Genomic DNA, 72,089 nt, shown 5'->3' with positions numbered 1-72,089 from the left:
ACTAGGACATCTGGACTGAAATGGTGATACTACAGCTATGTCAGATTAGATGAGTTATTATTTTTATGTTTTTGAGATCACAAACATGTGAAATGTAGGAGTTGGGACTATTATAAAAAATACGAAAGTTATTTGTATAATTTATAAGCTTCCAACACAACAGTGGATGTTATTCCAAATTATTAGCACTGATCTCGATTTTTGCCAATGGCACTGCATTAACCAACTTTGATGCTTCAGTTTGACAGGAATCATTTACACAACAGAATTTACCCAGTCTTATCACTTTCCCTTTCTTTGTTTTCCTATGTGAAACTATTTTATTCTGATTATGAATTCACTTCTTGCTCTACTCCCAAGTTTCATATTTTGGGCTTCTCCATTTTTTATCTTTTTTATTAATCCTTTAAATTGTTGGCATGCTTTCTGCAGAATATCACCTGTAAAGTAGGTATGTTTTTTAGCTGGTAATGATGAACCTATTTCTAGAAATCTTCTTTTTCCTCAAAAGTAGCTCCATTTTTATAAGCACTGACATAGAATTTCCCAATTTCAGATTTTTTCTTTCTTTCTCAGAATGCTTCCATTGGGAGTAAAGTAGTTTGATTAGAAACAGTGTTCAAGTAAGTTTATAGTTAGCTTCAAAGCAAGCACTGGAAATTCTGGCAGAAAAAAGGGCTACTGTAAAATTTAATAATAATCCCAAATTATATTTTCCCCAGTGGATTCTTTTATATAAATCAGGCCAGTGCTTAGATTTTCTTCAAGTGCCTTTCCTCTAAGTGCAAGATTACATAATCTACTCAAGCAGCCCAAAATTTTATTTCAGTAGAGCCAAATTGCTCATCACTTTATTATGGAATGAATAATCTATGCCATTTTTTCCTGTCTTTGAGACTTATTTCCTAACTCCTTCCTTTTGATCCTCAGTCCTATTAAGAGACCTGTGTTGCAAAAGTTTTCATACTGTTATTATTACATAGCACAAATCGCTGTGTAAATATAGTTCCAGAATACAAGCAACATTCGAAGATTTCATTTCAAATAACTGGAGATTAACACATCTTAATGTTGCTGAAGTTGAAAAACGCTGACATAGATGTACAATCTCTCATCCGTGGATCTCATCTGGCTCCTTAACTACTGAAATATGAATTCCAGTAGTATGTTAATGTACCACCAAATGGTAGCACCTAGAAACTTCCCAAAGTGAATAATATAGTTATTATATTATATTATAGTTATTATAGTTATAATATATATTCAATTCCCACAGTGAATAATATAGTAAATCATCTCCTCCTCATTTTGAAACGTAGCATAAAAGAATGCCCTATTTTTCATTTTCTTTTTTCTTCACAGCTGTGCTGAGCAGTAATATTAGTAACTCTACTTCTAAAAGCAGCTTCTAGCCTCTTCTCAGATTGTTCAGGAAAAAGTACTGATATGTCTGAATGTCTTTATGAATTAAGAGATTTTTTTTATTTTAAATGTGGGGAAGATTGGAATAGAGAAAATGGGTAAAAGTACAAAAAGGTGGATTAAATATATGGAAAGCAATAATTTGCAGGATTTTTAAATTCATTTTATTTTGGCACATAAGATTTAAATGAAATGGGTTTATTTATTTTTACTGGTGCTACCTACTTTTAAAATGATTAGTGGTTGTCTTTCCTCTGAGGCAAGGAGCTACGCAGATTCGCTTCTTTAGGCTGAATTAAGTTTTACTTCATTTTAGGCTCTTTTAAAATGCACAAGGAATATATTGGCCAAAATCAATGAAAAAAGCACTAGACAAAGATTGAGCTTCCCAACTTCACCATCATCATATGGTATACGACAGCAGGCAATGAGCTGATACAGAAGCAATAGTGACAAGATAGAAAATGGAATGGTGACCATAAATTAAAATTGTTCTCTTCTCACTATGGATGGACTGGTGTAGCACTTTAACTCAGTAGTGGAGAAAGGCCCAGAACAGGGGTGGGATTCAAATTTTTAACAACCGGTTCTCTGGGCATGGCTTGGTGGTTATGTAACTGGGTGGACATGGCTTGGTGGTCATGTTATTGGCTGGGTGTAGCCAACTCAACATCACTCACATTGAGGCATGCATCTCCTCGCCTGGCCTCTCATGACAACAGTCGTAAGTGTGAAAAATGGTCATAAGTCACTTTTTTCAGTGCATTGTAATTTTGAATGGTCACTCCACACAAGCAAAGTACCAGCAAAGGAGGGGAAAAACACTCCACAGAAATTCCTGAGACAGGAAATCTAGTCCTGCCAAGAATGTAATAAGGGTTAACGGAGAGGCAGTTTCTGTAAGCAACACCAGAATGTTTCCTTCCTGCCTTCCTTACAGGATTAGGCCAGTCATTTCTTCTAACAACCAGTTCTCCGAACTGCTTAACAACCAGTTCTAGCGAATAGGTACAAACTGGTAGAATCCGACCCCTGGAACAGAATCAATATATCTAATAATTTCCTCCTCTCGCATTAAAAAGAATGGAAAGGTTGTGATGGGTCACACCCCAAGTTTAATGTGCATTTCTACAATGCTCTGGGAGAGCAGTTGCTACAAGACAAATCTGCTGTCCAAAACCATTACACCCAGGGGTGGGATTCTACCACTTTGGACCGGTTCTATAGAACTGGTTGTTATGATTCTGCACAGTTCGGAGAACCAGCAAATCGTGCTCCTGGCTGGCTCCCCACTCTCCTCCCTCCCCAAGTCAGACCTTATCGCCATGTACAACATTGCGTGCATGCCCGATATCGCTGACTGCATTCTTCCCTGCCCAGTTACTCCTTAAGGTATTTCTTTTTTCCCCCTCCCAACGATCAGCTGTTCCTATGATCAGCTGTGCCGGGATTCCCTTTGCTTACTTACTGCTTCACTCAGGAGGCTTCCCTGAGGCCCAGGGGGCAAAAAATGGAGGCAGAGGGACAGTTCCCCCGCTGCCCTCCTCCATTTTGTTTCTTCCTGAGCCCCAGGGAAGCCTTCTGGGAGCAAAAACACCCTCCAGGAGGCTTTCATGAGGCCCAGAAAGCCCCCCAAATGGGAGGGGAGTTGGCAAAAAAAGAAGGCACACCCACCCAGGCACGTGGCCACGCCCACCTAGCCATGCCCACAGAACCGGTTGTTACAAAATTTGAATCCCACCCCCTGATTACACCACTGTAATTCTGTGGAAGGATTCAAGAAAGGTCCGATCTTTTTTCAGGAACCAGGCTGCTATGAGCTCTTTTCCTTGAAATCATGACAAGGGAAAATTATCTGGCAGCCATCTGAAGTGTTGTCTGCAGCTAGTGTTGGCTGACAAACTCCCAGAGAAACATGCTGAATAAACCTTGTTTATGGCTCACAGTGACTTTTATTTTATCTGGCACTAGTTGTAAAAAAAAAAAACGTTCTCAAAAATCAGTGTGTCCTGATCTGTTTCTTGTTTATCTAATGGTAGATGGAATGGTCCAGTTGGGTGGTTTAAGAAATCAGCTCTGTTTGTTGCATGTTTACCCTTACAGTTGTTTGATTCTTACAATGCTCACTGCTTCTTGATAGGCCCCACCAAAGTCTTTAGCCATAGTCACTGTCATTGTTATTTATTAATTCATCCATTTATGAAGAACTGACTGCTGCACATTGACCTGAAGTGTGCCCCAAAGATAATCTCTACATCAAAAGAATGTGAGAGCTAAGGCATTTCCCACAGGCCAAACATGGCCCAAGCATATTTTAGGGTATGTGTGAATTCTTTTTCATGAGTAGCACAATATTTCATTAGTTCTTAAAATAGGGTGATTGGCACGCAGGGAATGTTTCTTCGTTTACTGATAAGTAAATAAAAAGTGGCAAAGTTTGTGTTTTCTCTCAAGGAGAAAGGAATCAGATCCTCTGGTCCCAGAGTTTTTTAGTTTAATATCAAAATGTTAAACTAAAAGTATACAGTACACAATATACAGTGTAGGATCTGATTACTTTTTTCTAAACTCGGTTTATATTAAAATGCATTCTTATTCCTTACTTTTTTTTTCAGAGACCTGTTTGGTGCCTTCTGCCAAATAACAGGAAGGAAATAACTTCAGTGCAGAGGACTTGGTCACAAAGTCTGACAGCCCTGTGGGCTCTTTGGGACTTTTATTCATTCCAGCCTTTTAAATATCTTTTTATTAACCCAGTCTACAGTGGCAGGATTAAAAAATTTTTTACTACTGGTTCTGTGGGCGTGGCTTAGTGGGTGTGGCATGGCTTGGTGGGCGTGGCAGGGGAAGGATACTGTAAAATCTCCATTCCTATTCCACTCCAGGGAAAGGTTACTGCAAAATCCCATTCCCTCCCCACCCCACGAACCTGCTTTCCAGCTCCGTTCTCCTATGTGGGGCAAGAAAAGAAGACCCAGCAATCCAACTGGGACTTGGGAGACAGAGATTAGATGGGGGCAGAGCCAGTCAGAGGTGGTATTCCGAACTACTCAAAATGTCCACTATCGATTCTCCGGAACTGGTCAGAACCTGCTGAATACCACCTCTGCCAGTCTAACATTCTTAGTTTTAACTCTAATCTTAGTTTTTATTTCTTTATTGTTTTATACCTTTATTATGACTGTACAACTGTAATCGCAGTGAAAGCCAGTTTGATCTAGTCCCCCAAGGTGCTGGACTAGGAGCAGAGAAACACACATTTCTAGCCTTGTCTAGCTGCACCCTTTCACAAATCTAAAATCAGTTTTAAGCAACTCCCAAACTACTTTTTGTATAGTTCCAAAATTCCTCAGTATTGGACCACTATAATTCAAAAATGAATTGTCCAAATCTGATGACATAACAGTCCCTCATACTATGAAAAAATGAAATAAATAAGGAATGCCAATGTTTGTCTCTCCAAACTTTTTTTAAAAGCAGAAATCCTCCACAATTTTTGCTACACCTATTCACTTGCAAGATGTCATGACATTACTACCCCGTCCCAGGTAATACACAACCATTGGTAACAATTCATTACAAAGCATAAAACCCATTACAAAAAGGCTACCCACCTCTGGTTAAGGTGCTTCTATGATATTTTGAAACAAATACCAAGCAAAGTAGTGTTTCCATGGAGTTTTTCCCTGCAATCTGTACTTCAAAACCTTCTGATATTAAAATTTGCACTGCTGCTATTCAAATTTGCCCTGTTGCTTGAGCTTAGGAGTTGAATCAAATAACAGAACTAAAATTGGAAGACACGTTCTTGCCTAAGTTAATTTTAATAGTTCCACATGCTGAGATCTGGATCTACAAATTCAGTTATTTCCAGTAATTCTCCCAGCTTCATTGCCTGAAGTTTTAGCTACGCTTGCTAATAATTATACTAAATTTTACCTCTCAGAAGTTCCCATCAGTATTGAAATGTTAATATTTTGACAAGTTGATATAAATGACTAAATCCTTTCAGTTTCCAATGTGCAATTTTGCCCAACTGTGAGCTCACAACCAAAGGGGTCACAGAAATAATTAATGTAGTTAAAGAATAATAAAACACCAGGCAGTAATAGATTCCTTGCAAAATGTTATAAGAAACCCAACATTTATTGGCTCAATCACTAAAATAAGAGTTTAGCGGAAGGTACTATTTCCAGTATTTTGGCACAAGGAAAAGTGATTCAACCCAAAACCAGGGAAAGATTTTACTTTTCTTGGAATCGTACCCACAATTCAGGTTTCCTCCTAAACTTAAAAATTAAGAGCTTGCCTCTCTATTTGTGAGATGCCTTGGGGAGATTAGTGGCCCTTTTATAAATCATAAATGAAATGGCTCCACCTTGACTGGGGTTAGCTGTACAATTTGAACAAATGAATCACTGCCATTAGCAGAAGCAGGAGCAGGAGAGCTTCATAATTGTCTGGTTGAACCCATTTATCCATCCCTTTGTTGTAGCTACATGAGTCACAGAACCTGCCTGGGTTGTCTAACCTTGCTGCCCTATACACACTACAGGAAGTAATCCCACTGCTTGTTCTTTCCATCAGAAGCTCAAGAATACACAATCTTTAAAAGGATAAAGGTGAGTATGGGAGCCCAGGCAGGCAGGGGGCTCAACAGCAGAGTGGTGGGGAAAACTGGTTCCATCTCCACTGCTCATGGCCTCTACCAGCTCAGTAGAACTGGGCCGAACCAGTAGAATACCATCACTGCTCTGCTCTATACTATTGCTAGATATATATTTAGCTTGTAATTTTGTTAAAGAAGAAGAGAATCCCATGCATGAAAGAGAACAACTTAGGCCAGCAGATGACAATATCACCATAGTTTGCAATATTCTGATCTTTGCAGATGTAGACACATCATGGCATCTAGATATCTTTTCCAAGGTTTTCATGGTTGCTCTACCAAGTACTGGTCTGCAGTGTATTTCTTGACTGCTTGTTCCTTTACTGTTGATGATTGATCCGGAAAAACAGAAGCTAACTTCCATTTCAATCTCTTCATTGTCAATTCTAAGGCAGGTTCTTCTACTAATTGGCATTATTTTGAACTTCTTTATTTATATAATTACCCATCCCATTTTTTTCACTACACTCCTTGACTTTTATAACTAGAGCTTGCAGATCCAATGCATTTTTGGCTATTAAAGAAATGTCATCAGCATAGTGCAGGTAATTGATGTCTCTTCCTCCAATTTTAAACCACATTCGTTTTCTTCCAATCCAGCTTTCTTTAAAACATATTCATGAATAAATGAAGGAAGTGTATGCAGCCTTTGCCAACCTGAAGACAGTCTGTTAAGCCATAAAAGGATATTTATATTTACAGAAGAGGAACTAGAATACCTGGCCACCCACGCCTTATTTTTAGTCAAATGCAAATGGAAACTGCTTTTGCCCTTTTCTGGTTGACAAAGCAAATGCAGGGACAAAAGTAGTGGAGGTAGGTGCATATAAGAGACAGACCAGCAGAGATCTGTACTTGTATCTAAGTGTAAATATCCAAGTCAGGGTTAAAGACCTGAACAGAATTGACTTCTCCTTTATATCCGATTAAGGTATGAGGCCTTGAATCAGTAACAGAATGCATGTGCCTGCTAGAAACTAGTAAGATATTCCAGACAACAAAGATATTGTTGTAAGTTGTGATTAATGGAATTGTCCAGTCTCTTGTTGGCTGATGTTTATCCTGGCTTGCAAGTGGTGATCAAAAATGGCCTGGTCAGCTGAGAAACAGTCATCTTCACAGGAATTTTAGCCGACTGGAATACTGACAGTTCTGCCATTTTGGTTTGTTGTTTTATTCCCCAGCCAACTCCAGGGATCTGATTGGAGTTGAAGCCATTGAAAAACCCCACTCAACTTTGTGCCCTGCTTTTTCCTTCCTTCTTTCATCTGGTCATAGGGGGATATCAAAAAAGTCAAGATAGTGACCAGGATTGCATCTTCAAAGCCTCCCCCCTTTATTTTATACGAGTCACGTGTGTAATATATGTAAAAAGTGACAGGACTTTCTTTTTACTCACATAAACATGCAGATGTCTAGGGAGATTCTCAGTCAATCAGGTTATGGTTGCATTCATTTAGCAAGTCAGAAGCAAAAAGTTTTCAAAGAAAAACCAGAAGGTCCAGTTGCCTTTTGAAAAAGCACCTTTGGGATAACCATGCAGATTTGATGAAAACTTGGGGAGCCGTTCAAGGTTCAAGCTGCTGAAGAGATGTCAATATAATGAAAGGACAGAATATTAGAATAGCTCTATTGTCACTTTGAATGTACACTAATCAGCATACATTAAAATGAAAATTCATTGATAGTAGAATCAAAAGAAAGATCTGAAAAAAATGGTCCTAGCTTTTAATATGTAAATAGTTTTTTCCTAATTACTTTTAAAGTTAAAATGCCTTTATTTTGATATAACTTACTTGTTAACTAAATGAAAATGATTTGTTTCCTTCCCTTCAGTTGTGTGAGAAAGTGGAATAGAAGAGATCAGAACTGCACATCCCAAACTACTGTATATTTATTCTATTGGAAAATCAATAATACAGCAAAGAAAACTATTTTCAATCTTCTGAGAAGCCTTCTCAGTACGGTGAAGAACAGTAACCGAAAAGAGGCAGAGCTCTTGGCAATGTCCTTTTAAATTAGCAAGAATTTGAAAGCAGGTGACACAGCGGCACTGCCCCCTAATGGCTGTTAATGAGCTGTGCATTGCACTGCATTATTTTTTAAATGCTTTTTATTTTAAAAGGAGGGAAATTTTTAAAAGATGTACCATAAGTAACAGAAAAGAAAATCCCAGCCAGCCTCAGAGTTACAGTTTCAACATAAAGGGGGAAAAAAGGAAGAGAAGAAAAAAAAGCAAAACACAATTAAGCGCCAATATTTCTTCATAACAATGAATCAATAGAAGGTGATGGAAAAAGAACCTACCTAAGGGATTCCAGAGTACACAACTTTAGCAGCTCTAAAATGTGTGGACTTCAACTCCCAGAATTCTCCAGCTAGCCAGTAACTGGTACCTGATACTCAAGCCGCTGCTTCTTTCACCCCAAAAAGGGTGAAAACTTACCTGCTTATGTCTTATAACTAAAATAAATACACGGAAGGGGGGAGTAGAAGATTCCAGCAGAATATTTATTATCCAACAAGGAAATTTTCAGACTGAAAATCAATTTTTCCTCATGAAATAAGATAAACCTTTACAACATTACCTAGACCAGGCTATACTGTTATACTACACTCTATGTATTAGATATGTATTGGGAATGACTTCAAATCTATAACTGGCAGCCAGATTGTTGCCACAGATTATTATTCAATAAAGAATTCTGATTTTTATAGCTACACAGGTTGCCAGTAGCCTTCTGGGATCTATACATAGAGCTGATAATTATTAAACCCTTTACAGCAATGCCTTGCTTAAAGCAGAATGTGGCCCTGGTCCCTTTATCACAAATTCCATACTGTTGTGAAATATGGTATATTTGTATTTAAATGATGACAATTCTTCCTAAATATATTTTTATACAGTAGTATGCGTGCACAAGTACAAATTTTTATTCTTATTTTTCTTTATTTTATACAAGTGAACTTCTACTCATGACTAAAACAGAGCCCAGATGCCACGTGGCCACTCAATAACCATAATCCTGGCTCCCCACAGTTGCAGTCATGAAACAGTTGCACAGTGAGAGGCTTTGGGCCTTCTGGGCTTAGTCAGCAACAAGAGAGTCCAGGCTTCTCTCCATTCTCAGGAGGTCTGAGTCCTCTCACCCCCATTAGGGAGAATGATCATAAGAATGATGCCATTTGCTAACCTTTTGTCAGGTTTGACAAAAATCCCTCTCGTGCACAAAGGAATTTTCCTTCCAGAGGGGCAGAAATGCTGACATTCACTAGCATTTTCAACAAGTTCCTCCAGTATGCACTGAGGGGAGGGGAAATCCCTCAGCATGCTGGGGGAACAGACTTTGTTGGGGCTGGGGGTGCTTGCTGCCTTAAGTCGCTCTCCACACTTTATCCAGTGACAGAGATGGCATCTTAGGAAGCCATGGTTTAATTACGGCATTCAGCACATGATGGAATCCTCTTTCTTTGACCATCTTTGTGAGGCTGTCCGAGTAATGGTGGGTGGGGCAAGGTCCATGCTGCGGCATGGCGCTGCGCTGCAATGGAGAAATGGGCAATGCAGCAACCTATTTAAGGGAAGGAGGCAGCCACTTTCTGTCATTCTTCTCCCTGTTCCTCTTCCTTCCCGCATGTCAGCCGCTCCATTTCCTGTTTCTCCATTGCAGTGCAGCGCCCAGGATCCACTTTCATAGTGGGGGGAGCTGGAGGATGGGGATGAGCCATGCCTCACACAATGGCCCACCTGACCCTGGGTGAACTGGTTGTTAAATTATTTGAATCCCACTAATGGGAACAGACCTCAAATCCAGCATTCTCTCCGCTTGCAACTTTCCCAGTCTTCTTCCCCATTGACTTTCTGGGGAAATCCACAAAGAAGATTGAAAATGGCAATCACATGACTGCAGGACAGTTGGCAGCCAGGACAGATGCAAACAGATTTTTTCATTTCAAAAATGAAGTGTGGTCATGTGACCAGGGGGCACAATGTTTAACAACTGTTCTAAGGCCTCTATGATTGAGAACAGTTGTTAAAAGAAAGTTGTAAATCCTGCAGGGGACTTCTCAAATAGTAGACTGGATCCAGTCATGCTTCACATTTTTATCTGCTTAGGCAGGGCAGTAGAATAAGAATCTCATTTGCCTCTAGCAACAAATGTCCTGTCACAGATTTCTTCTCTATCTTGTCAGATTTAAGGTTTGTTTGTTCACTCTCATCCACTTGACTACACTTTCCAAACATTACTTCAAGGCAGAAGTATCTGCTTTCAGACACTTCCTTAAAGGAAATAAAGAGCTTAGCAATACCGACTGTGTTAACCAATGCATACTGATATGGATGGAAGTCCATACCTTCCACAGGGATTAATGATTATTTGAATTGCAGTTCAATATAACTGGAAAGATCAGATCAAAAGAGGCTGTTACAGCGTTCAATAAAACTCCTTTTAAATTTGTCTTTTAACTTAAAAGATATACATCCTATCTTTTCTTCCAAGAAGTAAGAGCAGGAGATATGAATGTTGCCAATTAAATGCTCATGCTAACTCTTTTAAATATATTTTCCAAAAGGTAAAAACTTATCAAATGCTACTTAGTGAATCCATTCATTAATGGATTAAACCTAGAAGATTATTAAATTGAGAAGTTTATAGAAAGCTTGCTTCCTGTTATTCAGGATACTACTTATAAGCGCTATGTGCTTAGAGCTCAAAGCATTGTTAGAGACCCCGCACACTCACTTCATGATTTGTTTCTGTTGCTCCCCTTTGGGAAGAGGTTTCAAAGTATTTCTAGGAGGACTACCAGATTCTGTAACAGCTTTGTTTAATGATCTTAAATCAACTGAACTAAATTTCATTACATTTATGCACAATAACATTATAGGCAATTATGTATATTGATTTTAATCATGCTTGATTTTAAATGTGATTTTATTAATACTATGTGTATGTTAGATACTACGTCAGAAATATTGTATTCATATAATAAATACTTGGAAAGAGTACTACTTATTTCATATCCTATGGTTTTTCATTAGCATCCGGTTGTTTACCATGCAGGCCTAAAGAGGCCTTGACTTGACTCAGTAGGCCTTAGATTCTTATATTCTCAAAGACCTTTGGCTATGCAGTACATACACAAAAAATGTCCACTTTGTGTTTGACAAACTTTCACATTTTTATAAGCTGGTAATATCTTGAACTCCAGTTCTACCTCCAGTTCTACCTCCCATTATTTCATTGGCTGAAGATCAGAGCAAGTTTGATGAAAGCCAGAAACTTGTGTTGGCTTTTGTTAAGGAATTCGTGAAAGTCTCTTTAAATCGAGCATCTCCAGGTGTATGAGAGTATGTTTACAATATTCATCTGGGGAACATACAATTCCAGTTTGAAGTTTAAGGCTAAAGGGAAAGAAGACATTGCCATCCTTTCTTATAACTTTTAATAAAACTGTATGCCTTTTAATAACATTTGTTAGTTTGAAAAGGTGCTACCAGAATCCTCCTGATTTTTGGCTACCATCCTAACATACCTCTCCTCCTACAATGCTTCCAAGTGCTAAATATTTACCCTTTTTATTCTGTTTCCAGACATGCACATTACAAATTGGGGCAAAACTATTACTTTAGACAGGTTTGTCTAGGAAAATATTCACTAACCAGCTTAGTAGAGAGACACGAGTTAAAATAAGAGCCTCTGCAGCTGGAAAGGTTTATCTTGTATATTCAATTTAACCCTTAAGTTAGAATGTTGTCACTATTTCACTGCTTTTTAAGATACTGTGTTGCATGGTGAATAGGTTTCTTCTAATTAAATACACAGTAGTTTGAATGTCTTGTTTAAATATATAATTTAAAAAAATATGCATGTTGAAATTAAATTGTATCGGTGGTGGGATTCTACTAGTTTCCCTACTGGTTCAGTGATTGCGCACTTCATGCACAGCTTTCCAAACACCAGCTGAAGCTCTGCCGCACCAATCAGCTGAGAGGATAAAGAACAGAAAAGTTGCAGGGGCGGTTGGGAGGGCCAATCCTGCGCTTTCCTCTTCTTTCTCCTCTCAGCTGATCATTTGGGCTTTCTTTACTACCAGCCGAACCAGTAGCATTTCACCACTGAATTGTAGCCATTAGCTCTTCCCACTTATCAATGAAATAAATTCAGTGGAAGACTACCAAGACGATGAGAGAAACAGGAAACTATGTCCTATAACTGTGATGGCGAACCTATGGCACGTGTGTCACAGGTGGCATGCAGAGCCATATGTGCCAGCACGCGAGCTGTAGGCAAACTTACCTTACTGCGCATGCCCACCCCTCACAGCTGATTTTCGACTGTTTTGAGGCCTTTTTTTGGCCTCCCAGAGGCTTCAGGAAGGCTTCTGCAGGCTTTTCAACTAGGCCCATTTCGTTACTTCCTGACGAAGTGACAAAAGGGGCCTAGTTTTTGGCTGAAAATCAACTGTGAGGCGCAGTGCAGGTAAGGGGGCAGCAGAGTGGGGATTTGCACGTGCATGCATAGGGGGCATGGGGGCGTGCATTGCCTTCTGGATGCTGGCACGTTAGTGCAAGTGTGCAACTGTGCGCACAATTTTTGGCACAGGAGCCCAAAAAGGTTAGCTACCACTATCCTATAAGAAACAATTTAAGGAATCAGTATGTTTCAGCAGAAGGATGGAATAGACTTGATTGCTAAATGCTTAAGGGCAAGACCAGAACCACTGAATTGAAACCACAGGGAAGTTCTTTGAGTGAGGCATTGTCCCTTTACCATTTAAAGAGGACTTGATTCACCCCTCCTCAAGAAGCCATTGCTGGATCCCACCATACCCAACAATTTTCATCCAGTATCTCACATCCCTTTCTTGGGGAAGGTGGTTGTCCAACAGCTTCAGGGGGACTTGGACAAAGAAGATTATCAGGATCTTTTCAATCAGGATTCAGACCAAGCCATAATGGCCATAATGACACTGTTTTTGCTTTTTTTTTTGTTTTTGCTGTTTTTGCACTGTCCTTGCTTTGCCTGGACAGTTTGTCAGGAAGGTTTATATGTCTCGTTTATATGCTTGAATTTGCATTAAGGAGCTGGAAAGCAATTGATTCCTGCAGTTATAAATATCTACAAAAGAAATCTGTTGGGAGATTTACTAGGGGTGATATGGAGCCAACTAAAATTCAGATGTCGCTGAGTTACAACTTCTAATAGCTCCAATCAGCACAATCAAAGCTGAAGGATGGCATAGATCGGCACATAGAATCCTCCCCATTGGCTTAATAAAGACATAGAAAGCAAGATTTTACCGTCACATAAATCATCCACTTTATCCTGAATTTTGTATTGTAAGTATGTTGTCCCTAACACATACAAAATCAGAAATGAAAAACAAGGCAGAAAACTCCTATTTTAGGATTTTTCTATCTCAGACTGCAATCTTGACTTCTAAAGATTTTAGATCCATAGGGCTCCTTTTTGGAAAAAGCTAAATTGTTGTTTGTTGCTGGTTACTGTAGTATACCCCCTAATTCCTTTGTTCCAAAACATATTGCATTGCCTTGTTCTCATGGCTAGCAGTTGCTAGTGTAAGCAACACTTTTTAGCTGAAACTATCAGGGGTCTGGTTTATGTCTGACCAAGAAAGTAGTGAGAATGGCATAAAACCAGAAACAATAGCTTTTAAAGATGATTCCACGTGATTTAGGCTTTTATGGCAAAGACCTGGAGCTATTGGCAAATGCATCCCAACAAGAGAGAGCGTCTTTGATGAATTCTTCCTTGTCTCTTTGGTGAACTCTTAGTCCAACTTTCATACATTAACACATTTCTATTATCTGTGGTACCATGGTACTAAAGTTGAATTGTTTTTCCAAAGAATAATAATCATTGTTCTTCTGTAGGGCCAAGAGAATCCTGCTGAGAGAAGGGTCAGGACATGTTCAGCCAATAAGACAAACCTCAAGCTGAAAACATTGTCATGTTCTCTAGACTGGAATATGAAAGACATAGACAATATAGTGTGAAGCCTTTACACTGTTTCATATCTTGGCTGAGATCAGCTCCACAAGCAGACAACCTGATAATGGAAACATCTGAAATCTAAAGCAGACTATCTTTCTAATACAGAGCTTATGGTTGGAAAGGATAGGACAAAACTGTGTAGCATCATGCTCATCTCAAGGGAAGTAATGGGCTGGTTTCATAAGACACGTTAATCTTGAAAGATTTGCTATGCAAACATTCTTGGACATCTAAAGCATATCTAAAGAAATTATCAAGAGGGCGAGGGTTGAAAATGGGAAAGTGGGAAGAGAGAAGGCTGAAAACAAAGAAGTTTGTTATGGAAATGCTATGGAGGTGGTCATAATAAATAACCTGAAGGGAAAGGGGCATCTTCCACTCCTCTGAATCATAAGGGTGGGAAAAAAGGAACCCAGGATTTAAGTCTTCATTGTGCCTAATCCATAGAGCATAATAAAGCATCCACTGAGCACAGATCAAAATGGACAAGATGTCAAAGGTGATGTCACAAACCAAGCAGAACCTCTTTTTAATGTCCATCCACACACATGTACCTAATGCATTGGACTTGGATCATCATGCTGTGTCTGCCATTTCATATAAATACACTGTGTGGATGTTCCTGTTACCATACACGGGTATGAATGGATTGCCAGATCTGGACCTACTGACCCAGTAGTTGCTTCTTTTTCTCATGTAGGTTGTTGTGATTGCAATAATGACATTTATTTTCACTTTCTTGTGAGAGCACAGAGTTCTAGAAACTATTATTGAAGGCATCTGAGGATACCTTTGGCATACGGAAGGGCGATCTTCTACATATAGATATTTTACATCAAGCTAATACTGTCGTCCTTGATGTTAAAGCTGCCTACAGGTGCTTCAGCGTCATGCAGGCATTGCTGGAAAAGGATCTCCTTGCACAGAAAAGTTGTTCTCCCAAAATGGTTCCCTGGAATCAGACTACATTTGTAACCCCTGAGATTTGTTCATTTATAGTAGCTACAATTTAGCCACAATATTATACTATATATAATATTATACCATGGGTTGGTATAATGTGTGGATAAATAGAAGCAAAGTTTGAGAATCAGCTTGGCTTTAGGTGATTGGCCTGAAAGATTAAAAAATTAAGTGGATGAATACTGTATTTAAAAATCAAAATGCTCTTGATTCTTTTTTTTTTTTAAAAAAAGGTCTTTCTCCTTCTTCTGAGTTTCAGGGTGTAATCTTTGTGTAGATCAGAATAGGGGCGTGATCCTTTGGCTAATTTCATGTAGCTGAATTTTAGTGCTCTTAGGTAGAAATCCATTTTAAAGAAAGAGTTATGTGCTTCTCTGCTGCTTGAAAAAGAGAAGGCATAGCTGGGGACTGAAGATAAAACAAAGGCAACTTCATGAGGAAATGTCATATAAAAGCAGTTACTGCGACACACTAGTTACATGATAAAGAGGATACGAGGATAAGACCAGTTAAGAAGGCCTCAGAAAGAAGAAAAAGAAGTAATCGGGGGGTGGGGGGGAAATGGGGCTTCAAATCCCCTTTTGATTCTACAATAAATACAAACCAGTGGTGGGATTCAAATTTTTTTACTACCAGTTCTGCAGGCGTGGTTTGGTGGGTGTGGCAGGAGAAGGATACTGTAAAATCTCCAGTCAGAGGTGGTATTTGCCGGTTCTCCAAACTATTCAAAATTTCCACTCAAAATTTGCGCTACCAGAACTGGTCAGAACCTGCTGAATACCACCTCCGATACAAACACATGTGGGTGTAGGTGTGGGTGTGAGTGTGTATTAATTGCTTACTATACAAGACAGACAGAAAAATCTGTCTAAAGGTTTATCATTTTAAGCACAAAAGTATAAGAGCCAGTGGAAGAATAAAAAGAATGGGCTGTCACCTATCTATTTCCATTCTGAAGTGTTGTTTTTTGTGAATACTTAGGTCAGGCAAAAACCAATGTAATACAATGCAGGTAAACGTGAGGTTTCAACCCAGCCCATTCTTTTCATTCTCCCTCTGGTGTTATATTTCCGTGCTTAAGATGATAAACCTTTAGACAGATTTTTCTGTCCATCCTTGTAATTAAGTAAGCAATTTTCAGCTGCTGTAATTGTTTATTAATAATAATAATAAACCTTATAACCTAAAATGCTCCCTAGATTATGCTTATCTACTGGATCTTGCCCTTCCTGGCTTCTTTGGGTGGCTGGAAGGGATTAGTTTTCTGGATCTGTGAGGTTTTTTATGGGAAAGGAGGTGATGACATTAGGCTAGAAAAAGAGCTGTGGTGTGCCCCTTCTTCTAGAGAGGTCCTTGCTGGATCCAAGTTTGAGCAATTATCAACTTGTCTCCAAGCTTTCCTTTTTTGGCAAAGGTTGTTAAGATGGTTGTTCAGGTCCAATTACAAAGTACTCTAGAAGAAGCAATTATTTGGTCCTAAAGCAGTCAGAATTCAGGCCTAGGACAGATACAGCAATAAATGTTCTTGTAGACTATTTTTTTTCTGGCAAGGATACTGAATGTCTCCTGATTCAGTTGGATTTTTCAGTGACCTTCAATACTATGGAATCTTTCTGAATTATTTGCAGGTGTGGGAATTAGGAGGATTACTTTACTGTGGCTCTTTAAAGTTCTTGTACCCTTTGACTATTATTTTGTACCTTATGACTAGTATTATTAAGTGTTGTACTTTATGATTCTTGATGAATATATCTTTTCTTTTATGTACACTGAGAGCATTTGCACCAAGACAAATTCCTTGTGTGTCCAAGCATACTTGGCCAATAAAGAATTCTATTCTATTCTATTCTATTCTATTCTGGTGTTAACTATAAAGTCCTCTAAGCATGGCTCCAAGTTACTTATAGCATCTACACACTGGAATTAACCTAATTGCCACAACCATGGTTTAACAACTGATTGGAATGCATGTTACATGTATTCTGTATTGTAACAACTACAGAATTATCCAGCCAGTAGATGGCAGTGTTTTATTTGCATCTATGGTTATATGGTGTGTGTGTGTGTGTGTGTGTGTGTGTGTGTGTGTGTGTGTGTGTGTATCTGTATCTGTATCTATAGCTATATCTATATCATCTATACATACATACATATATAATAAATATATATATATATTTATATAATATAAATATATATATACATACATACATACATACATACATACATACACACACATTACTATAGTTCTAGAGGAGAGTTTCCTGTGATTCATACTGAACATTTTATTTGATCTGTATGGCTATGTAACCATCTTCTGCTACAATCTGTATGGCTATATAATAATCCTCTGCTACCATTTCTATAGAATAAAACAGAATTTTTGAGCAGTTTCCCATTTCCAGAAAGTCAGAGGAGCAATGCTCAGAGGCAGTCATTTTCAATGGCAGTACATGTCTCTGCAGCTGTTGCTGCTGCTACCTTGGCTACCTTCCAGAAAAAGCTGAAGACAGAGGTATATTGCAGTGTACTCCTGGGCTCCTGGGAGTTGAGTTCAGCCTATGTGGATGATACCATACTACGTGGAAAGTACTTGGGGAAGAATGGTGCTATATAATCATTGTTCAAATTTTTATTTTATTTTTGATTTATTTTGTCAATCGCATACAAGATGATAGGCATAAGAATGAACATGAGTATGAATACAAGAAATAGGTACGGATAACTGGGGACAATAGGACAGGGATGGTTGGCACGATGGTGTACTTATGCACGCCCCTTACAGACTTCTTAGGAATGGGGTGAGGTCAATAGTGGATAGTTTGAGGTTAAAGGAGAGTGGGGGTTAGAGGATGTAACAACAGAGTCAGGTAGTGCATTCCAGGCGATCACTCTGTTGCTGAAGTCGTACTTTCTGCAATCAAGTTTGGAGGGGTTTACATTGAGTTTATATCTGTTTTGTGCTCTTATATTGTTGCGGTTGAAGCTGAAGTAGTCATTGACTGGTAGGACATTGTAGCAGATAAATTTGTGTACTACACTTAAGTCCAACCATAGGCAGCATAGTTCTAGGTTGTCTAAGCCCAAAATTTCAAGCCTGGTGGTGTAGGGTATTCTGTTGCGAGTAGAGGAGTGTCGTACTTTTCTCGTGAAATACTTCTGGACTCGCTCAATTGTATTAATGTCCAATATACAGTGCCGAATCCAGACAGATGAGCTGTATTCAAGCATTGGTCTAGCAAAGGTTTTGTATGCCCTAGTTAGCAATTCAATATTTCCAGAGAAGAAGTTTCGTAAGTTAGGTTTACAACTCTTAATGCCTTTTTGGCAATGCTGTCACAGTGAGCTCTAGCACTTAGGTCTTTTGATATGAGTACTCCAAGGTCCCTGACAGAGTGAGGGTCATCAATGAGGTCATACCCACCTAGCTTGTATTTGGTGTACTGATTTTTTTTTACCAATGTGTAGGACAGAGCATTTTTTGGTTCTCTGATGGCGTCATTTTCATAAGATGAAGCTATTCCTGTGCTGCTGTGCTCATTGATCAATGTTAGAAAAACCAATGCACTGTCAGCTGACTGTTTAACATCAGCAGGCTATTTCTCAGTATCAGTGGGGCTGTCCAAAACTTTTAAGATGCTGAACAGATATGTTGGAAAAGCCTAGAGATTTTGAATATGAAAACTAACAGTGGAACATTAAAAGATTTTAGCTAAATTAGAATCTGATGGCTACTGAGCTCCTATATCCTTATATTCAAAGAGCTCAGATACAATAAACAGTTTAATTTGAGAGAAAAGCACAAATATAATAATTTGTAACAGATTCTTCCTTGGCTGGTGCTAAGTCCCTTTCACATTGCAACAAATCCTCAAAAACAGTTCAAGCTATTTATGGTTGTCTTCACTGCTGTAAAATATAAAATACTGGAAACAACGAAAAAAAATACCTAGTAATTGTTGCCTTGCCCCATTTGTCACAAGTCTGAGTTTTTTTAAAGAAAGACTTTACATTTTCCACAGAAGAACAAAATAAAATATATTGGGAACAAAACACACAAGCTTCATCTTTATTGCAGGTTGTATGTCGATCTTGGTATTTTGGGGAAAGTTTTTGGACTTTTTGTGTGTGGCAACTTGTCATATCTGTCTTTATGAGTTTATGTGCCCAGTTCTGATTGATCCTGTCTTGATTTGCTGTGTAGATTGTTTCGACCTACTTGGTTATAAACTGGTTGCTGGGTGTGTGGTAAGGATATCCCTCCAAATTGTTTGCATCTTTCTTAGCCCTTTGTTCTTTAACTAGTTTGTAGACTATGTTTATCTCTGTGTGTTAGTTAATGGCTCATCTAGCAGAATGCCAGTCTTGTGTTCTTAGACTTGGCTTTATTTAAAATTGGTTTCCAGTTGGATTTGTGGTTAAAGCTGACCATGTGTTTCTTCTTCTATCCAAGTAGTCTCTTCTCAAATTTTACAATTGTTTTGTATATAGAGATCTGCTACCAATCTGCACTGAGAATCCCCTTCTTGATACTTGTATCATGAAAGAATTGTCCAAGTAAAATATGATTTTGAGGATATACTTTGAAGAACAATAAATTGTGCCTCACTGCAGATGAGCTCTCTGCCCAGGTAAGCATACAATGCAAAATATGCCATGCTGTGTTTGGCTGAAGAGCAGAAGAAATGGCCAAACACAATCGCAATAAACCTGTTTTGGAAAAAGTTCAAAAATGCTGCCCAGACTCATAGTAACACATTTCTTCCTGAAATAACAGCTGAATACAATTTATGTTGTGCAAACTCTCTGATAGTTTGCTCCAACAGTTAATGCATGCATGTAGAGATTTAAAATCAGTCTTTCATTTTAGGATTTTGGCTCCATTGCCTTTAAAATATTACGCATTCTTAGTTGAGGAGGGATATAGGGACATCTTTAAAAAAACACTGATGACCAGTGTGTTCTGAAAGACCTGATTGCAAAATGTGCAGAATTTCCATCTTATAAGTATGCTCAGATGCTTGGGCGGGGGGGGGGGGGATTATATTGTGGTGGAAAATATAATGTGAAAATAAGTCAGCAAGACTGAAATTCTTTTCATTAATAGTTTATTAATGTTTTCAATCATACACAGCTAGCAATGTGCAAAACGATAGAATATTACTTGTCTAATTGAGTATCTCTCCCATTTTCCCTCTCTTTGCCTCAAAACATGTAATTAGGTCCTATCTCTACAGAAATGAATAGATATTAGAAATGCAAATATTCAAAAATCAGTAAGAAAGCAAATCAATCTCTTTAATAAGGATATGTCATAGAAGCACCTGTAATGTCACCTATGAGGACTATTCTCAACATCTGATGAATGAAGTTGCTTGAATTTGTTTTGAGTTGGACTCCAGCCATGCAAGTCCCATGACAGAGACTGAGATATGGTCTGTCCAGTTACCTGGAATGATCAGCACAACACATTTGTTGGAAGTTAATCTGCATAGGGTTAAAGCAATAGCAATAGCATTTAGACTTATATACTGCTTCACAGTGCTTTATAGCTCTCTCTAAGTGGTTTACCGAGTCAGCATATTGTCCCCAACAATCTGGATCCTCATCTTACCCACCTCCCAAGGATGGAAGGCTGAGTCAACCAGCTCATTCTTTGAGGGGATTAGATTTTCATTTTTTGAAGATTCAGATTCATGAGCAGCTGGTCCTTCCTATTTCTAGCAGAAACGTGCAAAAGTTCATTTATTTCAGTAATGCAACTTAAAAGGTGAACCTAATATATGAGATAGACTAATTTCATGCAAAGCAAGATAGTTCAAGCCATGATGTGTGATAATTGAGATGATTATGGCTTACAGCTCATGAAAACTCCAAATCCACAATCTCAGAAAATTAGAATATTGTGAAAAGGTTCAATATTCTAGGCTCAAAGTGTCCTCCTCTAATCAGCTAAATAAGCCATAACACCTGCAAAGGGTTCCTGAGCCTTTAAATGGTCTCTCAGTCAGGTTCAGTAGGAATCACAATTATTGGAAAGACTGCTGACCGGACAGTTGTGCAGAAAACCATCATTGATACCCTCCATAAGGAGGGAAAGCCTCAAAAGGTAATTGCAAAAGAAGTTGGATGTTCCCAAAGTGCTGTATCAAAACACATTAATAGAAAGTTATGTGGAAGGGAAAAGTGTGGAAGAAAAAGGTGCACAAGCAGCAGGGATGACTGCAGCCTGGAGAGGATTGTCAGGAAAAGGCCATTCAAAAGTGTTGGGGACTTTCACAAGGAGTTGACTGAGGCTGGAGTCAGTGCATCAAGAGCCACCACACAGACGGATCCTGGACATGGGCTTCAAATGTCGTATTCCTCTTGTCAAGCCGCTCCTGAACAACAAACAACATCAGAAGCGTCTTACATGGGCTAAAGAAAAACAGAACTGGTCTGTTGTTCCATGGTCCAAAGTCCTCTTTTCTGAGGAGAGCAACTTTTGCATCTCATTTGGAAACCAAGGACCCAGAGTCTGGAGGAAGAATGGAGAGGCACACACTGCAAGATGCTTGAAGTCCAGTGTGAAGTTTCCACTGTCTGTGTTGATTTGGGGAGCCATGTCATCTGCTGGTGTTGGTCCACTGTGCTTCATTAAGTCCAGGGTCAACGCAGCCATCTACCAGGAAATTTTGGAGCACTTCATGCTTCCTTCCACAGACGAGCTTTATGGGGATGCTGACTTCATTTTCCAACAGGACTTGGCACCTGCCTGCACTGCCAAAAGCACCAAAACCTGATTCAATGACCATGGGATTACTGTGCTTGATTGGCCAGCAAACTCGCCTGACCTGAATCCCGTAGAGAGTCTATGGGGCTTTGCCAAGAGAAAGATGAGAGACATGAGACCGAACAATGCAGAAGAGCTGAAGGCTGCTATTGAAGGATCCTGGTCTTCCATAACACCTCAGCAGTGCCACAGGCTGATAGCTTCCATGCCATGCTGCATTGAGGCAGTAATTGCTGCAAAAGGGGCCCAAACCAAGTACTGAGTACATATGCATGCTTATACTTTTCAGAGGTCCGGTATTTTTCTATGTACAGTCCTTGTTTTATTATTTGCATGTAATATTCTAATTTTCTGAGATTGTGGATTTGGGATTTTCATGAGCTGTAAGCCATAATCATCACAATTATGACAATTCACGGCTTGAACTATCTTACTTTGCATGTAGTGAGTCTATCTCATATATTAGGTTCACCTTTTCAGTTGCATTATTGAAATAAATGAACTTTTGCACAATATTCTAATTTTTCGAGTTTTACCTGTTGTGTAAAAGCTGAATCTTGCAACAATTACAACATCAGTTCCAATTGTCCATTAAAATGTTTATTTTTTTCAACATTAGCTCCCCCCCCTTTTAAAAATAAGGCTATTACTGTTACAGTCTAAAATAACTATACTGTCAATCCAAGACATGTCTTTTCAGAATGAAGTCCTATAGAGTTTTAGTGGGGCTTTTTCCAATGTGCGAGATTGCAGTCCCAAAATAAGCATTTATGTCACGCCAACAAAAGAATACTTTGGCGCAGAGGGCAATGGACTATCTACTTTGGAACAGATTAATCCTCTCTAAAATCCCACCAGATGCAACCGTGTTTGTTTTCTCTTTGATCATTCCAACACATTTTTCAAAGTAATTTATATTTCCAATTCATTTTCCCTTTTCTTTAAATTCTTTCATCAAACACACAGAGAAAAACACTGCCCAAATGCCTCTGACTTAGTGCAGAGGGTAAAAACAGGAGACTTTGGAAAGTAAGCTTGGCTACCTTCTGAGTAGTTCCTTTCATCTCAGAATATTATCAAAGCATGCTGAGTACATTTTACCACATGAAACACCCAATATTGGGATGGGGAGGAGGGTTGGGTTTGGGTCCCCCTTGGTGTGACATTTTCATGGAATAGGAGTATAGGCTCCCAACCTTTCTCACTTTCATCTCTGCCATATTTCATTACTCAGTGATAAAGATGTGCAGCAGATGTGCCCAGGTTATCAGGAAGCAGGTGATGATGTGCAATAAATTGGGTGATGATTAATAGAAGAAAATATATTGGGGAGAGGGGAATGGATGGAGAAAGATTGCAGGTGTATAATGAAACATGAACCTTTGCTATTCCACATAATTTCTTCTTTAAGACTGTACAAACTGGCAGAGTTCACAACATATTTAGCCAAATTGTTGACAGTAGCACTGTGCTGTTAAAAGTAGGGAAAGGAACAGGGCAATTAACCCTACAGGACAATTGTAAGTCAAACCACTTCTATAGTAAGCCATGTTGTTTAACTCTGACAACCAGGGCTGGGATTCTACAGGCTCACACCTATTCGCTAGAACCGGTTGTTAACATTCTAAGCAGTTCAGAGAAGAAACTGCAGTTTGTTAGAAGAAATTACTGGCCTAATCCTGTAAGGAAGGCAGGAAGGAAACATTCTGGTGTTGCTTACAGAAACTGCCTCTCTGTTAACCTTTATTACATTCTTGGCAGGACTAGGCTTCCTGTCTCAGGAACATCTCTGGAGTTTTTTCCCTCCTTTGTTGGTACTTTGCTTGTGTGGAGTGACCATTAAAAGTTACAATGGCACTGAAAAAAGTGACTTATGACCATTTTTCACACTTACGACCGTTGCAGCATCCCCACAGTCATGAGAGGCCAGGTGAGGAGATGCGTGCCTCGATGTGAGTGATATTGAGTTGGCCACATCCACCCAGTCACATGACCACCAAGCCACGCCCACCACCTAAGCCACGCCCACAGAACCGGTTGTTAAAAAATTTGAATCCCACCCCTGCTGACAACCCTAGCAATGTCAAAGCCCTGTTCATTTAGTCCTCCAAGAAAAAGGCAGACTTTATAGAGCTGCTAAAATGGAAAGTGTTCCATTACAAAACCCTCTATGAAGGCTTAACAGCACCACAGATTATGGTGTTGGCTGACAAAACCACATCCACTGCTATCATTCCAGATGCCTACCACTGGAAAACAAGTCATTGACATAATAAACTTCTGCCAATATTCTTCTAGAACAGCAGTTCCCAACCAGAGATGTGAGATGATATTCCAGGGGGGTGCGTGCGCACCATGCACCTCTGCAAATACACACATGACCCCCCATCACACACCTCTGCGCATGCACGTGCAACCTCTCCTGCATGCGCCCCACCCCCTGTGCATGTGTGCACATCTCCCGTGTGCATCTCCCCCCCATGCATGCGCTGCAGATATCTGACAATCAGCTGGCTGGCGGGAGGCACATGCACATGCGCAGTGGGTCTGTTCTGGGCGACCTCTCGCATGCCAGCAGAAATAGCTCTGTGTGCCAATTCCGGCACATGTGCTACAGGTTTGCCATCATGATCTTAGCATATTGTGCAAACTAGGCCATCATATTAAAGCAGAATATGGGGTAATTTATTGTATTAGGCCCACCATGTTATATGAAGTCAAAAATTGCACATTAATACTCCAGGTGTAAGGGTTGGTGGCATGGTGTGTAGTATCTCAGTCACAAAGTTAAGGAATGGGATCCTTTCAATCCTATGCATAACCCAGAAATTTGTTTTGTACAAAAAGTCTTTCTGCTAAAAAAATTACTTCTTCTCCTTACTGGAACTTAGTTAGGTATGGTAGGTATGTGGGTGTATTATTATTATATGATTGTAAATCCCAGTGTCTGACTTAATTTAAGGACCAGAGGAGACACGATACCAGTGTTCGAGGAAGAGATTATACTGCCTTTTGTCAGAAATGGTGTAGAGTTTCCTGTTTGGGTGTGGGGTTGTACTAGATGGCCTACAAGATCCCTTCCAACTCTGTTAATCTGTAATCTGTAATTTAATGCATCTGCTCAGTGGCTGAGTCAAACAGTTCACCCATCACTACAGGGACCGGTGACATTGTTGAGAGCTTTTAACTGGAGATTCTGAGTTTTTGCCCTTTTCCTAAATATAGATTTTCCTTATAAAAGCTTCATTTTCATCTCCATGGAGTACAAAAGGCATTTACTTTTCTCTGGTTACCATTGGGGCAAGTTGTTCCTCAATATGTTACCTGACAGACCTATTCTGTTCCCTGTAATTGATCTAAGACAGCTTCTGTCCATTTTACTTTGTCCTCTCTACGTTTTTGGTATTCACATAGGAGCTTCTTGCAACATATTAAAAATATTTTGAAATGTATTTGTGATATTGTAATTTCTAAAAACCACAATCCCAGAAATTTACTTTAGGTTAAAAGTGCATTAAATTAAAGAATCTGTTACAGAACAGTACTGAGAACACAGGTGATATTTCTATAGAACACGGGTGTCAAACCCGCCACGTCACATTACTGCCACATGACATTTTGCGACGTTTTCCCCCTTCACGGAGCTGGGATGGGCATGATGATACATCTGGCCCATGGGCCGCCAGTTTGATACCCCTACTATAGAAGATGTACCTTATGTCAGTGGTTCTCAGCCTATGGTCCACAGACCTCTAGGGGGCTGTGATGCTGTCATAGGGGGGCGTGAATGCTTGAAGAAATGTTCTGATTTAAATCTTTGGTTAAGTCTTGAAGATCCATGGCCACAAAAGGTATTTTAAGAGGGTCCACCATGAAGAAAAGGTTGAGACTCACTGCCCTGTATTTAAAAATGTACCATAATTTGGTAAATCCAGCTGAATACTGAAATAAGGGCAATCATTGTTACTTGGGTGAAGGCAAGGACAATCTGTGGTCAATTTAATTAAAATATGAAATGTGTTATTCCTTCCCCTACAAAGGGTACAAAACATACCAGCATTTATTCCAAAGTAGGAATCCAGATATAATGTAGGCATCCAATAGAATTACAAACATGTCAGCTCTAAACTTGATTAAATTTGTTTGGAAAGTTTTGATAAGGAAAGAACTGACATGCTATCTTACATGCCCATCTTTGTTTTAAATACCTGAAACTATATAGGAAAAACAAAGAAAAGGATATTTCCTAAGCAAACTTTTCAGCCGACACTCTGCTGCCAGAGAGGGAAATACTGGCTTTTCTGTGTGTGTATATTTGTATGAACACATTTCTACCAAACATTTAACACAAAAGAACTATCCCAAATGGGATTCATCAATGCAAGCTTGTTAATACAATAAGGAATGTTAGGTAAGATGAGCAGCATCAAAATGGATTCAGCTGGCACCAGAAAAAGGCCACCATCCTACTCGGCAAGTATTGTAGGCTAGGTCAACAACAGAGTTCTTTTTCAACCATCTTAGAACAAAAAGGTGCCTTTCATACTCACTTACATTAGTTTACTTAACAAGCAAATCCATTTTCTACATGTTTTCCTCCTCTTGCCCTACCCTGGCAGTTGCTTTGAAGGCTGAAAAGGCACCAAGAAAAGTCAGCACAGAGCACATTCCTCAAGAAACAGCATCCTGGAAAATAAGATGTGTTTGTGTCTTGAGTGTGTTTGGAAGGGAAGAAAAAAATAATCTTGAAAATCCATTTGCAAACTGTTGAGAATGAACTATGGCTATTTAGGAGAGTAGCTAGTGGAAACCCATTAGCAGCCATATCAGGAGATGCTTGCAATGTTTGTTCTGTGTTTTTCATAACCCCTTTCAGCCTTGGAAGGCTCTCAAGTGAGGAGGGGGAAATGAACTAACATTCCACATAGTACATGCAATATTGATCCTAAAAAGGGCATTGCTAGGCATCTTTTAACCAAAGAAGGAAGTCTATAGGACCTACCACAGAGACAGAGAGAGAAATTCCAGAAGGGGGAATCTTAATGCTTCTGCAGATTAAAATGTCCCTCTCATGAAACCTGCAACTGTATATCGAAGACTGGATTGTGGTTTAGGATGAGATGGAACCCAGAATGGGATAGAGTCCATCAAGTGGCTCGTTTGATTGTGTGTTGTTGCTGGAAGGGTTTTTTTTTTAATTATTCTTTTATGTTGGGTTTTTTATTATTTGTAAGTAGCCCTGAGTCACTGAAAGTGAGTGGGTGACCATATACTTCTAAATAAATAAATAGTAAGAAGCTATGGGGAAATTACGCTTGGCTGGGTGAAGAAAAATGTGGAAGGGAATGGAATAGCCAGATAGATAATTCTACAATCATACAGTCCAAGTCATTAATTTCATAGTTATCCCTCAAATTCAAATTTATATGTGAAAAAGAAATCCCAACAGTAATCTTAAATAGACTTATCTGCAGTGTGCCATTGCAGCTTACTTCTGCCAAATATCCTGAAAATTGCACTTAGAGAATCAATGCAAATGATTTTTAAAATTAATTTTTATTGAAAAGATTTTTGTACAAAATAAAATAATTCAAATTCAAACAAAATAGAAGAAAACAAAGAAAAGTATGTTAATAAGTAGCAAATAAAAAAGAGGCAAGAAAAAGAAGAGAGATATAAAAGGGAGTTTTCAATCTTTACAGTAGCTGTAAATTTATTTATATTTTATCCTCTTTGGATCTGTGCAAATGACATTCATACAATTTAGTTTCAGGATTTTAAATCTTGGCTAGAAGTACGAGTCCCCTTCCCATGCTTACTTTAAACAACAGCAAGAAGTAAACTGCCTTTTATTTCCCACACATTTGCAAATACTACATTATTTTCTTTTTGTTCACACATGAGCATAAAAAGAGCTTAATGTTTTTAAGTACAAGATAATTCTCAACCCTTGTATTGATGCTAGCAACAGGAATATGACATCATCTACAGTCACTGAGAAAGCTCCAAAGTTCTCATGCAAAAGTTTTAACAGTTTAGTAATAGGATACAGATCAAGCTCATGGAATTATTAAAATGTAATAAATACAATTTTAACAGTCATCTGGAAGTTATTTTATATGCTGTTCTCTTGCCTTTAAAAAGAAGTTAATATTCTTGGGTCAAAATGTTTAATGACATCAGCTATCTCTTTTTGGATTTTGCTCTCTTGTGTAATAATAAAAAATAATAACTTCAATAATTAAAAGACAGTAGCTTGCTGAATGATGGTTCAACAGTGTTACGGCAATTGAGTCAGCTTTTGGTCTATAGGCTTTATCAGACTATAATAAAATCTGCAAGCAGATAAAAAAAGTTCCTTATTGCTAACTTCCAGGCAAACCTCTTATGCATCTAGCTCTCTTCAGTTCATATAACTGAAAATCTAAGAGCTGAGAGTTAACTATAACAAAGTTAATCACTAATCTATTCTTCAAGTCTAAATTTGACAACAAGATGCTTCTCATTTACAATATAATACTGTACAGTACTGTATTAGCATAAACTTTTCAAAAGATATTTATGTGCTTATTTATATTCTCTTCTGGAGCTTTGAATACTTCCAGAGGAAACAAAAAATGATTTCACCACCCTCTGTGGGTTAAATTAAGAATTACATCATCTCCCCATCTAGTCTTTTGTTTTTACAGGCTTTTGCTTATCCATTTGTTTAATTTCGATGTAATACGGATTACTACAGACAAAGACTTAAAACCATTAAACCAACAATTAAATCAGTGAGGACTTGGTCAGATGAGGCAAAGCTGAAGCTCCAGGCTTGCCTTGATTGTACTGATTGGAATGCTTTTGAAGATACCTCTGCAGACCTAGATCAGTTCACAGATACTGTTAACATCATATGTCAGCTTCTGCTAAGACTTATGTGTACCAACAAGGAACCTGAAAATATATAGTAACAATAAACCTTGGTTCAAAGCTAAACTTAAGCAGCTATGTCGTTCCAAAGAGGAAGCCTACAGAAAAGGTAACAGAATGCTATACAATCAGGCCAGAAACATATTAACAAGAGAGATCAGAGCAGCAAAAAGCTACTCTGAAAAGTTAAGGAATCAGTTCCCAACAAATGAACCAGGAAACATGTGGAAAACTCTTAAAAACATCACTGGCTACAGCAAACCTCCTTCCCAGGCACAACGAAATCAACAACTAGCAGATGACCTGAATGTGTTTTACTGCAGATTTGAAAGGAAACTACAGCCACCTATCTCCAGAACCCCCATCTCAAACACACCAACAACAGCCAAGCCTTCTATAACTGGCCCCAACCCATTGGGTTCACAACCTCTGGTGATCACAGAAAAAGAAGTACAAGATCTATTTCACAGACAAAAGCCAGGAAAAGCAACAGGACCAGACAAGATAACTCCTTCTTGCTTAAAAGTCTGTGCTAATCAATTGGCCCCTATCTTCACCAGAATCTTCAATAGATGTGCTATGTTCCTTCCTGTTCAAACGCTCTACTATCTTCCCAGTGCCAAAAAAAGCCCTCCATCAAGGAACTGAATGACTACAGACCAGTTGCTCTATCTGTAGTTATGAAAATCTTTGAAAGGCTAGTGCTGTCCCACCTGAAAACCATTGCGGATCCGCTGTTAGATCCCATGCAGTTTGCATACCAAGCAAATAGATCGACAATATGGCTCTGCATTACATCCTACAACACCTTGAATCTCCAAATGCCTATGCAAGACTCCTCTTTGTAGACTTGAGTTCAGCATTCAGTATCATCATTCCAGACATTCTTCTAACTAAATTAAACCAACTAGCAGTAGCTGAACATACTTGTAAGTGGATCATAAGCTTCCTAATGGACAGGAAGCAGCAGGTGAAGCTAGGCAGAATCACATCTGATACCTGTACAATCAGCACAGGGCCCCCCCAAGGCTGTGTGCTATCTCCACTTCTCTTCTCCCTATATACCAACGACTGCATCTCAAACTATCCATCTGTTAAAATACTGAAGATTGCTGATGACACAACAGTGATTGGTCTCATATGAGACAACAATGAATCTGCATGCAGACAGGAGGTTATACAACTTGCCTTGTGGTGTAACTGGAACAATCTGGAACTGAACACACTCAAAACCATAGAAATGGTGGTAGACTTTAGAAGAAACCCTCCCATACTACCACCTCTTACAATACTAGACAACATAGTATCAACAGTAGAAACCTTCAAATTTCTAGGTTCTATTATATCACATGACCTAAAATGGACACCTAACATCAAAAACATCATCAAAAAAGCACAACAAAGAATCTTCTTTCTGCACCAACTCAGAAAGCTCAAACTGTCCAAGGAGCTGCTGATACAGTTCTACAGAGGAATTATTGAGTCTATCATCTGCACCTCTATAATTGTCTGGTTTGGTTCTGCAACCCAACAGGACAGACACAGTCTTCAGAGGGTAATTAGGACTGCAGAAAGAACAGTTACTACCCACCTGCCTTCAGTCGAGGACCTGTATACTGCACAAGTCAAAAAGAGGGCTGTGAAAATATTTACAGACCCCTCACATCCCGGACATAAACTGTTTCAACTCCTTCCCTCAAAATGACACTATGCACACCAGAATAACTGGACACAAGAACAGTTTTTTCCCCAAAGCCATCACTCTGCTAAACAAATAATTCCCTCAACACTGTTCAACTATTTACAAAGTCTGCACTATCACTGTTAATCTCATCACTCCTTATCACCCATCCCCTCCCACTTGTGACTGTATAACTGTAACTTTGTTGCTTGTATCCTTACAATTTATATTGACTAGTATGATTTGATTGCTTATTGTACCCTATGACTATCATTAAGTCATATGATATGCTTTTGATTCTTGACTCCTGACGAATGTATCTTTTATATATACTGAGAGCATTTGTACCAAGACAAATTCCTTGTGTTCAATCACTTGGCTAATAAAAAATTCTATGAGTGGTAAGATTTAATTTTTACAAGCAAAATACTTAGTTTGTTTTTTGTCATTGCTTGGAAATATTTATTTATTTAGAATCTGAGATTCTGAAAGAATTTCAGTCCATCAAATCCAACCATAAATAGCTTGAGAGCCATGTTTAGTTCTATCTGGACAGGGTACTTTAAAATGTAGGGTTTTTTCCCCCAGTTTGTCAATGTAAGATTTGAATATTTAAAAGCTGGACAAAACTGCATTTTTTTCTAATAGTGCCAATTGTGTCCAGAGATGGAAGTCAAAATGTTAATATGGCAGGCATAGATAAGCACAGAAATTGTTCTGTATATTTCAACAGTTCTCTCTCACACACAGCCCCACACATTATTACTGAATAAATTTTTCCATACATTAAAAAAATACAAATTTTGAGTTTAAGATAAATGAAGTAATAGAAAAGTAAAAAAAGAAATACAGAACAAGCAGAAAAGGAAAAAGAAAAAAATAATAATGAAGTATTGGCTTCCAGTCTTCTTTACAGCAGTCATACATTTATATTTTGATACATGTGTAGGTACATTTACACTTTGTCCTCTAAAGTTCAGATCTAAGTTTCCCCCTTTCAATAATCTCCCCTTTTTAGTCATCAAACCCATAAATCATCAGTCCATTTTTTCAGCAAAAAGTCCTTAACAGTTTGCATTCATCTTGATGAAAGAGAATTTGCTTTAAAAAAATCTTTCCGTGGGAGAAGAGAATTTCAGTTATAACCTCACAGATGGGATACAAAAATTGTTCCATTTGTTTAGCTATGAGATCTCTAAGTGATATGTGAATTTTCTGCATTGCCCTGTAATACAAAATGTTCTCCCCTACAGCCTGCAACTTCCCAACCCCGCCGAAAATTTCCTTGGTACAGATTTAGAATTGGAGCCGCCTCCCCCCGCGCCCCCCCCCCAAAAAAAATCCGTTTCACAGCAGACTTGTTTGAATGTACCTCCTTCGATATAAAGGATTCGATTGCCAGCCATTCAGCGGATGCCACATCCTCTCTGAGGCTCCGCCCAGTACCAAAGCCACCGTGTTGGAGCGTACCATTAGTGCTAACCAAGGGGAAATGAGCACCAGAGCCGACGTTTCCATTCTTTAAATTGCGTTCCACACCCACAGGTTGAAAGGAGCAAATTGATCTGCCTTGTCCAAATATTAATCCTGCTGTTTAAGAGCAAGTGTTACGTCGTGCTAAATGGTATATTCCACAGCTCCGGGCGGAAGTGGGGTCTTCCCTTGGTGTGCAGGCGAGGGGGAAAATGGCGGCCCCGGGTAAGGAGTGGGGTGAGGTGGTGACGGCGTGGAAAGGGATTGCTGCTTTTGCAGTCCTGCTTAGGGTGGGAGGGTAGAGGAGCCCTTTCTGAAGTCTGGGGTGTGAGACCCCCCTCAGGGAATCTGGGAAAGGTCCTTGGCACGACCAGAATGAATCTTACCTATGATCTCAAGGCTGATAGAAAAAGCTTCACCTGTCTGTCAAGCAAACGCTGAGCCTTGTTTGGAGCGAACTGCCTTAGTTGTTATTTAAAGCAAGTGACAATTGTATGTGTTCCTTAAACTTACTCTAAATAGCCTGTCCGCTACTATAGCATTCACTGCTTAGGGTTTGATATTGTGAGGGCTATATTTGCCTATGCCTTCATTTTGTACATTTTTGTATTATGTTCATTGATGTTTTCTGTCAGGTAATTGTGCTTAGGTAATTATGTTCTTGATGCTTTGATGCTTTCTGTCAGGTAATTGTGCTTAGGTAATTATGTTCTTGAATCTCCATGCGGATGTAAATTTAATCTGGTTCAGAAAACACATTCTTGAATATAAAATTGCATTAAAAGATTGTAATAATTTCAGCCATTTGACAAGTAAGCCTGGTTTGATACTACCTGGCTTCTGCCACTTTCTCTTGAATCTCTGTACAGTTAAAAAAGGACAAGAAAATTGGGATTAAGTAACTTGAAAGGTTTGTGGGATTCATTTCTGTTTTGTAATGGTGTGAATGAGAAATTGGAAGGCGATTGATTCAGATGGTCATTCTAAATTAATGGGAAGCTACTTGTATTTGAGGCAGACTAGTATTGCCTATCTTCAAATCCTGTGACAAACTTTTTTGAATGTCAGTGTTACTTTTGAATGGCTATTTCCACCTCTTGTGTTTTACAAGCTTCTTTGCACTATAGGTGGCAGGAAATTAATTGCAAGTGAGCTAAAACAATTCTCCATCTGTCCCCTTTCAGCCAATTATTCGCATTTTGATTTGGGCTAATAAAAATGGCTTTTTTCATTCCAAGATAAGTAGAATACAGATATTTTTTAAAACAAATCAACTTTAATATTTGCAAATATATTCCTTGTTATGTTGGAAAGATAGCCTATTTAATAAAACATGTTAACAGTATGTTGCACATGAACATCAAATTGATTTATCTAATTATATGTTTTTGACTCTATAATACTGCTTCTCCTTGGGCTAAAGATATCTGAATAGTGTAATGATCCAACTAGATAAAGAAAATTATTCAAAAATTAATATACGTGTTCCACAATGATATTCACAGGCATTTAACTTTTCTTCTTTTTTTTCAGGGTATCTTTCATTTTTCATTTTGGTCTTAATATCTGTGGACAAGATAGCAGCCTTGACTCCCAGTCATTATCTCACACTACATGATGTTCAGAGGTTACAAAACTCTTTGGATCGTCCATTTTCTGATTTGGAAGGAAGTTATTATACCATCGTAGGATTGAATCAATTAGGTGGGAAAGTGGCTGATGAAAAGGTGAGGATATATCTTTGAGACATTCAGAGTATTGATGAATTCATGATGAATGGATTATCTGCACAAAAATTACTGTAAGCATACATTTTGCCATTTGCTGTAGGAAAGTAATATTTCTTTCAGGTACACAAATATGTACTTCAGGTTGTCCCCAACCTCCGGGCCATGGGCACACATAGCCCCACTCACACGAGCGTTGCTGCGAGCATGGGCGCTCAAAGCCCCACTTGCAGCCCCATTCATGCGAGCAATAGGTGTTTGCACACAGGTGCACACACATATGCCTGCCCCTCCCACAAAAACTCTCCTCTTTCCCCTGAAGCTAAAAATTACTCTCTGACAGTACTGTACAAGAAAAAGACAAACTGAAACAATCACTTCTCATAATACATTCAGGAGAGTTCTTATACAGTTTTTTTCCCCTTAAGACCTAAGAATTCTTACTTGGAATTAGTTATGCTTTAGCCTTATTCTGTTTGTTATTTTTATATAAATCCCAATAAGTTACTGAGTTTTATTGCAAGTATCTTTAACAAGCATACATGGAGTTGCATCAATAAGCTTTACATTAATGTCTCTACTTCTGAGGGAGGATCATGGGAGAGACATCAAAAGAAGCAATGAAACCTAAATAAAAGTGTATTCTTTTGTATAAGGCAATTGCTAATTTTGAATTATTTAAATCATTGGCTAATGTATACCTGAACCCTTTCTGTTAACATTTTAGGAAATAGAGAAGAAATTATGTATATTATATAATAGATAAAGAAGATATATAGATAAAGAAATAAAGAACTATCACATTTTAACATGATAATGTAATTTATTATTCATAAAATATTTGCTTCACTATTATTATTTAACTTCTTTTAGTTGAATTGTCCGTATTTGAATTCATCAGTCTCATTCTCAGTCACCTTACATCACAGCCTGGAGCAGCGGTTGCCAACTGGTGGGCCGCAGCCCAGTGGTAGGCTGCGAGAAAATTTTGGTGGGCCACAGAGAAATGTCGCCCTCAGAGCATCCCCACAAAGCAATTAATCCAGACTGCATAGAAACACAAGGCTGCGCTGCCCACATGGCCCGCGGGAACCCTCCCCACCCACTCACTCCTTACCTGGCAAATTTGCCTGCTAAATTGCTATTTTTCCGACCATCAGTTGTTCTGCTGTGCCGGGAGATTTAGATTAGCTAGGAAGCAGGAAATGGTTGGATTTCTTGCTTTCTAGCTAGTCTTTAACCTCCCTTAGGACTGAAGGTTTATTATTCAGTGCAGACTCATGACAAGCAAATTTCATGTGACAGACTGAGCTAGCCGATGGCAGATAGACACATATCTAAATGAATCTGTGATTCTGTGGGCATCTCAATCTGCCTGCCTGCTTTTCCTGATTTTGGGTAAAAGTTGCTCTTTTTTAATAAAAAATTCAATATTTATATAAATATTTATAATATTTACATACAAGCCAAGCCAGTCTCATGATCACCAAGCCATACCCACAAATTAGGCCATGCCCACAGAACTGGTTAGTGGTCACTGGGATTTAAAATTATGAGTTTGGTGGTCCCTGAGGTCCAAAAGGTTGGCAACCCCTGGCCTGGAGAACTTCCTATAAGTATGGAGTACAGAAACTTAAGAATATAACTTTGTTCATATAACAAGCATTTTACTTCTTAATTTTTATAAGGCAAAAGCAAGAAAATATAGAAGTAACCAGTGTGTACATATAAAAGACTTGTATTGTAATTAACAATATGTTTGATTAGGGAGATCAAGGTTCAAAGCCCAGCTCAGCCATAATACTCAACAGATGAAATTGAATGACAGGCTTGTTGAATACCACGCACTGCTATCTTGGTTTTGGAACCAATATAACCTGTTATATACTATTTTGTATCATCCCACTTTAGATCAATTAGGAATGGCTATGTATTATTAATTTTTAAAATGGAGTGGATCTGCCTTATAATGAGTCAGAATAGTGTTCAGTTTATCAGTATTGTCTATATTGATAATGGTCCTTCATGGTTTCACATGGTTTTTCTGGAAATAATAGAAATTAAAACTGATGTTCTTTATGCAGAATATATTCTTTTCTGTGGGACTAATGCCTATTCCTGCTGCTCATACCTTCTTCAGGGTATTTTAATCCAGCTATATGTATTCTATTATTTCAGACAGATAATTTCTGTATGAGTTCAAACATTTATAATTCTTTCTGGATTTAGCAATAGAGTTCCTCCAACAGATGGTGCTACCACTTCACTTGCTGCCTATTTTTGTATTATCTACCTAGGGCAATTTGCACTGTATCAACTAATTAAACCCATTAAAAAAAAGTCTCAGCCTGTTTAACTGTGTCTGGCTTGGAAGCTACACAAGATCAGTATTATTTAGTATTTGGATTAGAGACCTCCAAGGAAAACCAGATTACAGACTAAATGAGAAACTTTCCAAAGTTTGTAATGGTAAATCATTTCTATGTGGCTGCCTAGGGAGCAATGTGGACAACATATTAATAAAGCCACCAGGAATGGAACTCAAATTGAAAGAGTGTTTTTTTGTACTTGATGAATATCCATCTCTGATTTAGTATTTGCTTTGAGGCTACCACTTGTAGGAACTAGAAGATGCCTTCCTTCTTCATTCCTTACATCCAGTATTATTTTATGTTACCTTCCTAAATCAGGTACTCCATGTTTAACTAAGCATTTATCTGTTTTGTACTAAAAATATTCTATAGATGCCTCTGTTTGCTTCCATAGATAAAAAGCCTCATGTCTTTGAGAATGAGGGAGCAAAGCAGCCTGTAATATAAGCAAGAAAGGAAATAGAATAGGAACTTGCCTTTTCATTTTTTGTTATTGTAGTGGAGGGAAATAAATGAATTATGAGCTATCTTATACCAGATCTCAGGTCTATCCTAGTATACCAGGTCTATCCTGGAATTAGTTTTTTTTCAAAGCCTACATTGGTAAGATTTTCCCTTGGTAAATAACTGGAAACATTACATTTAGCATGTGCTAATTGCCTTAATTATTTAAGTCCAACTTTTTTTCTTAATAGGCTGCTTGCAATTTTATAAAATCTAAATTGGACTCTGATAGTATTGACTCCCTCTTCTATGCTGCACAAGGAAGTCAGGCACTGGCTGGATGCGAGGTAAGTTCAGTTTTTACAGAGAAAAATATATTTTCTTGTACAAATGTTTCATCTGTTTTATGATTAATTTGATAACAGTTGTTTCCAAGACATCTGTTTATAGACTAAAATAAGCAGTTATTGGGGTTATATTAAATAGCACTATAGCAGAAGGCAGATTATTTAACCTGTTTTAAGCAATGTGACAGTGCAAATTAAACTACCAGGGCTTCACAATAAAGTTAGGCATAATTTGTTTCTAAGCTGGATATCGTTTCTATTTATGTAGTTAATATTCTTATAATTGATTTTATTTCTGAGTAGCTGAAAGTGACTTACATGTGATCCTGGATGATTTTCAGCTAAGCTGTTTATGAGCAGAAATGTATGATATGCATTCAATTTATGGGAGGGCAGTTTACTGGTTTCTGGTTTTTGCAGAACCAGTGCTGTCTCAAGTTATTAGTTTGCAATTTCCAGATTTTCTTTCATTCTGCTCTTTGAAACATTGATTAAGCTTAAGTACTAGCCTTAAAGCAGAATTTGCAGTGATTTTAGACTGCAAGTATAACCTGGAGCGCACCACAGTTGGAATATGTCTTTTGTTCAAGGTATTTCATTTAATCAGCTGATTGAACATCTGTCTCAATTCTCAAAATAGTACTGTTCATTTATAGAGGACAGTATCATTAGTTTTTGAAGAACTTAAAGTTTATGTATGATGTAAACAGTAGTATAAAGAGAAGTTCCTGGGTTCAATCCCTTGTCCTCCAATTAAAGAGATCACATAAAGTTAATGGGAAAGACCTCTGCCTGAAATTCAGGAGTTGTACATCAGAATGGACAGTACTGTGCCTAATAGTCTGATATGGCATGTCAGCTTTTTGTTTCTGAATTTGAAGGCATTTAAAGACTTGACTTCCATCAGGAAGCAATTTGCTATAATGCTAAATATTTATGGCAATGATTTGTGTATACTACATTTAGTGTATTATTCCTAGATTGCTATTTCAAATGAAACCAGAGAATTGCTGCTTGAAGCTATCAGTGAAGATTCTTCAATTACCCAGATTTATCATGCTGTTGGAGCCCTGAATGGTTTTGGGCTTCCTCTTGCTTCCCAAGAAGCTCTGACTGCACTCACTTCTCGTCTTAGCAAAGAAGAAAACATCTTGGCGTAAGCGTTTATCTTGAGGATCATTCAGAGAAACATATGGAATGCCAAGGCTAGGCTGCTGTGTTGTTTTTTACTTCTGCATTATAGCTTTTTCTCTTAAGATGAACTGAGTTATTTAACAAAGTCTAGTTTACTGGCACTTATGTAATTTATGCCACATGGTTTGCAAGCGATAAGCATGGAGCAGAACTGGGAATATAATTGGATTACTGTATATTGAAGCTTCTGAGTTAGCTACTCATAGAATCATACTTGAATATTAAAATTTTGATACCGCTGCAGTTTCTAGTCTGGGAAAATTGACTTTAATCAAATCATAAAACTTTTTAATAACATATTTTATGCAACCCTTTTTACATATGGATACTAGTGCTATTTTTAATAAATATACCTATCGCATACTTCTGAGATCAATTTGCTTGTAGTTGATAGGATCATATATTATGGTTTCTGTTGTTTCAAAAACAACAGAATGGTGGTTTCATGATTCCTGTTGTTTCAGAACAATTCAGGCTTTGCAGACTGCATCCTATTTATCTCAGCAGGCAGATTTAAGAACCATTGTGGAAGAAATAGAGGTTTGTTTTTTATTTATTTGTTATAATGTGACCTAATTCTCATCTAACTAACCACATAAAATTTGTTAAACCAATTTTTAAAACAATATACAGGTAGTCCTTGACTTACAATAATTCACTTAATAACCATTCAAAATTATAGCAGTACTTTAAAAAAGTACTTACGGCCATTTTTCACACAACTATTACAGTATTTTCCTGGTCATGTAATCAAAATTCAGATGCTTGGCAACTGACTCATATTTATGACGGTTGCAATGTCCCAGGGTCATGTGATCCCATTTTTCAATCATCTGATGAACAAAGTCAATGGGGAAGCCAGATTCACTTAACAACTGTGTTACTAACGTAACAGCTGCACTGTTTTACTTGACAACTGTGACAAGAAAGGTTGTAAAATGGGGCAAAACTCAACAAATGTCTCACTTAGCACTAGAATTATTGGCTCAATTGTGGTCGTAAGTGAAGGACTACCTGTAACTATATTTTAAATACCAAGAATATTCTAAAAGAGTAAAAGAGTAACTGGCACTCAAGTCTCAAATACTCATTTTTTTCATGAATCCATGCTATATTTCAAGGAGGTGGGGATACTTACCAGTAGTAGCTAGTGTCAAAGGGAGGCAAAAAGAGATCAAACTTTCCTTTTTTCTGTCTTTTCATTATCCACATTTTAATTACTTTTGCCCTCTCATTCTCACAAATTCCATCCATTATACGGTTAGGATGCTTGAGGCTGTCTTGTTGTCCTAATCCCAGCTCCTACTGTGCAAATTTTCTCTCTGTGTTCCCATTTAATATTCTGGATCTTTTCTGTGCTGAATTTTGTTCATTAGAGTTGTGTTCATTAGAATCAGAATACTCATTTCTCCATTTGATGTCTCCTAGATTTGAAAAAAATATCCCAAGATTAATAAGGAGAAAAGAAAAAAGGCAGCAAAACTCCTGGGTACAGGAGGTCATGCTGTACATTGTTAGATGGATGAGATAAGTGTAAAATTATTTGCTGTTATCTTTCTGTAGGATCTTGTTGCACGTTTGGATGATTTAGGAGGAGTGTATCTACAATTTGAAGAAGGGCTTGAAGCAACTGCATTATTTGTAGCTGCCACTTACAGACTCTCCGATCATGTTGGCACTGAGCCGGCAATCAAAGAAGTAGGTAATTTTTGGAACCCACTATTGTAATGGTTTAGAATAAAGAACAATAAATTCAAAGCTGAATTTGAACTGTTTGTTGCAAGATGTGAATGGGTTCATAAATTAGTAATAATTTATATTTAACTATATGGGTTTCAGTTATGTGACAATGAAATGTCAGGTTTTAATGCCAGTATCAAAGCAGAATGGTGTTTTAACAATGCAGAGCTCATCTGCACTTTTTTTTCCCCAATACCATCACTAGCATTATGGAATTGAAATACTGGTAGTCCTTTCTTAACTTAACGTCCAGTTGCTTAGCTCAAAGTTACAACATACTTCCCCAGAGCTACTTACAATCCAATTTCAAATTTACAGCAGACACAACAGGCACATACTGTTGAGGTAATTCCCCGTTAGGAAAATGGATGCATACAGGGAGACGTATTTAAGAGAAGTGTTTGAATAATACACACACAGTACACAGATACACTGTATAGTACATGTAGGTTTTTACTTCCAGAAAGGTTTAAGCAAAGTCCAAACACAGTCCAAAGTCATTCATAAGTAAATCAGTCAGTTTTCAATCCAGGGATAATCCAAATATCAAAGTCCAGTGTCAAAAAACAGTTCAGTATCAGACTTACATCAAATCCAGAAATATCAGTCAATTAGGAAAAATGGAGGAACGGCAATATTTTCCAACAGAAGGAAACAGATACTCACTCAGACACACTCTCTTCTGAGACTAAGACTAAAACAATCCAGGTTTCTGGCTCCATCTTATGGCCGTTTGAGAAACCACACCCAACTACAGTTTTGCATTTTCTTAAAGATACAGTTTTAAAATGTCTATCCTGGTTTATATATTTCTATCCCAAATACCTGTTAGGTGACTTATATTCCTAACACATACCCTATGTGGTCATGCGATAATATTTTGAATGCTTGGCGGCTGGCTCACATTTATGACTATTTGCCACATCCCATGCTCCTGTGGCCTTAATTTTGAACATTTGCTTTCCATTCCAGCAAAAAATGCTTATTGGGGGAAATAGGTTCACTGAACAGCTGTGGCATTTGCTTAAATGCTGCTGCAAAAAAGTCATAAAATCAGATAGTCACATCACTTTATGATTGCCATGACTTATGACCATTATTCTGGGCTCAGTTATGATTATAAATTTAAGAGCAATTGTAAGACAAATGTGCATAATTCCCATATTGAATATACATTCTCAACCAAAAAAGCAGGGTTTAAAAATAATAATAAATGAGTACTGTGTCCAGAAAATAGTGAAAGCCCCCTCCCCTGAATTCTGTAGGTAACAAATAGACTCACCACTATAAGATGTTACTATCGCAATGTAAATAAATAATAGCCCTAGGCATTGGCCTCATGGTGTATGGTATTACCTGCATCTTAAATCCATCCTCTTGTTCTTGCTTCTTGAGTGAAAAAAGAAGAAAAATAACTCTTATTAAGCTTTGCTCTGGGCTGCACTTAGTGCAAATAGTTTATTTCTATACACTTACCTTAATTCTGAAGTTAAATAGTTGCAGCAACATATATGGAAAGACTGCTACAGTTGCTGGGAGTTATAGCAACTGATTTTTTTTTCTTTTTGGTTGGAAGCAGTGAAATGTTTCAAACCAAACAGAAAAAAATCCAATTGCCATGTTTTAAGTTCCAGACAACTCTGTCTAGATGACTGAGAATCTTCATCACTCTTCAGTCACTGTTTAGGATCCTCCTGCATCTTTAAAACAGAGAAAAACCTTTCACATGCAAAGGTTAAAAAAAAAGATAACAAATGTTTATTATCTAGGTGTACAGTTGCAGAGTTTGTAAAACTCTGTAAAGTTACACAGTTTGTAAAACTGATATACAAGTTTAAATTTTATGGGAAAGTCAACAATTACAGGAAAACTAGAAAGTGCTTGTAATCTGTAAGAATACTGAGTTATTCTGCTCAGATGTCAGGTGTGATTAGGTTACTCACAATGACAGGATGGAAACAGTGAATTTAACAAATTGAAAGAAATTTAATAAATTTCAGGTAAAAGCATTAATTAATGGACTACACCAGATGACCTCATAATGTGGAGAAAGATTCAAGTTACTTACTTTTTAATGTCATCTTCCAAAAAATATCTTTTGTCTTGACAGTTAAGGGCTAGTCACAAAGTTGTGTTTCGCTGAAATGAAAATATAATTAGTGCCTATTATTTCCAATTCGTATTGGGAATGTGTAATGGACTAGAAAGGTCTCGAGTCTATTTCCTCTTTTTAAGAATTGCTGCAAAGCCAACACTTTCTAAATCACATGCTTTAAACATTACCCAGGTAAATCTACAGTGATGTGTTGTAGGCTATTTGTCATAAAGTATCTTTTTAAAATACCAAAGCCCCAAATTGGTCCAATTTAAAGTAATTATTTGGTGTGAGTTATGCATTGTGTTGTCAGGAACTGTTTGATATTTTTTAAATAGATTGTGTTTATTGGAAAAATTAAAACTGCTTGAGTTTTTTGTAATTTAATAAGGCTATGCCTATTTATATTGGCATGCTTTTATATGATTCCACATAAAGATTTCAGTTTGACAAATTTTGAAACCACCCACAATGCTTTTAATGAGATGTGATGCTTTGATTAACTACCTAAAATTGAGGTAAAAAATAATCTCTCTAACTTTCCTTAATAACAAGAATAACAATAACTAAATTCTCTTTGTTTGAAGAATATGGACAAAAAGGATTCAAAATTAGTAACAGCCTCTTTCTAAAAGGTTCACAAACCTTTCCTTTTCCTTACAGTCTTTATTTTTTAAATGTCTCAGGAATCATGGTCATGCTCTATGCAAATGTCTCTTCAGCTGCTTTGAGACATACTAGGTCATTAGTCCTCTAAATGATAGCACTTTCCTTTTCTGAGTACAGAAACTTTCCTGCACATTTAGATTTACATGATAACCTCAGTCCCTTTGAGCAGAACTCCTCCAAGAAGTAATAGGTCCCATTAATCTATAAAAGCAAGATAAACTATTAATCAGTATGTTTATCCTATTGGGGTTTTAAAATATGTATTGAAGTAATTACCCCAGTACTATTATAATACTGCTATAAATCCATTTTAAAGTTGCTGTTGACTTCAATCTATTGTCAAATTTTCTGGTTAACCACATATGTAAAAATATTGGCCTGTACGTAACAGTTTTATCTTCGACAATGAATTCTAAGGTAACCAAACATCTGATAACATTATATGCCTGCTAAAGCAGGGGTCCCCAATCCCCAGGCTGCAGCCTACTACCAAGTCGCAACGCGTTCAGAACCGGGCTGCAGAAGCGGCGTGCAAGTATGCGTGCCGCTTCACTTGCATGTGCAGTGGATGGGCAAGCACACACATACAGCTCCATTTATCCGGAGGGTGTGTGTGCCCGCTGCTTGTGCAAATAGAGTTGCATGCTTGCACTCGCCCACCACTCATATGGAACCATCCCCTCTTGCCCTCCTGCCAGTCTGTAAAACCAGAAAAATTGGAGACCCTTGTGGTAAAGTTAAGTCTCGTATATTTCCTATATGCTCCACTATTTCAACAGATATTAGTAATAATTCTAATTTTAGCTATTGCTTAAATTCTTTTAAGGAATAGTTATTCCAAGGAAAATTCATTTGTAGATAGCATATATCAAAGTTTTAATCTCAGATAAAAATAGAAAAAATTGTTGATTAAAATCTACTGAATTATAAAAATGGATATTACTTTTAGATTGATTTACTGAGAAGCACTCCAACAATAACTACCTTACATTATTTTAGTAGATTAATAAAATATTAAGACATTCATTTTTAACAGAAGAACAATATCCTAGATTTTTTTAATTGTATTATTAAAATGGTGTTTTAATTTTCCTCTGTTTTCAGCTCTATCACTAGTTTTTTCTTTAGAACACCCCAGTCTTAATGTTTCGGATTATTCTATTTTGTGTATGTGCTTTCAAAGTCTCCACTTTTATACACTGCCTGGGCTTGTCCCTGCATTTTCCTTAGCAAGATATTTGGAAGTGATTTGCCATAGTGACTGGCCCAAGGTCACCCAATTGGTTTCATGGCTGAAGTGGGACAAGAACTCACAGTCTCCTGGCTTCTAGCCTGGCATCTTAACCATTACACCAACCTGGCTCTCCGGTTTTGTGTCATTCTAAGTCTACAATATTTTTAAATATACAATTAAAAGAGTATTGCTAAGGTGGGCATTGAATATCTGGAATAAAGAATTGGAATATTCCATATTATCAACAACTAAGGATCTTAAAAATATTACATATGTTTCTTTTGGTTTTAATATAATACTAATTGAACAAAATATTTTTCATACTTTATAAACAAACTAGAGAAAACTTTAGAGAGATTGGCTGTCAGCCTTGTTTTATGAACAACAAAGCTGTTACTCATATGGCATGGACTTGTCCCCTTGGTTTCTAATTTTGGTTTAAATGGGGTTTAAAAATATGAACACAGAAATGGATTACTGTATGTGCCGTAAACTTACTACTGTATGAAGAATTATAGATTTTTTGAACATAAGGGACAACGCCCTCCCAAAATTATTTTTCAGTATATTCCTAGACTGATACTGGATCACCAGTATATGCTTGTTTTCTGGTTATGAACTAACTCTCTATCAAGGTAATGGAAAGAATGAGCAGTAATAAATATAGCAGTAATAAATATTTCATGGATCAAGATTTAATGGTATGTTTGGAAATTTGGTTAAATGATTTGCTGTATATAATATAGCTTTTTAATTTTTCCTCTTTTTCCATAGTTCCTTTCTTTTTGTATCTTAAAACAATAAAATGCTGAAATCAACTTTTGTTTATTTATTATTTTTTATTTTCAGGATCAGCTCATTCAGCTGATGAATGCAGTTTTCAGCAAGAAAAACTTTGAGATTCTTTCTGAAGCATTCAGTGTGGCTTGTGCTGCAGCCTCCCTTTCCCAGAATCGTTACCATTTGCCAGTCATTGCTGTGACTGAGGGATCTGCTGCAGTTTCTCACCATCAGCCAATACTCACGGTCAGTGGCTACACCAAGAGTGTCTTAATACCTAAAGTAGAAAGTGAAAATGTTTGCATTGGGAAGATAATTCTATAACTGGTTATTAAAACAGAAATGACTGACATTTTCTGGAACCAATCTATCCTCTGATCATGAACTGGGAACCAAAAATTAATTTCAGAGTATTTTATAGAATGCGTATTATAAAATGCCAAGTCATGTCTTGGGAATTGCATTTAAAAAAAACCAATGAGAGACTTAAAAATATAGTATATCTCTTCCCATGCAAATATTATTTCCCCCCTCTGGAGTTAAACTGAGCAGAATCTTATAGTACACCTTGAACTGAATTTAGGAAAGCTACCCAGAAGCAAATAAAATTGATGTGTGCTGTGCCCTGCTTATAGATCACTGCCTGGTGATCAGTAAAAATATAGCATCATAGTACGATTAATGATTCAAAGTATAAACTCAGAATCCCGTTAATGGATAGTTAATTAATAGATGTCAATGACCCTTTAGAATTTATCTTTAAATAGGATAAGAATGGACAGCAATAGCTCCTTTTAAACTTGAATTCCCAGTGGCTCAGACAGAATGACCAATGCTTGGAGTTATACATCCTACCTTTGAAGAAATACAGTTGATAATTTAGGCTTGCTGCTCTAAAACAACTCCTGCATATTAATTTTAAGTGCTTTCCTAAATGAGAGGAGGGTAGAGGCTAGTCAAACCACCTGGGTCAAGATGTCCACAATGGGGTGGCAATTACTGAGAAGTTCCAAAAGTGCTTTTTCAAGAGACAACCGGACTTTCTGGGTTTTTTTCTTTGAAGATATTTTGCTTCTCATCCAGGAAGCTTCTTCAGCTCTGAAGCTTCTTGGATGACAAGCAAAACGTCTTCAAAGGAAAAAAAACCCCAAAAGTCCAGTTATCTCTTAAAAGAGCACCTTTGGGACAACCATGACCTGGATGAATGAACTCCATAGACATATTACTGAGAAGGTCTGTTTTCTAATCAATTCCTTAAATCCCTAGGGTGGTTTTAGGTGTCCCATCTATTTTTGTAATGGTTTTCAGTTTTTATATTTTGGATTATTCTAGATCGTTTGTCCATTCTTTATTATTGATTTAGATTGGTGCAGTTTATAAATCTTGTAAAATTATTATTTATTTCTCAATAAAAACACTATTGTAAATTTTAAAAGCTCCTCTCAACCCAAGTTTCCCTAAAGCAATTTTGATAAAAATACCAAACCAGTAAATTTAAGGAGTACTATCTTCATTGAATAAACCAGGGTTGGTGCAATCAGCTGCACCAGAAGCGATGGACAGTGTTAATAATGCCTTGTTATACAACAGTGGACCATGGAGCAAAATATGCAGCTTAAGAAAGCAGCTGTCAGCCTCATCATTCATTTTGTAGGTTATTATCTAGCTGTTGGGGATAAAAGCTAGGAGCATCATAGCTGTCTGGGCCTTTGGTCATTACTAAGTCATTCCTGGCAGTTCAGCAATGTGAAGTAGAGGCTGGTTACTGCATGAAGGAGCAAGGAGGTAGATCAGAAAGCTGTTGATCATCTAAATGTTCCCTCATGGTCTACAGTACATTGGCAGAAAAAAACTCCAAAGTGGAGCTGCACTGTTTTAGTACTATCAAACATTATACCAAGGTCTGAGTTTCTTGGTAACTGGCAATTTCTTAAGATGTGATACATAAAGAGCCAGTTTGGTCTAGTGGTTAAGGCACCAGGCTTTAAACCAGAAGACTGAATTCTAGTCCTACTTTAGACATGAAAGCCAGCTGGGTGACTTTGGATCAGTCACACTGTTTCAGCCCAACTCGCTTCACAGGGTTGTTGTGGGAAAAATAGGAGGAGGAAGGAATGTTAGATAATATTTGCTGCCTGGAGTTATTTATAAAAATTAATAAAGGTGGGATAAAAAAGAAAAAAATATGTCATGTGGAAGCTAGCTTTTTCTCCCCCATTTCATCACAGATAAAACTTTGAAGTACACACAATTTATGCTTGGAATATAGATAAGATGGGGTGACAGAATGAAGCTGAGCTGTTTTCAGAGCTGTTTATTTGTCTCACCTGCCTAAATTGTCTCGAGCTACAATATATCCTCTTAGTTGATGGATAATGGAAAAGAAATATTTTTAAAGATAGTCTCTACTTAGGTTATACTATATGAAGCAGTATAAATTTAAATAACAAGAATGAAAGCTATAGCAAGGCATTAATTAGATGCCCAGTTTTTGGAAGATGCCCAGAAATGATATCTGAGGCAAAATAAACAGAAGATTGTCAGGATTTCTCTATAGCTTTGCCTTTTCCGGAAATTTGTTATTTAGCTGATAGTCTTCATATATGAGGAAGAAAAATAATTTTATAAATCTTTTACATTCTTTAGCTTAAAGTGACAAATGTGATGTCACAGCCATTAACTCAAGCAACTGTAACCTTGGATCACGTAAAGTCTGTTGCAACTAAAGCCACAGTCCTTCAGCAATCTACTTTTTCTCTTTCTGGGTAAGCAGAATATTGTTTTTCAAAACCTTTGTACTTCATTTTCAGTTTAGAAGATCCCCATTCTTCCCAAGAATGTGGAAAGAATGCAGAGATTGAAAATCGATATGGATCCAGGATGCTCATGAATAACTCAGTCTTTTTGACATTTGGAATTCATAGTTTTTGTTTCCAAATAGTATCTTGTGATTTTTCATGCTGTTCCCTTGTTGTTTGAGGTTTTATGAAGCACTATTATAAGCAAGTACATCCTGCTTCTGGCATTTTAATAATTGTTATGTATATGGCCATCAATTTTCTGCAATTTTACAGCTATGCTTTTATTAACAGAGATGTCTTTGAGCTGAATTTCATGCGTGTCAAGCCTGCTAGTGGCTATTATGATTTTACAATCAGCATTAATGGAGATAGTCGGTTTATAGCAAACAAAGTTGAGGTAGGTATATAATCTAAGCCCCTTTTTATTCTGGGAATGAACTTGTTCATTAAAACTATTTTGGTTCTTGTGGTTCTTTGGTTTTGTTAGTTGAAAAATACTTATTTTTGTCAACATATAATTTGTTGCAGAATCCAATCCGGGTCAGTCACCGGGACCAGAGGTTTTGTCTTCCGAGCTTTCATGCTGGAGCCAATCTTCAGGGAACTTTTCTCTAGTCAGTGGAAGCTAGAAAGAATTCTCTGAAGATGGGTTGGCTCCAGCACGAGTCCGAAATCTTGGAAGACAAGACCTCTGGTCCCAGTGACTGACCCTGTTTGGAACCTGCAACGTTATCCTAGGACACATAAATCTTCATTCATTTAATTAGTTTTTCATGGTGATTTTTTGGAGGGGAGGGGGGAACTCCTGCAGATGAATAAGTCAGAGAGGGGCTCACCTGTAGCCAATTTAGCAGGTCATTGGGTCCCCTCCCCTGTTCTAAAATAAAGACAGGTTGTGTGTGTGTGTGTGTGTGTGTGTGTGTGTGTAAAACATACACACATACATATACAGAATAAAAACTTGGATGTTTATCTCCTGCTCATTGTTAAGGCTAACTTTTTTCCTGAGGGGCTCAGTGGATATAGCAATGTGCAAAATGAAGTGGGTCACGTTTTTTCTAAATTTTCAAGACAACCCTCGAAGGATTATTTTAATGCATTAAACACATTGTGAGACATGCAGTGGCAGGAAACTACCATAAATTTTGTGATGAAATTTCAGCAGTGCAGTTGGAAGATGTTTCAGCAACTGAAAAAAAGGGTGGTTTTAAGACCAGGGGCAAGTTGCCCAACTGATTTTGGGCCTAAAAAACTTGTATTCAGTAACACTGAAACATGAAACACATTTATTTTGAAGTAGGAAATAGAAATTTATTCTGTAGCTTACTTGCAGTTCATCGATATTTTGACAGATCTTAACAAGATCGTAACAAAGCAATTTGCACATTGTGAATTTTCTTCCTTGCAGTCTAATCTTTTCATTCCTATTGAGCTTCTTTTTTTTAGGTCATTCCCAAAGTGACAGGGATGGCAGTTGGAAACTATTTGCATATGTGCTTTTTTTTTCAAGAGCTGTTTACCATATTTGATATTCTCTTCACCCCCTCAATTGCTTATTGAAAAATTAGCATTTAAGACTTGTTGCTCACTCAGCATGCATCAGCTAGAAGTCACTTGTTTCCACATGCCAAGCTCTGCCATACATATCAAAATCAATGTAGTAATTGGAGTAATAATCTCTCTTAAAACATCAGAGTGGGATTTATGGAGCTGCTTAAGCACTCTGGCTACATAAGTGAGTACTAGTGGCCATGCATTAATGGTGATGGCTTAGTAAGAATACAGCTTTAATAATAAGGCATTTTATTACTGGAGAAAGCTGTCAGGTGGGCTGCTTATTAGAGGTTGTCATTAGATTACCATACTTAGTGCTCTAGTAAGTTCAACAATTATGATCTAAACTTTAATGAGTTAAGTAAAGATATATTCATTAATGAGTGTGCATGAATGTAAGGTGTCAAACACAATAGACAAACCTGAGCAAAACAAAAGATAAATCCTTATTTTAAATATTCCCAAATGTCATCTTCAAAGTGTCTTGTATGAAAAGTTTGACTTCATAATTGCCTCCTTGATTTACTGTGGAAATGTTAATCAAAGTAAAATGTGGTGTTGATTAAATAATATTCAGAATATGTTCATATACTTTTATGCCTCTGGAAAGGAGAAGAAAATCTTGTTCCAAGTTCCCATTGATTCCTGTGGCTGAGTACTGTAAACAAAATAAGCTCACGAATAAACTCTTGGTGTTCTGTTCTGAACTGGAATGATTTTCAAATTGCTTTTGCTGATTGTTTTCATTGCGCATTCTATTTTATTATATTCTTTTGAGTATCTGGCTATTACCAGTAGGAACTTAACCAACATAGCATCTTCCAAACATGGTGCTGAATAACTGCTGCTCATTCCCCCATCTTTGGTTTGCATAATGCCCAAATGCTCAAGTTTGCCTCATATGCCTTTCAGTATATATATTTTAAAAATTCATGAACCCAAGAAACAAATTAGACATCCAAATGCTGTGACGTGAAGTGATACAGTTAAAGTTCACTTCTATTCTTATTATTACAGAAAAGGGATGAACAATTTTTTTTAAATTAAACCTATACTTTAAAATTGAAATGGCCCCAAATGTGGAAGAGATTTCCACATTTTCCAAATGTGGAAATTGAAATGAAGAAGGGAGCAAAAGCATCAGTTGTATAATGAAGGTCCAATAACTAACGAATAACCAAAAATTAAATTGAACTTTAAGCAGGCATTCCCTGGTTGTTATTTAAATGCATAATGCTGATTGGTCTCAATCACTATAATTTAAGCAAAGACATAAAAAATACTCATAATCCCGCAGAGTGCCTCATAGAGAGCCATAGTAAGTATTCCGTGATTAGAAAATGGTGTTGTCAGCCACTAATTAGTCAAATTCTTGCTTCCCTGAATTGCCCTCATGCAATCAACATTGGTTCACCTCCTGTACTATCTTTTCAATCATCTCAGTGAATAAAGTTGTGCTGTCTCTTTTCTGCAGGGTCCATCATTAATAAAGTGTTACAAATGAATACTTTTAGAAGAAAGGGTTGATTGATTAACATATGGAAGTATGTTAATGTATAAATTTAATTATATCCAAAATCAAAAGCTGATTCTTGGACTTCTTTTTAATACACTCTCAAAAAAAGAAAGAAAAGAAACAGATTTGGAAGTAGCCTAATTTCCAAAAATGAAGCAAAAATAAAAATATTACTTATCTGTTTAAAATGTAGCATGTTTTATGTATGTAAAGTGTGTGTGAGAGAGACTCATTATTTATTTATTTCTTGTTTCCAGTTGAAAGTCAAAGTCTCAACTGAAGTTGGTATTACAAATGTGGATCTCTTCACTGTGGATAAAGATCAGAGCATTGCACCCAAAACTACCAGGTAAAATACCAGTACATACAACTCAGTACTGAATATCAATAATGTAAATCCAGGCTTTGCCAACATGTTATCAAGAAAAAAATTATATAAATTGTATATTATACAATGTATTTTGAAATTTAGAGTTTATACTAGATGTGCATGGCTGGATGTTTACATTCTTAGCAGCAACTAATCCTTTAAAATTTCAAGTATCCAATTATTAATTCCTTAACCACTCAGTCAACCAAGGCAAACAGAACACTGAACAGAACTTGTTATTTTAATTTCTTTACTGAACCTCTTGTATCCTTGCTTACTTCTCTTTGAAAATGAAATTGTAAAGGAAGGTTACACTTCTTGAAATTCTAGAAATTTATACTCTTTGTGCTTTTACTGCTGTATTTTTAAATTTTCATTTTGTGATCAATCTATTTACCACTTTTCTCTTTTCTGTTATTCAACGATGAAATTGCTAATTCTTACTTTGTACTGAATATCTTTTAAGACTTTTGTCTGATGCCTTTAATGATGCTTTGTAATCTGGCTGGAAAGGACCATAGGGCCTCCAAAGCAGATTATATTAGGGCATAGTATAAAGAACATAAACAAATCTCCTCCTTGGCATCTGTATACCGTTTTTTTTTTTCATTTCACATCTCCCAAATTAATTATGACCTCATTTCCTTATTGACCCATGTATTCTAGGGGCAATACTGGAAATCTGATCATTTGATCTATAAGTTTTAGTTCCTAATCTTAAATATGTAATATAAAGCGGCAGACAATGTGCTCTGCGATGACAACCACTTCATGCTAAAAATACCCTCAGTAATTATACATATAATAAAAGTTAATTCTAGGGCTAGACCCCAATAAGTCATAGTTCAGATTCAGCATTGACTTTGATTTAGCAATAATTTTATTCAACAAATGGGATTGAATGTGAAGCATAACCAGCTTTCTTGTAACTTGTCCTTAAGATTGGTAGAAAAACTACCTGCAAGTTTCCATAGTTTTCTCCTCCTTTATTCAAGGATGAACAGATTTTAGACTTGCAAATTAACTTGCCTAAAAGAATAGGGCCAATTAATTATATCCAATAAAATAAGTACATGCATATTAAGAATTTAAAATGAGAGTGTTTCTAAGAATTAGTTTACCAGAAATTTGGAGTCAGTGCTTGACCCAAATTGAATCCTCCTTATACAAAAAGATCTTGAGTTTTCATAAATACTCTTAGCAATCTAATTTGGGAATAAGTTTTCTACTTGTTTCTGTACTACATTATATAACATAATAAGGAATCAGAAGCCCTTGTTGATTAATTGCAAATTACTAGATTTATGAGTAGATCCCAATCTATACTTTGCATTTAGTTTCTTCTGCACAGATTCACTTTTTTCTTTCTTAGCAACAGTTCATTTCTGATTTCAGGGTCACTTACCCAGCCAAGGCCAAAGGATCATTCACAGCTGACAGCCATCAAAATTTTGCCTTGTCCTTTCAATTGGTTGACGTGAACACTGGAGCAGAATTAATCCCTCACCAGGTTGGTTAATGCATGCCTACACTAATCCAGAGTGACATATTTAGCAAAAAGGCTTTTGAAAAGAGATTCAGGTTCCTTTTTGTTTTTTGTTTATAAAAAACTTAGAAACATTAAGCAAATGTGACAGTTGTATTTATCAGACTTAAAGGCAAGGAGCAAGTTGTTGCCTTTGTGATTTGCTACCGTGTTTCTCATAAAATAAGGCCGGGTCTTATTTTTTTTGAGCCCCCAAAAAACGGCTAGGCCGTCTTTTCGGGGGTGATTTAATTCCCCCCCTTGCATCCTCATCTAGAGCGCCCGGCGGGCAGCCTCACCACCAGCAGCTCCAACGGGTGATCATGGCGAAGCGCAGAGAGCTCCCTACTCCCACGAAACACCTTTGCTGCAGACCCAAGACCTTTGGCACCCGCTGCTGTTGCTTTCCCTTCTGCCCATTCCGCCACCACGTTTGGAGCTGCCGCTTCCGTGTTTGGAGTGCCGCTGTCATTTAGAGTGCCGCCGCCATTTGGAACACCGCTGTCATGTTTGGAGCTGCCACTTCCACGTTTGGAGCTGCTGCCGTGTTTGGAGTGGCGGCGGCACTCCAAATGGCGGTGGTGCTCCAAACAGCGGCAGTGCTCCAAACGCGGAAGCGGCAGCTCCAAATGTGGACATGGCAACTCCAAACAGCGGCAGTGCTCCAAACAGCAGTGGGGTTCCAAATGCCAAAGTGGCAGCTCCAAACACGGCGGCAGCTCCAAATGCCGAAGTGGCAGCTCCAAACAGCAGCAGTGCTCCAAACAGCGGCAGCGCTCCAAATGCCGAAGCGGCAGCTCCAAACACAGTGGCAGCTCCAAATGCAGAAGTGGCAGCTCCAAACGGCAGTGGTGCTCCAAACGTGGAAGTGGCAGCTCCAAATGCGGCGGGCGCTGAAGGTCTTGGGTCTGCTGCAAAGGTGCTTGGCAGGAGTAGGGAGCTCTCCGCGCTCTACCATGATCTCCCATTAGGAGCAGCTGGTGGCGAGGAATTGCTGCCCGCGGGGTGCTCCTAACGGCAAGTCCCCCCGCCCTTCCCTCCATTTTGCATTTTAAAATAGGCCTAAATTTTGGGGGGAGGGGCTTAATTTGATTTTATGCCTAGAAAACATGCTGGGTCTTCCTATTGGGGGAGGTTGTATTGTTGGAGAAACACGGTAGCTCTCCTGTCTAAATTAACGGACAAAATAACAGACAAGACATACATATATACTTATGAAAGGACCTTATTCCAGATAAATTGTTTATTCAGCTGATTCATTGCTATTTAGTCTTCTGCACCAGAGCTCTTTAAAACATCAAAGTTGAAATCTTGTCAGAATCAGGCATGTTTCATTGAAAGAGCAAATGTTTGGCTTGTATCGTCTCCATTGTCTCAGGTTAGAGTATGTTTGGTGGATGGTTAAAACACCAGGCTAGCAAATAGAAGATTGTGAGTTTTAGTCCTAATTTAGGCATGAAAGCCAACTGGTGACTTTGATCCAGTCACTTTGCTTCAGCCCAATCCACCTCAGGGGGTTGTTATGTGGAAAATAGGAGGAGAAAAAAATATTAGGTATGTTTAAGAACTTGAGTTATTTATTTAAAAAAATAAAGGTGGGGTATAAATAAATGAAATGTTGGCTAAGCTTTATGTGATGCTGTCAAAATGACCAATCCATCCAAGTTTAACAAAATCAGTACATCATTCAAAGAAGCTGTATCAACCCATTTTTCCCCAGCTTATGTTACTCATATTTCATGTGGAAGCAATGAAGACAGTAAGCAAATCACATGCTTACTGGGAGTAAGCTGGTGTCTTTTCATAAAGTATACAAAAACATAGTTGGATTCTGGATGAAAATTTTGCAATTCGCTGTGAAGAGAAAGACTCTGATACCTTACCTTTATGGTTCTAGATATATTCCAGCTTACTTTCAGAAGCATGGTGGGAAGAAGGAAATAATATTATGCCTCTTTTAAAAATAAAAAATTCTACATGAAAGCAGCATGTCTGAATTGGTTTTTTAAATATTCTTTCTTGAAATAAACCCATGTTGAATCTTCCAGTTTCTTGCCAGAATCTGGAAAATAATTCCTATCCTACAAAGTGTATGTTATAGGATAGCATAGTAATAGTCTGCATGTGAATCATATATAAAACAGAATATGACATTTTCAACTTTTATTGCTTTATCCTTGCATTATTTCTGTAATTATTGGGTGTAAGAGCATAATAATGTTTAAAATGACTGGCCCTTGGAATGTTTTCCAAGCTCTTAAAAAGAGCATATTCTCCTTCAATCCTAGAGAAGTAATGATATTATTAAAGCTTTTGTGCTTTTATGATATTGGATGCTAACATAAGTTTCATTGTCTTTTCAAATTAGACTTTTGTACGGCTTCACAATCCAAAAACTGGGCAGGAGGTGGTATTTGTTGCAGAACCAGACAGCAAAAACATCTACAAATTTGAACTGGATACTTCTGAGAGAAAAACTGAATTCGATTCAGCCTCTGGAATATACACTCTTTATTTGATCATTGGTGATGCCACTCTGGAAAACCCAATCCTCTGGAATGTGGTATGTTGGTCCAGTTGTAGAATGATTAACCTGCAAGATTGGTGTCAGAGAGATTGAGGAGCTAGATCTTGTATAAGCTCAAGGAATTAACTTGATCTAGATCTAAATAAAACAGACAGAACCCTGGTTCATTTTTTGCCCATTTCTATTTACCCAATGGCCAGCTTCTGAATCTCACTTATACCCCCAGACTGGAGGGCAGTGTCTACCTTTCATGATACAACTAGCATTTAGGTCGTGTTACTACCAAGACGTAGAAGTCAGTCCTTAATATTAGAAGGCTTTGGTCACCTGATTCATCATGAACCTGTCAAGTTTCTAAAATCATCTAACTTGGCTATTCAAATCACAGGTGCTTAGAGCAAATTCCAAAACCTACGTGCCTTGTGGGAAAATATTTCCCTCTGCCTTTTCTGAATCTTTTTCCATTTAATTTCAACAGATGATCTTGAGTCCTGATACTCTGAGAGAGGGGGGGGAACTTCTATCAATATTTTCTATATAAGGCTATTCTGAAAATTCTGATATTGTGGTGATTCCAGCTGTAAGGCAAAAGAGGGTTATTATTACTTTGAGTAAACCTTATTAAGATAAATTATTCCTATTTATGTATCCTTTCTATTATTTAAATCCTTTCAGACTAGGACATATACAGATACAAAATTATTACCAGTACTATGTATAGTAACAGCCATGCTAACCAATAATTAAAGGCTTTCCAAAACAGCCAGATTTTTACAAGCTTTTGGAAGGCCATGAGATTGGATCTGTGTTGCCTAGTAAAACAAGCAGTTCCAGAAGAGTGGGTCTTCTGATAACAAGGGACCTTCAGCAATAAATCTTTGCCCAACTATATCAAGTAGGCAAATTCTATCAAGGAAATACAGTCTTATGAATACAGCTAGGACCCAAATCATATAAAAGTAGCAACTATCTAACTATCTGAGGTCCTAATTTTAAGGTTGGTTAAGTGACTTGATATTTTTTAATTATTTATGGAAAGGTAAAACAAATTTAAATAACCTTCGCTTATCATCTACCTTTTAAAATTCTTTCCAGGCTGATGTTGTCATCAAATTTCCAGAAGAAGATGCCCCATCTACAGTCCAGTCAAAAAGCCTTTTCACTCCTAAACCTGAGATACAGGTACACTCCACATTAGAGCAACTCTGTTTCACTGTATTCTCCATTTGGAAGACTATTGCTTTTGATTTATTTCTTTAACTTAACTTCGCTATCAAGCTTAGGGTAGTTGTAGAGCAAGGGTATCAGTTTCCTTCTCTTCTGTCCATGAATGCTTTTGCTTCCTTTGCCTTTTTTGTACTTGGATTAGAATGCTAAATTTAATATTACTTGCCATTACAAAAAAAAAACCACATATCTTTGCAGACTATAATTAATTCTTTGGTCAGCAGAGCTATAATTTTTTGGTAATTCTTAACTTGAGTGTGCATGTATCCAGAGATGGTTGCAAAACTCAAGAATAAGATACTGGATTTTCTACTGTTGCTTCAAGAATCACTTTTTATCTAAAGAAAGTTGAAAAATAATGCCCTTGCACCTAGAAGCATCTTACGATACACCTATCCTTTTGTGAACAGTAAAATTAGAATTGGTCATGTATGGAAAAGAGCCTTACTTAAATATGTGACAACAAAGGAAAAAAGGGGAAATTGGTCATTTTGTCACTAGAGATTTAAAATATGTTCAGGAATCTTCTAGTTCTTACATACCGTGTTTCTCACAAAATAAGGCCGGGATAGGCTGTCTTTTCAGGGGTGACAATTGCCCCCCTTGCATCCTCGGGCAAGCAGGTGGTGATGGCTTGGATGTTGACCTTGGTGTTGGTGGGGCACTTCGTATCGGGAAACCTTCCGCCACCATTGCTTTCCCTTCTCCCCGTGCTGCTGTGGCGTTTAAAGCAATGCCGCGGCGTTTGGCACAGCCACATGCAGCCAGCCAAGGCTCCTCCCTGCAACCGGAGCCCAGTGGAGACACTTGGCTTCAGGTGCTCCTGTCGCTGCCTTCCCTTTGCCTTCGAAGGCAAAGGCAATTCTTTTAAAAACGATGCCCTACTACCTCTCCCGGTGGCCCCTTCAGGTTCAGGCTTTGAGGGATTTGGGAAGGAAGCCAAGCTCGGGGCGGCCCAGCTCTTTTGCTTGGCAAGCGGGTGCACACCCGCAGCTCACTTTCCCAGCTCTGCCCAGCCTGCACGGCTCTGGCGGGATGAGCAGAGGGTCCGGCGGGGAGGTGCTTGCTACCTTGGCGAGAGCTCTGCCTCTGGGCAAGAGGGCCCGTTTGTCAGCTGCGCTGGGCGCCCCAGGCGAAGCTCTTCGCGCTCGACCCAGTGCCAGGCAGGGATGGCGGCTGGGTGCTTCTCCCGGGGTGGGCCGATCCTGCGCTGCAGCCCCGGGAGATTCGCCTCCCCATGTGGGGTTGGGCTGCCCTCTCAGGCAGGGGAGGCTTTGTCGTACTGGTAGTAGGGCGTTGTTTTTAAAAGAATTGGCTTTGCCTTTGAATGCGAAGGGAAGGAGGAGACAGGAGTGCCTGAAGCCAAGTGTCTCCTCTGGGCTCCGGTTGCAGGGAGGAGTCTTGGCTGGCTGCACGTGGCTGCAGCAAACACCGTGGCGTTTCTTTAAACGCGGCAGCACAGGGAGAAGGGAAAGCAACGGTGGAAGGTCTCCCGATACGAAGTGCCCCACCAACGCCAAGGTCAACGCGGGCAGTACCATATCCGGGTATGCAACAAAAGTACTTCCTAACGGCCAGCCTCCCCCCCCCCGCCATTCCCCCCCATTTTGCATGTTTAATATAGGCCTTAATTTGGGGGGAGGGGCTTAATTCGATTTTATGCCTATAAAGCATGCTGGGACTTCCTATTGGGGGAGACCGTATTGTTGGAGAAACATGGTAGGCATGGAAATCAGTTAGGGAACCTTGGGCCAAATCAATATCTGACTTGCCTATGTCAGCTGATAAACAAAATCCCTCACGGTTAGTTTTACTAAAAGAACTATGTGAGCACAATATAAAAACAAGCAGAGTTTGCAATCAGGCAGTGCAGATACTAAGAAAACAGCACTAACAACTCAGTAAAATCTAGGTTATATAGATGTTCAATGATAATTGCATATCTTGATCCAGAATTTGCTGTCTGCTGAGACACGCTGCTCTTCTGATTTTTTTTCCTCTGGAATTCCTCTTCACTAGCATTTGTTCAGAGAACCTGAGAAGAGGCCTCCCACTGTTGTATCAAACACATTCACAGCGATGATACTCTCCCCACTGCTTTTGCTCTTTATACTGGTAAGTCTTTCATATAGGCTTTCTAATTAGTACTAAATTTCTTGCCGTTACTCAGCTGCTGGGTTTTTCAGGCAACTGAAGACCAATATTAAATACAGTATAACTAATTTTTCATAAACTAGGTTTGTGAAAAATTTCCTAGGGTGAAAGTTTAAAATTTTCCTAATTAGTATCTATCCCTCCCCCAAATTCCTGCCTTGATTTGAAAGAACTGTTTTAAAAAATGGCCAATAAAAACTTTCAAGGCTCATTTGCACATCTGAAAGAGTCAGATATTTTGAAAGGACTTAAAGCAATCTGGGATGTTCTTGAAGTTGATTGGCAAATGTTATCCTCCCTTAATGTATATTTTTGCCATTTTTCAGTGGATAAAGATTGGGGCCAATATTTCTAACTTCAGCTTTGCTCCAAGTACCATTATCTTCCATCTGGGTCATGCAGGTAAGTTCTAGAGAAATTCCTCTCCATTATCCTTTTTTTCTGTTGACTTTATAGGTAAGAGCCTGATGACAGATGAGCTCACAGCTTATTAACTATAATGGACATAATGACACTACATCCCTCCTTTTTTATTCATTTTTCTCTGAACCCATCTTTCAGAATTATTCCAGTATGGCTAAATGCATGTTTGCCATCAGTTTTAAAAGCTATCATTAGTTTCAATGTCTTTTCTTGTATGTAGACAATTTGTTAGTACAAAATGTTCTGAGTTTGTATTTTGGGCATCAGACCTTTGGTATGGATGACCTTGTGATGCTTTGTTTTTTGTACTCTTCTTAATGTACCTTGATCAGTGCCTAGATTTCTCCTCAGTGAGTGTGTGTTAATTTGATCAGAAACAGCTATTGACTTCTTGCATTCCTTGGAATATGCTACTTGGCTTTAACTTGCTAAACTGTCTAAAATTTTAAGAAGCTTTAGGCCCTGTTATCTTGAATTGTCTTTTAATCTTACAAAGATTCTTTCCTTTCATCTTCTTCATAACTTTATATTTTCCCTGTGAGAAACCAGCATTATTTTAAAAAACTTTAATTAGCTAATTGGATATTTAATTTTTTTATTTGGCTTTTTCATTAATGGTTCTCAGTTTATTATATGTGTACCACTGGTGTAATGCAGGCATCCCTGTTAACAATCCAGGAGTTCCTGGTTTTCAGCCGCCACCATAAAATATATTTCTACCCTAACTCACCAATTTAGCAAAAAGAGGAGAGAGAATGATGCTGTCATCTCTTCTAACCTCCACATGTTCAGTCGGGAGGCTTGAACAGTAGCTATGTTTCTGTTTGCTTGGGTACAACTGTCCACATGATCTAGGACTGCATTTTATTTGGGCTTATCATCATAAGGAGCTTGTACTCATGGTCAAAGGTACACCTCCTACCTGAATGTGTATGCTTGGAAACAGTCTGCAAACCTGCTTTCCTGACCTTGTTTTCTTGGTCTTCTGTACTGCACACACTTGCAGTCTGTAGTTTTCTAGATTGGACAGGATGGAACATTAGATGAACATAGTGGCAAAATGTGTTGACACAGCCTTAAGTGTTCTCAGTGTGATACCTAGACAGCATATGCCTGCATGTTCCATCTGGAACTGAAATGGGACTCATATGGCATTCGGAGGAAAGCAGTTGATTCGATTCTCTGCAACTTGCAAGCCCACACATAATATGAATGCATCGGGGCCCAGGTTTCTGTTGAGAAGCAGAAGATCATGAAGAAATTGGTCAAGTGGTGGGGTTAGGGCTGCAAATGAAAGGAGAGAAGGGCCAGAAAAATGAAGGGATTCACATCCAAAAATATATTGGCTACCACAGAACCATATTTTTCCAAGAATCATTGGAGGGGGATGGGGGGTCGACTGAGAACATGTAGGTTGGCCACTTCTGCCTCTCTTTGGAAGAACAGGGAGGTTTTTCATTTTTAAAGCTTGTATGGCTTAAAGAGAAATTGCCTTTGGAGGCTAGGGGAAGAACATAAACACATAGAGTTTTACATATGTGCAGTATATAGAAAATATTTAGAACTGCCTGTAAATGTACCATATATATTTCCTTTTTTAATAGAGAATCAGACATGAGGTGATAACATATGACCATCTTTTGTTATGAACTGTCTTTCTATAGGTCTAACAGAAAGACTAGCCAATAAAAAATTACATAAATCTTTTTCTCTTTTTGTTGGTCTTGTTTTAATATCTGCTTTCTTCTTACATGTTATATAATAATGAACCAAAAATAAAAGAAGCACAGAAATTTGAATACCACTGCAGTAAATGAGTTCTTTTTGAAGATAGTTGTAAATGTAAGCTTTACATTCCAAAAAGTTCAGTTATTTATACTTTGGTCCCTTTGAAATTTTCTCAGTGTGACTCATTTAATTGCATTCTGTCTATAAATGTAAGCATATTGTGTTAGAAGGTTGATTTTATTTCATTTGAGGATTATTTTTGTTCCAATCGCCTTGTTTATGCCTCTGTGTGTGTGGCTAGATTGCTTTTCATATTGGAAGAATCATGAATCCATCCCTCCAAGTGAAAGATTTAGTATTTGCACCTGCTAAATGAGGTTCTCATATTCCCTTTTGCCAGCTTCCTTCTCTGCCAGTCAGTTTTCTTATGGTAAATAGTGCTTTTCAGAAACTCTGGAGCCTTGGTTGTTATCTACAGCTTAGTGGAACATTGCAACAGTTACTTAATATATAATGCGGGCACTTTAATTGCAGCTTAGTAGATTGTGTAGGGAAGTGACAGAGTTGAATTATTGTGAAATGTTTTTAAGGAAAGCAAATCTTACGAAGTATCATTTGGCCATTTTTTTTCCTAGCAATGTTGGGGCTCATGTACATTTACTGGACTCAGCTCAACATGTTTCAAACCCTGAAGTACCTGGCTCTCCTTGGCAGCCTCACCTTCCTAGCAGGCAATAGAATGTTGGCTCAAAAAGCAGTGAAAAGGTAAGAGACAAAAATTGGATTTTCTTTTACAAAAAAAACCCTAGTAGTGATAGTAAAGGAAAAGTTAAGTATGTGCTATTAACAATAAATCCATTGCTAAATTCCTAGCTGTCCTTTCCTGATTCACCAGTATATCTCACCTTATGTAATAGTTGAGACATTCTAGGTTTTAATTCCATGTTCTGACTTCAGTCATTTAAGGGAGGGATTCTAATGGTCCAAGTGATGAGATTCTGATTGGAATGGTTTCTTTTTTAGTATAAGTAGTCCTTGGGTTATGACCACTCGTTCAGCGACTGTTCAAAGTTACAACAATGCTGAACTAATGGTACTTATAACTGTTCCTTGAAGATCCAGCTATTGCAGTACCTCCACGGTCACATAATCATGAATTGTATGCTTGGCAACTGTCTTGCAGTTACAGTGGCACAATATCCTGCAGTCACATCAGTACCATTTATGACCTTCTCTACCTGTGTTACACAAGCAAAGTCATTAGGGAAGCTGGCAGGAAGGGTCACAGGTCATCCCTTGTAAATTGTTCATGCCTTTATTGTAGTGTGCACACAGCATGCCTGTCACCCCACCTGTGCTTCCTGCTTGCTCTGTCACCCTGCACCACTCCAACTCTCTTGTGCTCCTTGCTTGGGACTCCTGCCTCTTCCCATTTAACAACCAACACTGTCCTGGAGTTACAGTGATAACCAACCCTGCTGGAATTGCCGTTACTAAACGATAAAGTCAGATGACATCCTGTATAAATACCACATTGTGTAGTGACAGAAATTCCATTCCCAGTTGCTGTTGTAACCCAAGGACTACCTGTGTTGTAATCATCTTATAGCAAACAAAGTTTTTATGGTCCTTTATGTACATATCTACATTCTAGTTTTCGGTTTCATTCACTATTAGCCATGCTATCTGGGGCTTCTTGCATTTATAAATTGAGTAATATCTAGAAAGCCATAGGTTTCCCATCGGTAACATAATATCTTTTCTGGATTTCTTCTTTTTTAAAAATTTGAAGCTCAGTGTCATTTCTCACAAAGCCTTCAATGTAGTAACTCAAATCATTTGCAGACCTACAACCTCATTTTACTGTCTAATTGCTTGCCTTTTTTTAACTCTGGAAAAGAAATGTATAGGTTTGCCTTCAGAAAATCTTTTTTTTAATTTTTATTGGTTTTTAAGACAAACATAAACAAACAAAACATAAAAACATCAGGCCATCTTCCATATATGTACAATCTTGATGGTCATTAGGCATTCTCAGGGTTGAGGCAACCATGGGGTTAGTAGCAAGTTAGTATATCTAACGTATATCTTATATAGGGAAAAATTTCTTGCTGCATGGAAAAGTCATCATAGAGAAGTAATTGTCTTGTAGATTTTCTGTAGTAGTGAGTATTAAATGAGGAAGCAAAGTTTTTAAGTTGTACCAGGGCTTCTAGTAGCATGAACCAATACAGGTAGTCCTCGGCTTACAACCACAATGAGCCAAAATTTCCATTATTAAGCAAGGTAGTTGTTAAGTGAGTTTTGCTCCATTTTATGACTTTTCTTGCTGTTAAGTGAATTGCTACAGTTAAGTTAGTAACATGGTTGTTAAGTCAATCTACCTTCCCTATTGACTTTGATTGTCAAATCACAACCATCTTAAATATGAAGAAGTTGCCAAGAGTCCGAATTTTGATCACTGACCATGGAGATACTGAAATGGTTTAAGTGTAAAAAATGGCCATAAATCATTTTTTTTTCAGTGCTGTTGTAACTTTGAACGGTCACTAAACAAATGGTTGTAAGTTGAGAACTGCCTGTAATAAAAATGCTTCTTGCTAATATCTGTTATGCATCGGGGCTAACTTTATAATTGTGCTCTTTGTCTCTTTTACCTGATTTATTCTCTGACGACTATTTGGTGAAATTAGCATGATCATGTTTTTATCTACATTATGGCTGGCTTAAAATCCAGCCAATATGGCAGCATAAATTCTCCTATGGAAAAAATGGCAGTTCTTTTGATGCTCACCCAATCTCTTTAGAATTTCTGGAAGCCTGGTTTGCATGCTTCTTTTGAATGTGTTGTCAGTTCCTAAAGTAATACTTCTTTCCACTTCACTGTCTGCTCTGAACTTTAATTCCTTTCTCCTTTTGGCAGGATCGCTGCAGAACAGAGCAGTAGGTTGGCAAAATATAGAACGCTACGGTAAAAAGGGGGTATACTAGTGACCAGCCCTTCCTAGAAGTAAGGGTCTTTGGCTGTTGCTTTTCCTAAGCATGATGGCTGCTTCGTTTTATGCTTATCACTGTTTGGGGTTTGGGGGGGGGGGTGCCTTAGCAGAAGCCACTGCCACTCTGCCTATTATGCTTCTGACCATTGCAAAAGGAACATCTGCATGATTTAACTATATTTTGAGTTTATTGTTTAACTCCATTACAGTTCCACATTATTAAAAAAATTAATTGCTAGAGAAATTGATAGCAATGCTTAAGACTTCGAGAGTTCTCTAGACTTCTCATTTTTATGTCTTCCACAACTCTTGCTTGCTCCATCTACCCATATGCTGCTTTTGCTTTTTGTTCCCAGTCCAATTAATATAAAAATATTTTTTCCAGAAGCAGAGAATCAATACTTGTATAATTTTAAAAGTTGAGAATCTTGGGAACAAGATTCTTGGGAACATCTTGGGATTTTGGAGTAAGAAGGCTGAGATAGTCAGGATCAAATTGACCCAAATTGTTGGGCATGCCTGTCTTAGTTTGTTTCATGAAATTGGGTAGTCTGTCACAGTATCTGAATCTATATACCTGTATCCCTGCATGTAATATTTGATTTTTCTCTTTCTGCCTGTTTATTCTTGTTGGAAAAAAGGCGCTTGGTGAGCCGAGTGGATTTTTGTCTGTTTGTTGCAGTTGCTTTTATACTGCATATTTTATTTGTTTGTTTGTTACATTTTTATGCCTTGGAGTCAGGACAGATTACAGCATTTGGAGAAGCAGAAATTCATCATAAACAACATAACATTACGTTTAAACCTTACAATGTCTAAAAATCTATTGAAGCAACAAACAGGCATCCAGCCATCCTATTATCAATTAAAACCATGCTTAAATAAAATAGTTACCATGACTTTCTTCCAGGCCAGTTTCACATTAGTGGATAAAATGCTCCATAACAAGGCACTAACCAAAAAATAGCATCAGTTTCTAGACTGCTCTGCCTTTCAAAACATCATCTCCCTCAATGACTTCATTAGACAGAAAAAACCAGATTGGAGAAACTGGTCCCAAAGGTGTCTAGGAGCTGAGCCATTAACAACTTTATAGGCTAAAACAAATGTAGGTACTCCTTGCATAATGATAGTAATTGGAATTATGAATTCCATCACTACGCAATGCAGTCAAAAAGTGCAATGTTACATGACTATACTGACTTACGTGGCAATTGCACGCTTCCAATTTTGATCATTAACTGAATCCCATGTGGTCATTAAGCACTACATCATAGGATTGCTATTTGTAATCTCCTGCTGGGTTCCCCATTGACTTGCTTGTCAAAAGCGGGCGGCTAAAGTAAAAAATGGCAATCATGTAATCATGGGACACACTGTGAGCTAGTTGCCAAGCACCTGAATTACATAATGTGATGGCAGGGATGGTATGACAGCCAAAACTGAAGACCAGTCATAAATGATCGATGATCGCCATCATAACTTTGAATGGCTGCTGAACCAGTGGTCATTAACCAAGGACTACCTGTATTTTGAATTGGATTTTGAAACCAATTGGCAACTAATGCAGTGACTAGAACACTGTTGTTACATTACTAAAATAATTCATACTTATTCGCATCTGGCTTCGACACTTAGAACCAAGCATAGTTTCTGAGTTATCTTCAGAAAACAACTTAAAGTACAGCATGTTCTGGTAGCCCAATTGCATGCTGCGGAATGCATGAATTACTGTTATATCTCCTGTTCATTATTCCAGAAACACTCTTGAAAGCGAGGTATTCTAAATTAGAATAAATTGTGCTGCTTAAATAAATTAATTAGATTGCCAAGTCTACTGTTTTTTTGCAACAATATGGAATATTGGGTGGAATCAAAAGAGGGGAATTGTAGGTTGATACGAGAATCTGAGTAAAAGAAGATGTTACTTTGCCCAACCATTGTCTTCATTTCTGGTTTTTGCATTAAGAAAGTATTATAATGTTTGTTTAAAATAGTTTTTTTCAGGTTACCGATTTTAATAACATTTCCAGATTTTGTAGTTATGTGATTCACACAAAATATAAATTTTGCATGTACCAACAAAAATATTTTGAGGTAATGTAGATTACAGATATAACATTAAGGGATATAAATTAATATATTCTTGACTGCAATAAGTATACAAGCATTTAGTCTTGTAAATTCCAAGTTTTACACTTTGAATCTTTGTGTAATGAAAGACAGGTATTTGAGTTCCAGTTCTATAATTTCAGGAGCAGACAGCTGTCAATTTCATAGATTACATGAAGAATTAGAAATATTGTAGGACAGTATTAGATAGTAACAAATGGGGGGGGGTCAAACTTTGCGGTACTATAGCCACCTAAAATGATAAATGAATGGAAATTACTTACGAGTTCATTGAGAGCCAGTTTGGTGGATGAATTTAAGATATCTGGATAGAAATCAGGAAACCATGAGTTCTAGTCCTACCTTAAGTAGAAAGCCATCTGGATGTCAGAATAAACACACTCAAAGAGAGTGAGATTTCACAGGGGATTTAAAGTTGGGGGAAAAATTAATATACCCACATAGATATGTAACTCCCTTCATTGTTCATCTTTATTTTTTATTGAAGTAAAATAATTATGCACTCCAATACATGAGAAATTTAAAACTATGCTGATATCCAAATGCTTCAAAGATGATGGATGAACTGTTACATACCATAGGAGAAATCATCAGGTGTTGATATCCAAAGATGGCTAAATATTGGATTTAATCCTCTCTGAAAACATTGAGTTTTGTTCCCTATTTTACCCATACAAATGTTATAAAAACTCTCCAATCTTTGCTTCTCTGCTTGTCTTCACAAGCCCGGTCAGCTTTAAATAAATGCTTCTTAATTGGTCGTGAAAATGGGATAATATTTTATAGCAACAGTCTTTGTCAAAGAAAACATGAAACTATTAGGTGAGAAATGTCATGAGAGAAATACTGATTTTGTGGTATTTGTTTTAACCAGTATCTATTAGTGGGACTTAGTTGAAGCTCTTATCACACTGGAGATTATGGATATTTTTTAAAAGTGTTCTTTTATCATTCTATTCCGAAGCAAAATACCTACGAATGATTTTATTTCCTATATAATAAATACTTTTTATTAAAAGTAGGTGGTTATTTGGAGATACAGTCTCAATGCAGTTTTACAGATGAAAATAAGTATTTGACTATATTGCTTTATATATCATTTGTATAATGGAATTGAGTTTATGAATATCATAATTTAAGAGCTTAAATCCTGTTGTCATAGCCATCTCATCATTTCCTAGTTATTTTTATACATTTAAAGTATTACAAAAAGAATGTTCTTTTAGAAAGGGGAGATGTATGATTCTTTTAGAATGGGATTTGTAAGATTTGTCTCTTTTTTAGTCTTAATTTTATATTAATATAACCATTTGAACTTGATAGACTGTGTTGTAATCTCAACTTAGGCACAAGGGCCAGGTGAGGACTTTGGGCCAGTTACTCTGTCAGTCCAATCCACCTTACAGGGGTGTTGTAGGGCAAGTGGGAGGAGAAAGGAGTGTTAAGTATGTTCAATGCCTTGAGTTATTTGTAAAAATGATAAAGGCAGGATATAAATTAATAAAATAGATCAATAGGCGAATATGTTATTAAATTTAAGTTGTAGCATTATGTACATGTATTAAGAGATACTCCAAATATAGTATGACTTGTAAATTCAAGTTTGCATGATAAATAACTGTATTTTGCATTAAATTCTAGTTTACTATGTATTCTGTACATTCTTCAGGTTTTAAATTGTGCATTTAAAGCATTAAGTTTCACTCTCCTGGTCCAAAAAGATAACTGCTTCATAAGTGAAGACTTCTTCTACATCAAGAATTTTAACTTTAAGGGGATTTCTTTGTGTCCTTCCAGAACACGCTAATGTCAGAAGAACAGAGGAACAGGGAAAAAAACCTTAAGTAGAAAAGGAAAGGAGCCAAAGAACAGTTTGAAGGCCAGAAACTGAAGTGTGGAAAATAATTGCCTGTAAGATTAAAAAGTGTTTTTAAAGAAGAAAAATACCCCCATATGTTGTCCTTTCTTGAATGTGTAAGTACTTTGATTTGTGGTACAACCACCTTGTCAATCAGTAAGAACTTTAAAAACAGATGGGCTCCCAAATTGTCATTTTTTTAAATCTTTTTTCTACCGCCTCCTTCATGAAATAAAGAGAATAAGACAAAAGGTCTAGCAAAATGCAATTTCTTTTATTATATTGTGATTCGCTAAAGCAAACATTAAGCTTATACTTTAAGTAGTTATAGAAGAGCATTTCCATATTTTGTATGAAAATGCAAGAAAAATTTGGATAATAAAAAGCACTTAAAATACACTTTGAAGAATCAGAAAACCTCTGACATTCTTTACACACTATCAAACCTGCATAGCAATCAAAAGCTGTCCATGGTGCTGAAATCAGAAGTCAATGAATGCTTTCCATTCAGCACTTATCAATTTAAACTCTCAGTACAATCCCCACGTTTTAACTATGTCAGACAACTCGATGACATTGTTGATTATGGACTCTTAGTAGAATAAAATAATTTGGATATAGCAGTTTGCTAAAGTAGCCATTTATTTTTCAAACTGAAATGAGACTACATTAAGCATTCTTATCTGATATAAATTAAACAGGAAGCAATTCCACATATAAACATTTGCATTCAATTTTTGTCGTGTTTATAGAAAAAGATGAGATTTCAGTAATATTGGTTATCAGTGAGGTGTCCTGTTCATTTCTTTCCACAGCTTTAGAAGCCTCCCCCCCCCACCACACACACACACTCGAATTCTTGCAGTTGATGCCAATCCTGAGAATGGCAGTGACCAAAATGAGATGGAAGGGATGAAGTCAGGCTACAGTTCCATCACTTTGATCAGAACACTGGTAAAATCCTCTAAATTGTCATTAGCAACATCTTGAGGCCTGGGAAAGAAAAGAAGAGATCTTAGTGTGACAAAAGTGTGGCTGCTTTCAGTGGAACACACTTGATTTCAAGATAAGGTACTAGGCTTCAACAACAGAGCACTTATTCTGACTAAGATAAAAAGCTTTTGTTTATTTGTCCCTTTCTTGAACAGTAATGAGTATTCAGTCAGTTTCTCTTTCTAAATGTTTTGAATTTAAGCTGTCTGTCTAGGCAGAGATATTTTCCATTACTAGTGAAGCCAGGAATTTATGCAAATTGTTTTTCCATGTCAAAAACTGCTTAGAAGCAATTCAAACACAAGCAGAATTTAATTGACTAATCACCTTAATATATGCAAGTTTACTCAGGGTTAATATACAGAGTAAATGTTTGAAAGTGCACTAAACAGAGATGTGTACAAATTACAGTTCATTAGATTAGAATGTGTTTTTGTTGCAGTCATTACTATATAAGCTATATAAGTTACTAAAGTAGCAGTTGCACATTCAAAATGTATAGTATGTTGCAGAATGTGATCATTATTGATTTATAAAACTATTTACCCTTGATTCTGTAACATTGCTCCCAAGAAATTCCTGAGTACCATCTGTTGGTGATAGTGACTATCCATCACAATGCTATCAGACTGGCGCCTAGTCAAGATTTCATGTTGCTCATCTCCCAGGCTTTCTTCCCTACTAAACAGCCAAAATGATTGCTACAGAGAAACACACTACAGAAGAAGGCATTAGTCAAGGGCCATAGGAAAGAGCTATTCCTGCTTGAAAATCAGCCTCATAAATGGGCCTTGAAAAGGTTATTATTTAATATAGCTATTTTTGAAGGCAATTTATAAGCTAAAATAAAATTCTTCTAATGCAAAATCCACAATCTAATTACTGTTTTCCTTCTAGTTTCATAAATGACATTGTAGTGTAGCACATCTGAGCACAAATTGCTATCTTGAAATATTTGGAGTTTTTAACCTCTTAATAGGAAAATCTAATCCTTTAGAAATAGTTATAGATAAATATTTATTTGGATTAGAAAGATGAATATTCTTGTATTATATATCAGATATAGCCTCAGATTTTTCCAATGATATACTGAGTACAATGAGAGCTCGAGTTAGATACTACATATTCTAATTTCCTTTAGTGAATAATTAAGGCTTCTTGCAATATAGGCACTTTATAATTATTCTTTCATTATTGCTAACTGAACTATATTTTTGGCCATGTCTGATCAGAAAAATCAGAAAAGTTGCAGCTGTAAGAATTTGTCACCACCACTAGGATTATCCTCCATCTCTGCATTTGACAAACAAATGGAGGATTAATTGCTACAAAGTTATGGTAAATACTATATATTCATTACACTTACTTAAGTCTTTTCCCAACTATGCCCTGTAATAACTTCTGTGCTGATACCTTTCCTCGAACCTTCCGGTAACTGTCAGTGAATATGGTATTTGCATGACGCCGGAGTCTAAAGAAATAAAAATGCATTGTCATTCTCATGCAGTGCCCATTTGTTAAGGACCATCATAAAAACAGTTCCTATTGATGGAAAAGGCAGTTCTATTATACCTTCAAAGCTACATTATCCGAAAGGAAAAATTCTGTGCATTTCCAATTTCTATCCCTTTTGGACAACAAGTAAAGTGCTAAACAAAAAAAGAGTTCATTGCATTATTTCTTATATTATGTATAATTTGTTCTTGGAACTTATGAAGTCAAAATATAGAACACCAATGTGCGCCCTTTTTATATGCTGTAACACCTAAAGAGGTTAAATGGCAAAACAGGATCTTCTCCACAGGAGTATTGTGTCTGGAAATTCCTCTCAAGACAGGCTAAACAGATTTTGCCAAGTTTTAGGTAGGCAGTAGAAAGTACATTTTCCAATATCTTAACTTGTTTTGAATCATTTATTTTGATCTTTTGTGAATTCATGTATTTCTAATCACTAAATTTTAAAGGCAGAAAAAAGTATAAACATGTCTATAAATATATTTAACTGAAGTTCTTGAAAAGAAATTTGACATAATGTAATATTTTAGTGTCTCTCAGTTGCACAACTATAAATACTATTTACTGCATTCCTTCATAGAATCAGTCATGATCTGTTGAAGATCACTGGAGTAAACAAGGGTGCCTAAGTAAATGGATCTTAGCTCTGATTGAGCAGAACTAAGGTCATGTTACTTATTTTGAGATTAATATACCCACCTTTTTTCAATAGGGATGAGAAAGTTCTCTTCTTGCTCTTCGACCGAAAGATTGTAGCTATGCACAGGACTAATTTCTTGTAGTTGAAAGCTCCCTGCTTTGCCAGAAATTGATAGTGGATTATATCTAAAGCAACAAGCAACAACTTTAAAACAATCAGAATAAGGCAAAATATTTCTCATTCCATGGCATGTTGAAGAATTAGACACTCCTGGAAGGAGAAAGGAAAATATTACTACATATCCTCATTTTGGGGCTTATTGAATGATCTGAGGTCTATCATCTTTTTCAGTCAGCCCAACCCATTGCATAGGATTGTGGATATTTGTATAAAGTAAAGGGAAACACATCTGTTTTCATATTGAGATCTGAGCGAAAAGATTATACATAAATCATTAGCTAATATTTCACACAAGCATGGTAAATGGTAAAGCATGGTAATTACAGCTCAGTAAATTAATACTGATAAGTATAAACTATTTTAATCTATTAAAAATCAAATGGACAAATGAGCATTTTTACTTCGTTCCAAAAAAGCTTATAGTATTTGGCACATTGCCATGATAACTACAAATATGACTCTTCTGGACTAGTTTCCTCCAATAACAAGGAGCCTACTACCCAAGACAGACTTTTCCAATGGAGAAAAGAAACCAATAGGCTCAACTCTACATTTTCACAAGCAGAAAATCAATAGAGATGATCAACTACCTGAGTGGTGGATAGAGAGGAGAAAAAAGAGAACACGTGACAAAGTGGAGAAAAAGGAAAGCAATAGCTCTGTCCAACATCTTAATGTCTTCTAGGGCAGGCTGCAACATAAAATAAGAATTTGGGATTAATTGTGGCACTTGAAAACAATCACAGGAATAACAATACATGTTTTTCAAATCTGTTATAAGTCAACTGAGCTTTCTCTCCTTGGTCATCTACATTCAATATCTTAAATTCCAGTAAAATCCAATATCTTGCAGGGCATTAATATTCTTTCTGTACTTCAGTCAAGCATGAGAGTAGAGAGGAAAGAATATTGATTCCTGTTGGGTCTCTTGTTAACAAACACGGCTACTGAAAAGTGATCTACTCAAAAAATGCAAATTGGACCATCAATGTTCTAGTTCACAGAATTTGCATTTTTTTTTTTTTTGCTGTGATGGAAGCACTATAAACTGTAAGCATAAGTTGAGATGGAATCCAAAGAACATACGTTCCATTCTGCAGCTACTGAGTATCCTTAGCTTTATTATGTTGCTTTGTGAATTCCTTTTTAAATTATTTTCATTGTTTTTCCAGCCCTTATAACTTCCACTATGTGAGGTTCTAGCTGTTTCAGCAACACAGGAAACTGCTATCACACCAGAAAAGGAAAAAAACTGAACAATGCTGTGAAGCCTCAAAAATATCCATACGTCTTTTTTTAAAGTATATTTTTAGCCGAATACACTTCAAGCCAGATATCTGCTAGTTCAGATTCTGGAAGAAAAAGTTCATTTCTCAGACAATTCATTGCTTGTGGTAGCTCAAAATTCAGGAAGCCTACCCTAAGTTCATGAAC

The 72,089-nt window shown here is 37.4% G+C and overlaps 2 protein-coding genes across 3 annotated transcripts; one reads left to right on the top strand and one right to left on the bottom strand.

Annotated features, from left to right (window-relative positions):
- The first annotated feature begins 32,093 nt into the window (after nt 1–32,093).
- On the top strand, nt 32,094–67,578 carry RPN2 (ribophorin II). Of its 2 annotated transcripts, XM_087929075.1 has the most exons (18): nt 32,094–32,138; nt 33,447–33,640; nt 36,708–36,803; nt 37,784–37,959; nt 38,462–38,537; nt 39,561–39,695; nt 44,585–44,761; nt 47,162–47,280; nt 47,608–47,713; nt 50,644–50,735; nt 52,152–52,266; nt 54,650–54,844; nt 55,904–55,990; nt 58,055–58,150; nt 58,516–58,591; nt 60,976–61,105; nt 63,264–63,350; nt 67,267–67,578. In XM_087929075.1, exons 1-17 carry the CDS (start codon nt 32,126–32,128, stop codon nt 63,313–63,315), a joined length of 1,935 nt encoding a protein of 644 aa, XP_087785201.1. In that variant the 5' UTR covers nt 32,094–32,125; the 3' UTR covers nt 63,316–63,350; nt 67,267–67,578. The 2 variants fall into 2 exon arrangements, with proteins under 2 accessions (XP_087785201.1, XP_026553363.1); XM_026697578.2 differs by lacking the exon at nt 63,264–63,350.
- Nucleotides 67,579–68,250: 672 nt separating this feature from the next.
- GHRH (growth hormone releasing hormone) lies at nt 68,251–71,468 on the bottom strand. The gene is made up of 5 exons (XM_026697579.2): nt 71,246–71,468; nt 70,535–70,660; nt 69,687–69,791; nt 68,867–68,998; nt 68,251–68,320 (listed from the first exon to the last, which is right to left on the bottom strand). Exons 1-5 carry the CDS (start codon nt 71,413–71,415, stop codon nt 68,251–68,253), a joined length of 603 nt encoding a protein of 200 aa, XP_026553364.2. The 5' UTR covers nt 71,416–71,468.
- Between the last annotated feature and the right edge of the window lie 621 nt (nt 71,469–72,089).

The sequence above is a fragment of the Pseudonaja textilis genome, chromosome 3, assembly GCF_049901715.1.
Source record: "Pseudonaja textilis isolate UNSWEBS1 chromosome 3, rPseTex1.2, whole genome shotgun sequence".
Classification (NCBI taxonomy): domain Eukaryota; kingdom Metazoa; phylum Chordata; class Lepidosauria; order Squamata; family Elapidae; genus Pseudonaja; species Pseudonaja textilis.
This window is presented reverse-complemented; position numbering and strand designations above follow the sequence as displayed.

Excerpts from the sequence above, each read along its gene's own strand:
- RPN2 (XM_087929075.1), top strand. Across the intron at positions 38,538-39,560 it reads CCATTGTGGAAGAAATAGAG|GATCTTGTTGCACGTTTGGA; the intron begins GTTTGTTTTTTA and ends ATCTTTCTGTAG. Across the intron at positions 47,281-47,607 it reads TCTACTTTTTCTCTTTCTGG|AGATGTCTTTGAGCTGAATT; the intron begins GTAAGCAGAATA and ends TTTTATTAACAG.
- GHRH (XM_026697579.2), bottom strand. The coding sequence starts at position 71,415 with ATGTATTGTTATTCCTGTGATTGTTTTCAAGTGCCACAATTAATCCCA. Across the intron at positions 69,792-70,534 it reads CTCATCCCTATTGAAAAAAG|ACTCCGGCGTCATGCAAATA; the intron begins GTGGGTATATTA and ends TTATTTCTTTAG. Across the intron at positions 68,321-68,866 it reads GCAATGTTACAGAATCAAGG|GCCTCAAGATGTTGCTAATG; the intron begins GTAAATAGTTTT and ends TTTCTTTCCCAG.